This window comes from Hylaeus anthracinus, unplaced genomic scaffold (assembly GCF_026225885.1).
Source record: "Hylaeus anthracinus isolate JK02 unplaced genomic scaffold, UHH_iyHylAnth1.0_haploid 3, whole genome shotgun sequence".
In the NCBI taxonomy this organism is placed as follows: Eukaryota; Metazoa; Arthropoda; class Insecta; order Hymenoptera; family Colletidae; genus Hylaeus; species Hylaeus anthracinus.
The window spans coordinates 791,086-861,613 of NW_026535284.1; the positions used below are offsets into that span (position 1 = coordinate 791,086).

A 70,528-nucleotide genomic window follows, 5' to 3' on the forward strand; every position below is an offset into this window, starting at 1 on the left:
AACGTGGCGTGAAATTTTAAATTAAAAATTTTTTTCTTTTAATCTAGGTTGATGCAAAGCGGATTACTATATTTTAACGAAAAATTGGTGGATTTTTGATTTCAAATAATTAGGGTAATCTGTGCGTTGCACGGCGCATTTTCGAGAAGCCAATTCAAACAGCTGCTGTTCATTCATTTATGAATATTTTTACTTAAAAAAGATTATATAGATTATCTAGATGCTACAAAATAACAAGTAATTAGTTGTAAATAAATATATATTACGCACTCTTCAAAAATAATTCGCGAAAAAGCGTTTGTTTACTTGACCCTCCCCCGTAAGCATATTAACAAAAAACCCCGACCAACCGCGGTAGCGTATGAGAGCGGCCGCCTATCTAGAGACGCGGTAGCGTCTCGACGCCAAGTTCATGAAAAATTATACAGCCACCCTGTATAACGTGTAACGTGGCGCTACCGCGTATCTTTTACTCGAGAAAACGCGATTCCAACCTAACCCGAAACTTCTGTCATTAATATCTCGTCACACCTTCTGTATTTTCTAAATCTAAAGGCATTTTTCTGATGTAAATCGCACATAAGCTTTCGAATAAAACCAAAATCAATCAAATCGGTACACGTACAACAGCGATATCGTAATATCATGTCACGATTCATCCAAAAATGCTCCGTCTTATACTTTTCCAGTCGATTTTTCGTCACACTTAGCCAATAGGAACTAAGGCCGTTCATTGATTCGTCGACTCTCGGAATCAGTCGGCAGGGCTCGTCGGCCGGAATTGTAATATGCCTGCCGCTCGCGGCGCTCGTTCATTTCTAACCTGTATAACCCATTGAGCTCTATCCTAACTGGAGTGTGAACTGCGAGAAAGAAGCCGATCCGAGAGAGATGCAAGATGAGTGGTTCCGGTGGTACTATCCTATAGCAGATTTATGTGTGGAGGGAGAACAGACTCCTGTTTTGTTTAAATTTCGCGGCACTCTAGGAATTATTTACAGATTAATTCCCAGATAGCACAGGAACGTCTTATGTACGTCCATAAGACGTCCGGTACTGGACGTTTGGAACGTCCTATGGTCCAGATAACGTCCAAACATCCCCTGAACGTCCTGTGAACGTCCCAGTTACATCGTAGGACATCCCTGTGAACGTCCCAGTTACATCGTAGGACGTCCCTGGGACGTCCGATGTGGACATTCCCAGAACGTTCTCTGTAAAATTGAGATTTAAAAAAAAATTAAATTTTAATTTTATATACTTTCTTTTATTTGTTGGTAGATTTTAGTTAACTGTATTTATTTCTTGTATCTGGATTCCATGAAAAACGATGAACAACAAATCTTTCAGTTTTTATTTACCTCCGGCGGGATTCGAACTCACGATTTTCGAACTACAACCCGCAACCTGCTTCCTCACTTACCCATAAATGACTTTGCTAAACCAACTCATACTTTAAGCTTATATAGTGAATCGCATTAATATTCGGATACTTTTTAAAATACAATTCCTTCTTTTGAAATTGGTCTAAATGACTTGAACTTTTTTTTGAAAAGTTAGAAGAATTAATTTACTAGGTAATTCTGAATAGTTCCAAATATTACATACATATCACATCTCATATGTACAAAAAATATTGTATTTCTAATATTGAATAAACATTTTGTTTTACATGTTCAAACATATATTCTGTTGCGAATATTAGATAAATATGTGTTTTATCTACGGAAAAAAATATTCTGTTGCGAATATTAAATAATGATTGTATACCCACATAGCACAGGAACAGGAACGTTTTCTGTACGTCCATGGAACGTCCGGTGCTGGACATTTCCAGAACGTTTTCTGTACGTCCATGGGGTGTCCGGTGCTATCTGGAATAATAATATTAATTAATTAATTAGTATTAATTTACAATTGTAACCAGTGTATTTTATATTCGGAAACAAATATTCTGTTCTACATATTGAATAAATGTTATATTATAAATAATATTAATAAATAATATTTATTTTGTTTAAAAAAAAGTATTTTTCCCTAAATCTAGAAAGTTCAGAGCGGAGATCCCTGGGACGTACAAAATTTAGGTCCCATGGACGTCCTAAGGACGTCCGACAACGGACGTCGACGTTGGGACGTAAACTGGACATAAAATGGTGCTATCTGGGTTATGTACAGATTTAAACTTTATTTCCTTTTTATTTATATATAAAACGATAGGAACATTAATAATAATGATATAATAATGAAATAGTATACATAATTTATATACCATAATTTAGATCATACAAATATATACAATTTGGTATAGAGCATAATTTTATTATTTGTCACAATTTAATTTATATTGTATTTATCCAATTTTATGCGGAATAGAATCTGAAAGTAACTCACTCGACAATGCTCAGCGATGCTCGTGTAGGTTATGTTACGGCGTACGTTTGTTACCCCTCTACAAATAAATTTGCTATAGGATAATACCGGAACCATCCATTTTGCATTTCTTTCGGACCTCCGTCGCCTCTACTTCTTCCTACAGTTGTTCACACTCCAGTTAGGATAGAGCTCAATGGTATAATCTGTCAGTTTGTATTTGTGGCTGTTTGTAACTGAGGCTGTTTAAAAATTCGCCTAGATGTCCGCGGCCTGGAATTCAAATGTTTGGCGTGGCCAGGCAAGGTCGTGTCGATGAATAAGAATTATTTTAAAACGCAAAATAATGAAAGTGTACTTATATTGTCAGAGTTTTAAACTGACAAAATGATCTGAAAACTTGTGAGAGAAAAGATATCGGTGTCGATGAATGATCTTAGAAATAATTTAAAATGCAATACAATGGAAATGTACTACTCTCGCAAGAGTTTTAAATTGACAAATTATGTAAAAGCCTGCGACAGAGAAAGTATGGGTATTGATGATCTGAGAATGCCTTAGCTGGCCATGCCAAGCATTTGACTTCCAGGCCGCGGGCATCAAGGCAAATTTTTAAACAGCCTCAGTTTGTGGATGATACACTGTTTAGCTTTTTCATGTCATCGCTAAAGTGTGGACCAGTCACTTTACATGAATTGTCATTAGGATCTGAACGTCCGCACTGTTGAACATAGCATTTTAGCTGCGCATAGTTGGAAACCACCGAATTTTACATTGTGTTACACAGTGTCGCCTTTGCACTTTATTCGAAAGGACTTTCATGTACTGGCAGCTCATTTCGATTTCACATCTTTTTCTACTTTCTTGTAGTTTTTATGGGGATCTTTTATTTTTCTATGATAACTCCTTGAGTCCTCCACTTTTTCATGTACTTGGCGTAATTTTTTACTTTTTTGAAGTTTTTTATAGGGATCGAGTAGCCTACGCTCAATCGGCATATTCGCGCTCTGATTGGTCAGTGTTTTCCGTTAATATCTCCTCAACGAAGTCTCGGACAACATTTTCGCTAAGGAAAATGTTGTTTCAAATCACCCCTCGAACCACCCCTGTCAAGGTGTTACAACATTTTTGAGACACCCTGTGCGCGTTATGCGCATCAATAGCTGAGTCTCATAAATTCATAGAATATTAGCTACATTGGCGAAGGTGTAATAACTTTGTGACGCAAAAAGAGGTTAGAAACACTAAACACTAAAATAATGTATAATGATCTGTTCTTTGTTACAAACGTTATCTAACGGCTATGAACAAGACAAACGTGTGCAACATATGGCTTTAAACTGCGACTTAAAATAGAGGTTTAACTAGCTAAAAACTAATTAAATTATATCTCTTGAAGTTGGCTGTTTGCTTGCAGGTGGATTCAATTCGCCTAATCGTCCATGACATAGGTTTGTCATTTGTCGCACATAGCTGCCCATACCTTCCGCTTTCGTCATTCTTAGTTATCTCACTAGCGATCTTTACGGGCCCGAAACGCCTTGACCATGCGCTATTATTCGTACTCTGTTTCTTCTATCTTATCTTCATGTAACGCGGCAACTTTATCCTTTTATTGTCTATTATTTTATCTATTACAATTATTGTAATCCACGATTTCTCCAAGAAACAATAATTTTACCTTCACTCACTTTCGACAACTTCGCTGTTCAAACATTGACTAAAACATTGAAGTTTCCATTCTTTTAACAAACATCACCTCCGAACACAAGATCAACCTCCACCACTAATTTTAATATATAAAACTCATGATCAATGGTAATAGAAAACAGTTCCGTTTGTAAGTTGTATCAGAATAGCCAGGCTCAGCCGAAGCTCCATACAGTAATATCTCCATAACTGCACAGGCTCGGGACTGACCTTGTGCAATTATCGTAGAGTTCGTATATTCTCTGATGTTTGCCGACGACCTTCGAATGACACGTTAATTTTGCTTACCTGCTAAGTTCAAGCTGTGATTATCAGAATCGATAAACATTGCTCAATTATTTCTGTCACAGAACCTTTGTTAAACGCCAGATATACTATACATCCAGCTATCACAACCGCGTTATCATGTCATAACACTGTGACCTACAAAAAAGTTCTTGACGGCTACTTTTTTATTTAGAAAATCGATATCAACATATCTGATAACCTCAGACAGTTATTGATGGGCGAGATTTGAGGTCGAGTCGAGCAAAATACATATTTATTTCTTTTTATGTCACTCAGTAATTTGTTATTGACACCAGGGGAAAGGTGTCGAATAAATTAATTCTGAATTTGTAGAGATCAGTAGGATACAGAATGTGGATTTTCTATAGCACGGTAAATCACTACCAGTGATTCCTATTTGGAATATGTTTCAAATTGCTGTGGTTGTTCCTATTTGGAACAATTTATGAGCTCCTTCGCCAATTGTGATCGGCTTCGAAATTTTTCAATATTTCTCTTGCCTCGTTTGCACTTCTTCCATAATGATTATACCTCCGTGTAACTGGCTCATTTTGGAATGGATCAGAGTCCATATCAGAAATATCGGGGGGAGTAAAATCTTCCTTATCAATAATTACATTATGCAACAGACGAACGCATTTAACTATGATGTCCACTTTATCTGGGTCGATTTGAAGTTCACTTTTCAAACACCTCCACTTGGCTACCAGAATACAAAAGGCACATTCGACACACCGTCTAGCTCTTGATAATCTATAATTAAAAATCCTTTCTTCGGTAGTTGGCCTTTGCCGTGAGCACAGTTATAATAAATATCTTTTCAAAGGATATGCATCATCACCCAACAGAACAAAGAGTGCTGAAATGGCGGTTGACGGAATATTTTCATTCTCTGGTATGTTTAAAGTGTTTACTTCAAACCGTTGATAAACATTTGAATCTGAAAACGTTCCTCCATCACTTTGTTTACCGTAAGTCCCAACTTCAATAGCAATGAACTTGTAATCCCTACAATTAGAGAACACGGTTTTGAACGTGTTTTCCATTCCTCTGTAGTAGGCAAAGATATATGTATACCGCAGAAACACTCCCATATAGCTTGGTATGTTTCGTAAACTGTTTCGAATAGCACAGTGTGAAATTCTGTAGGAGAAGCTTAGTGTTCGAAATGACATCCCAATTAGTCACCGCGATATTTAAATGAAAATGTCAATTAGCAATATAAATTGACCTTCTGATGATATTGACCTTTGTCTTTAAATAGCACCATTACATGATATTCGTTGAATTCTTTTTCTCACAGTAAAAGTAAGTTAATGTCTCTTATATACATACAGAATCTACTTTGATTACATTTAATTGCGTCGAGGGTAATATGCTGATGGCTGTTGAACTAAGTGTCTAAGATCTAGGATAACACTGTTTTTAAAGGATCCTTTTCCATAATAATAATATTCCTTTGTATATTATTATAGACTTGCGACAAATCTATGTTTATTAAGGAAATTGTATTTAAATGGCTGAATGAACTCGCTTTAACCAAGCTTTACCTTATACATACATAATATTAGGTCGTCCTAAACGTTCGTGCCGCTTATACTTATATTTCTCAAATTAATATCTGAAACATACTCTTAAGTGTCACAAGAAAAGATAATCTGTCTCATTTCGCAATAGTTTCTCACCTCTCTCACATAGTCATTATACCGTTACTAAAAAATTTCGGTGCTTTTTTAAATTTCGACACAGTCTTCAGCGCGAACCTATGTGACGACCTAATATTTATATACCAATAATTATACGTATATAATTAGATATACTATACGCATGCAAGTAAATATATTAATCATCTACATTTAACATTTGCATAACAATTTTGTCATACAGACTGAATAACTTTCTTGCAAAAAATATTATTATTATATTATATTTGCTATTTTCATATTCCTAGTACGAACAGTACTCATAAGCTAATATCAGCCTAGATTAATATAGATTAATGTAGAAAATCCTCCTCCGAGGTGTAAATTGTTTCTAATTAATTAAAGAAATGTTCTAGGTAATTAAAGCGTTAAGAAACTCTACTTTAAAGGAGATTATGTAAAACTATCCATGAGGGAAGGATTAATTCCTATTTACTCTCACGAATGAATGTGCAATATTTATACTCTATCCAGAACAAGATTTCCCAAAGTCTAACTATAGGTCTATGTGTCATATACATTCTCCAAAATTAGTTTGACGAACGTCGAAAAGTTTGCATTCGTACGGTACATGACCAATCTGTTCGATGCGCGATAATTTGCTTTTGCTGTCCTTGTTGCAAAGCGGCGGTCACTCACGTGATATACCTCTCGCTTCTCACGAGCACTTGACTGGCACGTGATGGTAGCATGCGTGCACCCGTTTTCCATAAAATTGCATGTATCGTCGGCTGGACGCGAAGTGACGCGAAGTTATGCGAGCGTTGGACGATAAGTCACGCCATGTCTCTCAGCATTGCTTAGCATGGCTAGCACTAGAGTTGGTTGTGGCTGTGGTATCGCATATAATATATTACAAAATTGAGACCTGAAGCAATTTTTTTTAACGCGAAAATTATCTTTAATCAGAATAAATATAATAGACGAACCGAATTTTATTCGAATAATAAATGACAAATAAAAATAACGTTTAGTGATTTATTCAATTGAATTATAATTAAAAAATTGGATAATTAACAGTTTCTTTGTTTACTGTGCAATATTTTATTCTATCGTTTAAATGATAAATTTAATTCAATATAGGGCAGATAAACAATGTTATTCATTATTCAAAATGTATATCTATATGAAAATTTTACCTATTTCCATAAATAATTGGTCGTATTTTTCCATTTGTATATAAAAAATCCATATACAATCTATATAAATGTTATTTCTATACAATTGAAAAAGGAAAAATTAAGTTCTCTTTTCTGCTTGCAAGCACTAATTTGTCTACATTTATTAAATTTTGTGCAATGACTGAACTGATAGAACATTATTTGACAACTATTTCGTACAATCTCATTAATTTACAAACTAGTAATACATTTCGGACACTTTCACGCAGACAATATAAAAGTTGTATACACATAGTCTTTTCTAATTGATATAAAATACGTTTTATTAAAAAGTAACTATAGACATGTGGTCGATAACAGATGATAGCACGTGAAGATTACATAAATATGATTTAATAATTTATTATAAAGCGATAACTCGAATATACATATAATTGCAAATATGATATAATGAATGCCATACAAATGTTTATAGGATGAAATATGGTTTTATTCATATACAGTGGTAACTTTTTTAAAGGATTCTATCATAATACTAATTTCAATTCGTTAACAGTGAACACTTAAAAGGCACAATTAATAGCAATAGTACAAAAATATGAAAACTCAAATGCACAAAAAGTATCACTTATTCTAAAAAACGCTATTAGTTTAATGGTGCATAAGTTTCTTCAATTTTTGTTAGTATTACTTTTGTATGTTTTCTTAACGGACTATTTATTTATTTATATGGTCTCGATACACATTACTTTAAATCAATGACTTACGTGTTATATTCAAAAAAATTTGGAAAGAAAAGCCGAAAATGAACAAATCTTGAAAACAACTGAGGACAAACATTAAAAGAATAGTAATTATATTTTTAATATAATAGTAATCTTTAATTAAACAATTTCTATTTGTTGTTATATTCATGTTTAAATTTCCTAAAAAAGAAAAAGAAGAAAACTTATGAACCACCTTAGTATTAACAAATATGTTTCCAAACCATAATCATCCCGTAAAATTTGAATATTTAATAATACATATACATATATAGTCGTAAAACTGCAAATATAATTATAAGATTTTCTTATTGTATTTTTCCATAAATAAATGCACCTCATAGAGGTTCAAGTCTTTTCAGATAAGTCGATTGATCATGGTTTCAGTCTGTCGAAGTCCATTAATTCATAAACGGAATATTTTGTATACAACTATATTCTTGGTTCGTTTCAGAAACACATTCATCTTCACATAGCGAGTTAAACTTTCAAATGCATATACATTTAATACTCTTTTGATGTGAGGTCAAATTAACATAAATCAAACTAAACAGGCTCTTCAAATCGCATCTAACAAAAATTACATGTAAGTAATTTAGTCATAGAAATTAAAATAATGGCAATGCTAGACCTGGATGCAAATATGTAAGGTTTGTTAAATATTCAAACTTTCATTACTACCACATGTAATTGTAAATATATACATGTAATTGTAAAATCTATACTTTCAAAAATTACTGCAAATACGACAGAAATGTTAAAACTTTTGTCTTTGTTCCAAAATTATGGTCAAACGAACTTTTTAATGTGGTTTAAGATGACAAACACAAACAGCTAAAAGATGATTACTTGCATGTCCAGGGTACAAAGCCATTTTACAGTAAAAGTATCAAACACTTTTAGGTTTATACATACTTGCGTATAATAAATTGCAATTCCACAAAGTATAAGCAAATTGTAAATTAATTACCACACGTCTTCATTACTTTACAGTGTTGTGACTGTACGCATTAAGAAATAAATACTTTGAACAGAACTTAATTGATAAAACCTTGTTCACAGATGCTAAGCTAATGCAAGAGTGCTGAAATTATTCAAGGTTACAAATAAATAAACGTACAAAATGCATCAGTGAAGACATAGTAATTTTATTTGCAAATAGAGTCAGTTACAATATTTTCATAATAAATATTTTTAATCATCTGAGTAACTGTCTTTAGCGATTATGGAACATTATGCATAATGTATGCGTGTGTATATATATATATAATATAGTTTATATATAATATATATATATACACACACACACATATGTATATATATATATTTCTTCAAAGAATTCAAATCTTCACTTTCATAAATTATTATTTTAAACAACTGTATATATTTCAGCACTCTAAGAATAAATGAAAAATTAAAAAATAATTTCGTTAATAAGTAAGGTATTTTTGTGCTCTATTACAAATTTTCATAGATTTTATATTACAGTAAAAAGTATGATGTGAATCATTAGCAATAGATGTGAATTATGATTGTATGTATCGGTGCAATATAAATGAATCAATTAGCAATTGTATGAAAAATGGTACAAATTTTGAAACCCTCAACTCAATAATTATTGAAGAATTTGTAAACTGTATGTGTTTTAAACGTAAATATTTATAATTTGTATAGTGTCATTTCACTGTAAAGTGTTAGAAAACTTTTATGTATATATAACATATATGTATATACGTATATAAATACATTTTTTTTCTCTTACTCAGGTTTTGCAATTAGGAGCTGAACGTTCTGTTATAGAAGCTATACGCATTGTTTTGTTTGTTAGAGCAAAATGCAACAATTTCTTTTCTTCTTACGTTCGTTCCCGTCCCCTTGATTTTCCTGTGCTTTACGTGCAGCTATTGCACGCATTAAGTCAAAGAATACCTGTAATATAATACACAGAAATCGTGGATTTTCAATATATTATTCTCGTCCATCTATTAAATAAAAATTCCATAGGTTATTGTAATCAATATACTAAATGTAATGTTAAAATTTCGTCCTATATCTTAACTACCAATATTTAGATTTAAAATTAAAGTTTCTGCTCACGTCCATTGTTTTAATTTTATAACCTCAATACACCTAATGCATATAGTAGAAAACAGTGTTTAACAAATAAAAACATAACGAAGCGATAATTGTAGAAATTGCTAGGTTGTTTAAAAGATATAAATTCATAAATATTCATGGTCTTCCCATGTAATATATTTAAAACATTTGTCGACCTTTACATTTTAGTGCTCGTTAATTAATTTTAAATATAGTATTTTAAAAATTAGCCGATAGAAATGCATAAACTATACAGATTTCTTATATTATTATTATTCTTCCATTCATCTATGGAACAGGAAATATTACAATACAAACAACAAAGTGGCTCGACCGTGTATAATTTTTCACGTTATAATCATATTAATTAGTAGACTATTCTTTATCATTTCTAATACACTGTAAGTATTTGTATAATAAAAAGATATCTTAGATTAAGTTTCCTTTTACCACTAATTTATACATTTTCGCGTTTTAATTTTTGGAATAACTCTTGATAAGGTCGAAAATGTCCCAAATATATTGCATGAGGGATCACAAATACCTATGAATTTATTTATTATAAAATGATGTATAATATTTGTGTTGCTATGATAAACATGCGGAACAGCAAGCTATATTTACTATTTTATGATACAATTCACAGAATCATTCTCACTCTTTTAATTACTAAACTGAATGCCTCGAAAACAATGATAGGCAGTCACTCTATTCCTTTGTAACTTGGGACATTAAACTGAAGTGGTACATGCATATGCATTATTTCAGGCATAAGCGTGTCAATATGACAAGCGGTATATATATGAATATATAGAAATTCTTCTTTTGTACGTGCCTGTGACACTCTCGCAAAAGGCTGATACTTCTGGTGATTATTGCTTGCCGATAATTGTATGTATTCATACTTATTTGAAATTTTAGAAGAAAAAAAAATGAAACGAATGCTGCAATTTATAATTCATTTATAATACTAAAACATCATCGGATTTTTTAAATATAAAAACTTAAATCAGTGCAAAATAACAGCAAACCTATAGAATAATGCACTTCTTTTTCTTCCTCTTCGCACGGTCCTTTCCACGACCGTTACTCGCGGACTTGTCCTCAATCTTGCGCGACCTTATTTCACGCATCAAGTCGAAAAAGACCTGTAAATGTGCAATTGATGCTGTCTGAAAGCTTCGAGGTTTGGAAAAAGGTGCTTTATAAATTAAAAGATATATGCATTATTAATATATTCACCGTGTGCTTGTACAAATGTGTTTGCATACAGAGATATATATGTGCACAAGCTATAAGATGTCTATATAGCAAAGGAAACAGAATGATATGTGAAAAATTGCAAAATGAAGCTAAATAAACATATATCTCATGCAATTTCTTTATGTTTTAAAGGTTACAATACAATAGAAATAGTATGTGTTAAAAGAAATAACAAAGATGCATATACATTATACAATGTTTACATACAACTATAAATAAATAAATGTTGCAACTATCAATAAAATACTATTGAAAAGCATGAATTCCTATACTAAATAAGATTGTCTCCTGTAGAACACATTTTTTATTGTTATTCCCATACCACATTATAAAAAACATAAGAATATAATATAATTTTGTTAGTAATTACCTTATCGACATTTTCCTTTGTTTTCGCACTTGTTTCTACGTATGGTACACCCCACTGTTGCGACCTGGCTTGAGCTTCGGCTAAACTGACTTTTCTTTTCTCTTGTAAATCACTTTTATTTCCCACTAATAGGAATGGAATGTTCTCATCGTTTTTTACCCTAAGAATCTGTTCTCTGTGCATAAAGGATTGAACATTAGTGTTTTCTTAGAGAGATAGAGAAATAGAAATATACCCACAATCATTAAGAAAAATTATAATTGATACAAGCATTATTCTTCCTTTACTTTCAAAGCTTTTCACAAGTATGTAGATTTTAAATGTATGCTACATTGCTTTGAAATAACTACAGTTTATTTTTTGAGTTACAGAAGATTTACCAAGGAAAATAGATAAAGCTTTAACTAATAGAGACTATCGAATTAAAAAAAACTTGGGTTATAGAAGTTTAACTGTATTTTTATTGTTCATATATAGAAATAAAAGTGAGGCCTTACATGTAACACGTAAAAAAATTAAGAAGTAAGCTATTGTATACGAACATGTTTAATTATAACTAATATGGTTAGATCCTTACATATTAGGAACATATATATTTCTATTTATATCAAGGTTTATCGAGACATTGCTCTCATGATAAAGTAAGATTTTTTAAAAATTGAGCAGAGAGAGCATGTTAGTATTTAAAGAAGTTTTATATATTCATTCATGTTACGAGATTATCTAGCATTAAACGTATGCTATTGCTTACCTAAATTCTTGAGTAGCCTGAAAACTGTCGTCTTCCGTTATAGAAAACACACAGAGAAATCCCTCTCCGCTTCGAAAATAATTATCTCGAATTGCTGCATAATCTTCCTGTCCTGCAGTATCTAGGATATCTATTTGTACTTCTTCTCCATCTAATACAACTTTTTTTCTGTAGGAATCTGCTTTCGTTGGTTCATAGTCCTCTACAAACTGATATAAATATGAAATATATATGTATATAAACTAAAAAGGGGACATCACATATATGAGCTCGTGAACTTGCAAAATAATTTAGACTTTTATTTTATATGTAAGAAAAATCATAACCTTCAAAACTTGTGTGTCATTGGGCCTTAGTTTTCATAATATTAATTGTCAAAGTTTTTAAAGTTCCCTCATGCGCTGAAAAGTCTTCAGTTCGAAGGCATCCCTACAGATTGCAATTGGCCTAGAGGCTGGAGCGTCTAAGTCACATACTGTAGATCCTGGTTTTCGAATCTCATCCTTGGACCTCTATTTTTCTTTTATTATCTATATAAACAAAAATTTCAATCACCAAAATCCCACCAAATTCGTAAAATCATTACTTTTACGTCTAATTTTGTACTATAATACTATATTTATACAATTTTTTTTTAAATCACAAAATTAAATTACTGTACGAATATAACGTTTATCTATAGCTAAACAACTGAATCATATTAAATTATATTAAATATTAGTAGAAAACATTAGAAGCACTATATTTTTAATGATAACATTTTCAAATATTGTTCTCTCTGGTATTAATTTTGCCCCGAACTACGCAAATTTTGTCATATTTATAAAAATTGTAGGGATGGTTTTAAACTGAAGATCTTTCAGTCCATGACGAAAATTTACAAACTTGGACAATTAATATTATGAAAACTAAGACCCAACGGCACACAAGTTTTGAAAGTTATGATTTTTCTTACCTATAGAATAAAAATCTGAATCGTTATACAAGTTCATGAGTCTATAGGTATGATGTCCCCTTGAGAGCCTGGAAATTTAGACAAACTATAGTTCACAAAGTTGAATCCTGCAACAGAGACTATCTTTTGATAATACATATACAATTAGACTAAAGGCTATAAACATAAAATATAAGATATCTTATAAAGGATTACATTTCCATTGGTCACACCTTAATAGTTTTACATGCAAAATAAGGAGAATATTCAGATTATGTAAAAACGAACAAGTGCAAATCCATACTGTTATACCAAACCATAAAAAATTAATTTCTAAAAAATAATCGTCAATGCCGGATTCAACTTTGTCTTGTGTCTACACTTAGGAATGAGCTACAGTTTCTATAATCATAATCTCAAATTATAGTTTTTATTATGTGTTTTATATACCTCATCATACATAAATTGTAACGTAAGAGCAGATTTCCCAACACCTCCACTTCCAACCATTATAACTTTATGCATTGCTTGTGTGGTACCTGGCTTTTTTGACATGTTTTTACAACTACCTGAAATCAAATGTACTGATTTGGAGGTTCTATATCTATATAAAAATAAAAAGTTTATATATAATTTAACAAATATGAGATTATATATAAACAAAAATAACATATATTTGTGTAAATATTGCGCTACATTTTTTGTTAAAGTACAGTTATACTTAAGAAAGGAAGGATGTAAAAACTGTTGTCAGCATGAGAAATCTAAGAACAGGGTCAGAACAGGAATACATATTTACCTATACTGCATTGCTACTTACCTGACACAATGGTTCAATTGTACGAATTAATAAAATGCATTAATTTCTTTTAATGAATTACAACTTTCAAAATAACTACCAAACATGCCAGTTATATATATAAGCGATAATTGTATCATAATTATAATCGATATACAGGGTGTCCCAGCATCAGTGGTACAGCAGAGGTGGGAGTGATTCTACATAAAAAAAAACAAATGAAAAATAAAGAATAAAATTGTTTCATTTGAGGTTTCTTTCTCAAGAAAATCGATTTTGAATATTCAGCGAGTACGTGTACATGTAACTATGGTCTAGATGGATGGATCTCGATACAAGTCATATGTCACTTATAAGTAGTACTCATATCATTAGTATCAAGATGATGTGCTGTATTACTCATTTCTGTCTTTCTGATTTAGAGTGAATTTAAAGTCTGATCGAGATCCATCTATGTAGGCCATAGTTAAGTGTACCCGTACTCGCTTAATATTCAAAATCGATTTTCTCGAGAACAAAACCTCAAATGAAACAATTTTGTTCTTTATTTTCCATTTGTTTTTTTATGTAGAATCACCTCCCTCTCGGTTGTACCACCGACGCTGGGACACCCTGTATATATGGGACCATACTAATATTTTTCAGTAGAGAGGCGGATTAAACGACATAAACAGCGGAAAAAAACTTTGTTAGTAGTTATTTCCTATTAGAAAGGTACGTGATGTTAACGACCCTTCGTATCGCAAGGAAACTTGTATAGACGAATAGGAAGTGACACATAAGCAAATGTATGAAAAGGTTACACATGTACACACCGCTACAAAACTAGATTATGATTTTTTAAAGTTCACGGATGAAAAGAAACTCAACAATTGTGGTATAAACAGAGTGGCATATTTGTTTCTGTCTTGTGCTTATACGTTGTAAAGATGTTGAAAGATGTTGAAACGAAACGTACAGAACAGTATCCCTATTCCAATGAAATCCGAACCGATGTTTGCATTTATATTACACTAATCTGTACAGAGAAATAAAATGATTAAAACCACTTGAATGTGTACGTATGACAAATAACGATAAAGGCGGTGCTACACGCCCAATTTTCAAGAAATGTCGCTTTCGATAACAAACCACGCTTTTCTCATCATACATCGGATTATGTTCGCCTTAACGTAGTTTCTATCTTCAACGATGACAAACATGGATCGAGTAAATACCTTTGAGGATCGTGTCAATTGAAAAATCTTCGAAGTTTTTCCTACAACCTCAGTCGTCACACTTTCCTTCGTTGTACCTAGCTGTGCCGCGACTGACCGCGACCAACCTGGACCAACCGCGACTGATAGTACCGACAATTAATTACACCGGTACAACCGTGCACCCTACTGGCTCTTTTCTGTATTACAATCTATAATACCGGCTGAAAGCAAGATCAGCATCAAGATAAGGCAGAGGCCAAATGAAGCCAGGGCCGGTTTTAGCAATATTGGCGCCCCGGGCAAGATTATCGTGGCGCCCCTTCAGGGGCTTAACATTTTTAAGAAAAGAAGACAAGATAATAATCTTCGACCATATACATATACATGGACTGCTCAAGCCTACTCTTTGTACACTGACCAGAGCGTAACCATTGAGCTCTATTCTAACTGGAGTGTGAACAACTGTAAGAAGAAGTAGAGGCGACGGAGGTCCGAGAGAAATGCAAAATGGGTATGGGTGGTTCCGGTATTATCCTATAGCAAATTTATTTGTAGAGGGAGAACAGACTCCTCTTTGTTTGCTTTTCGCGGCACTAGCAATTATTTGATGCGTACAAAAAAATATTTGTACAGATTTGAACTTTATTTCCTTTTTATATATATATATATATATAAAACGATAGAAGCATTAATAATAATGACATAATAATGGAATAGTATACATAATTTTTCATACCATAATTTAGATCATACAAATATATACAATTTGGTATAGAGCTAAATTTTATTATTTGTGTTGGATTTTAGCTAAAGTCAAATAGTATTTTGAATACAGTGGAAAAAGTTTACTGTAGGCAAAACCCCACAACCAGATGCGACACCGAGTTCGTCGCCGAACTCGGGCTTTATTTGAGGTTGCTAGATATTTTTGCTTCCTCTGAATACTGTACGCACTCGGTACGTAAGCCTAACACAGCAATTTAGGCTTAGCGTCATAAACCGTGTTCGCACGATCTGGACACTCGTCGACGCTGTCGACTACCTAGGTATCGACGACGACCTTAGGAATAGCTTCGAATTTTGTGCGACAGTCAGTTCGATCCGCGCTTGCAAACCGAGAGGTTGCGTAGCTGACCGTGTTACTAGCAACCTCACATCTTTGTAAATACATAATCTTATATTTACCACATTTTGTTTTTATCTATAATAAATACGCAGTGGAACATTACTCTGTTGCCTATATATTTATTTGAACATAAATATCCAACAATTTGTCACAATTCAATTTATATTGTATTTATCCAATTTTATGCGAACAAGAATCTGAAAGTAACTCATTCGACAATGCTCAGCGATGCTTGGGTAGGTTATGTTACGGCGTACGTTTTTTCCCCTTTTACAAATAAATTTGCTATAGGATAATACCGGAACCACCCATTTTGCATTTCTCTCGGACCTTCGTCGCCTCTACTTCTTCCTACAGGAGTTCACACTCCAGTTAGGATAGAGCTCAATGGTGTAGCTAGATTTGGCGCCCCAAAAGTATCTGGCGCCCTGGGCGGCTGCCTGACCGCCACCCCCCCCCCCCCCCCAACGTCGGTCCTGCAATAACATAGCCTAAAATGGCAACGGTGTTCCTACTGTCGCTAACATGCCGGCGAACATCTACGATGTTCGTACTCCAGTGAAACTGATGTTATTTTGTCGAAACTGGGCGATCCGCATCCCCTCTAGATAATATATCTGGATAGTATCCGTGACCGTAGTTAATATTAGTTTCTTAATATTCGTCCAAGTTTTTATGCTTTTTTTGTTGTATCTTGATAAAAATACAGGGTGTCTCAAAAATGTTGTAATACCTTGAAAGGGGTGGTTCGGGAGATGATTTGAAACAACTTTTTCCTTAGCGAAAATGTTGTATGAGGTTTCGTTGAGGAGATAATAACAAAAACCAATCAGAACGCGCGTAGCCAAGACTACGCTCATACGCTACCGCGGCCGCTCCACCGGTATACTCGCGCTCTGATTGGTCAGTGTTTTCCGTTAATATCTCCTCAACGAAGCTTCGAACAACATTTTCGCTAAGGAAAAAGTTGTTTCAAATAATATTCCGAACCACCCCTTTCAAAATGTTACAACATTTTTGGAACACCCTGTATATGTACATTGATATTTACAGAAACATCCGTCCATCCACCTTTTCATCCATTCATGCATACATATATATATGTATGTATGTATGAATGGATACAGAGTATATCCGTATATATATATCCATAATACTCTGCACATAATAGTAATAAGAAGAAAAATAATAATAAGAAAATACATTTAAAAATTAGTTTATTGTCCAGAATTTTTGAAAAGTTGGGTATCAGGTCCATACAGGGCTGAAGTTAGGGGGGGGGGTGCGGTCGGGCAACCGCCCGGAGCGCTAGATTTTTGGGGGCGTCGCAGTCCGGTGTCCCTAATATACGAATATACCGATATATACAGGGTGTCCCAAAACTCGCATAGGAGCCGGAAATGGGGGGTAACTGAGACGATTCTGAACAACAATTTCCTTTGCAAAAATGTCGGATGGGGCTTTGTTTTTGAATTAGTAACGAAAAATACGGACCAATCACAGGGCCCGATTAGCGCGCGATCAGCAGCGAGAGAATAAGCTCGAGCTAGGATTGGCTGATTGCGCCAGGTCGCTGTGTAGCCAGCTGAGCGTGCGCTAATCGGGCGCTAATCGGGCCCTGTGATTGGTCGGTATTTGTCGTTATTAATTCAAAAACAAAGCCCTATCCGATATTTTTGCAAAGGAAATTGTTGTTCAGAATCGTCTCAGCTATCCTCCATTTCCGGCTCCTGCACGACTTTTGGGACACCATGTATATCCCTGAAAGGGCGCCACGATAATCGTACCCGGGGTGCCAATATTGCTAAAGCCGGCCCTGGGTTCATATAGCTAAAAAGGTTACCTAGTTTTTCCATGGGTCCTAATTATCTCCTGGCTAGGAGTTTACAATCTATTTCCTATTTTCGAACAGATTTTCTAATCGGTTACTGGCTCACATAATCAAGTATTAATATTATAAAAATATTGCATATCGTAAATTTTTTGGGAAGGGGGGCAGCTAAGGACGCCAATTTCGCGAACATATTAGACACTTTACTGGCCGGCACCATGGCCTTCAAACACTGCGCATATGCATCATTCGTTTATCGCACCTGCCGAAGAAAAGTGGAGGGGATTTATGGCATGCTTGTGAATCGACGTGATCGACGAGTTTCGTATCTTCGAGAGCGATGACGCGATTTTTCTTGACGTCACTGTATTCTTTTTCGACCAATTACTTCTCATTTTGTACAAAAGCGAATCAGAGAAGTTTTTTCAAGAAGTGTTGTCAGATAAGTACTTGCAGAACTTTTTAGAGTATTTCTTTTTATTTATTTATTTGTACTTTCACTCACGAGGCAATAAATAAAGAAATCATTTGTAACTGGAATGTTATGAGAAAAAAAAGCAGCATGCAATTTTTGAAAAAGTCCTTCGTGAATAATTGATAATAGAATTCGAGATGCTTTGCATGTAAAATTAAATATAAATTCCTGTTAAATTAGGAATATCGAAAAGCCTCAGAAGATGGAAAAATAAAGGTTTCGAATGAGATTAACGCATTGAATTTAAATTGATTTATGTATTAACATAATATTTTATTTGTTATATTTTTGCAAAAATGAAAAAATAATATTAGCTACAGCTTTTGGATCCATCATATGGACATGGTGCAGTCCTTCAACTTTCTCCCAGTAAACAGTTTTATTGTCCTTCATAAGGTTCACGCATTTAGATACATCGGCTTCATTATATAGATGTGATTTTGTTGCACTGATCAGGAGACACGGAGATGTCATACATTCAGCAGACATTTGTATATCTTCTGTGATAAATTGTGAAAGAAGAGGAAGATACTTAATTCTTGGATCTCTGTTGAAAGTATATGTTCCATTTTCTTCTTTTGTAGCACCACGTTTCATTAACATTCTGCACGAAGCTTCATTTAAACTGTTTTTCATACCAGCCATCAATCTAGTTATGATTTCTGTTTCTGTGTATTTTGGTTTAGATGTAAATTCGTCCATCTCTATGAATTTAGATATGTTTTCAGAGAAGTACTTATTGTATTTAGTCCTAGATATTGGTATACTAAGAAGTGGAACATCTAATAGTATTACGTATTCCATATCCTTTGGCAAAAGAGATGCGTAGTAGAAGCTTAAAAATCCACCAAAGGAATGTCCCATTATTTTTATTTTATCCCATCCAAAATAATTTTGTATTCGTTTAATTAGTAGTATGTACATTATATTATCGTACATCATTCCTGTAGGTAGCCAACTAGATAATCCATGACCAGGTAAATCAATAGTCAATATCGGAGTATTCTCAGACAGAATTGGAGCAAGTGCATCGAATGATCCAGCATTATCTTGCCATCCATGTAAAGCTAATATAGGTTGCTTGTCTTCTGGTCCCCATAATTTTCCTTCAAAGAATTGTATTTTTAGGGTGAAATTGAATTTGTTATATTCGATTTTGCATTGTCATTGCACTTACCTTTAATCTGCCACCCTGGTACTTTAATTTCTACTTCTTTTACTGAATTCAGTAATGGTTGCGTATTAGTATGTAACATTCTTTTTAATAGAAATCCTGAATTCATTTTGAAGTACATTCTGATACCATGACTCGGAATATAGTACATGTTGATTTTTTTACAAATTATTTTACACTTTTGAATTATGAGTCACGCAAACATAAAAGAAAGTACAAAGTATAATACAACTTAATTATACACACAGTATAGGTAATTATTTTTTTTTAATAAATTACTATTACATTTAAAACATTAGTATTATCGTGTATTATTTATCATAAACAGATATAAAAAAAACACTTCATAAAAACCGTATGTAGTATCTTCTCAATTTGTGGATAAAGATAAAATAAGGAATTTGGAAAGACATCGCTATCTAGATCAAGAGTGTATTTAGGGAGGGGGAAGAGGGGAGTGGGGTCGTTCCCTCTTCCATGGTGAACAAAATTTGAAATGGAACAGAAAAAATATAACCAACAAATTTCGGCTAAACTTTACTTCTGGGCACTAAAAATTATTGAATTTTTTTTATTATGAAAAAGGGGTAAGTTCACATAATGAAAAACTGGAGTTAATGATGGATAAACTTTTATTCTGGTATTATCTTTATATTTTCATTCAATTTGGAGATCCTTCTTTTCAAAATCAATACAATTTTCATAAAACAAAATTTCTTCATAAGAATTGCATTCTATTCCAAATGCAAATCTACAAATATATCTCGAAACAAAAAATAATGGACTTGCCCCATTTTCATAATAGACAGCTCATATAAGTATAGATAAAAAATCAACGTGGTAAAAGGAAATAAGGGTAGCAGTCTCTAGTTTAATTCCACAATTTGAGAAAATGCGCAGTGATTCATCCATTGCATTGATGATTGATTTATTGTTACTAGAGTTAAAAAATTAAATAAATAATGAAGATACACATTTATTTATTTTTATCCGGCTAGGAAGAAATTTCAATTATAAAACAGAACCGAAAATTTGAATTGTCGATAAAGAGAAAGAAAAATAAATATTGGTAAAGTTAAGTTTTATGAAATAGTAACACTTATATTTAGTTAGCTTGTGCCACAAAATGTAGTCTGTCTAACATATTTCAGATTAGTCTCCTATTGATTGGTATTAAAGGAGTCGCCGAAAATAATCTGTATACTAAGGGACCCGCTCGACTAAAAAGTTTGGAAACCTCTGGCCTAGATAACAAAAAAAGGAAGTTTTAATGTTAGAAATCCAACGGTTTAAAAGTTATGAATATTTAAAGTTGAGCATTTTTGACATCATATTGGCTTTTACCGATGCTCTGTTGGTCCATTAGGTAGGTAATGTCATTCTTCCGATCACTTGTTGTAAACAGGCGTTCTTAGATGGCGCGCATTGATGTCATTGTCTTCAGTTTAGTTTTGGTTCAGTTTTTTTTTATTTAAGTGCATAGGCAGAGATGCCCAAATAGCACTTCTCTTTTTGTTTTACAGTTTTTTTCTTGACCAGTTGTATAATTGTAAATTTGTATAATACATAGTACCTTAATACTAAATAGACCTTAAAAACTTAACAAGTCTGTAATATATTCCGTTAACAGTCTTATCTTTCTTGAACACTTTTATCCTTACATTATTCAGTCTTTGTGTTCTATGAACTATTATCAGTATAAAGAGTTGTGCTGAGTTATACTGAGTAGAGTCAGTATAGAGATCTAGCTATTTATAAGATAGGAACATTTCACCTTACTATTCTTGACCTACAGCTTACAAGAATATAATTCCTATTTTCCTATATTTTCCATAGATGACGCATTTGGAAAGAAATTATTCATTAAATATATTGTAATTGTATATATTATCATATACATATGACATATATACAGGGTGTCTCAAAAATGTTGTAACATCTTAAAAGGGGTGGTTCAGGAGGTGATTTCAAATAACTTTTTCCTTAGCGAAAATGTTGTCCGAGGCTTCGTTGAGGAGATATTAACAAAAAAACCCGACCAATCAGAGCGCGAGTATGCCGGTGAGCGTAGGTTACACGATAGGCGGCCACGCTCATACGCTACCGCAGCCGCTTCAACGTTACAACATTTTTGAGACACTCTGTATATTGTAGTCTATGCGCACTTGCCCCGCGAGTGGACGAAATATTCATAACTTCAAATTCGGGATTTTGCTAAAAGTTTTCTAGTAACTTTCTTAGGGAGTTAGATCTCCTTATACAGTCTTCATGCTATAGCTTGAGCGGTCCATGTACTGTATGGTCGAAGGTGTAGACTGACGATATAATAATAGCAGAAAAGACGACGACAGCGCCGTAATGGAAAGCGCAATAACGAAGCAGCCATATTGCCATACGAATCATCAAGATTTCATAGGAACAAAGCTGATCAAGTTGTTCGAAGCGAAGAAGCAATATTTTCTCACGATTCTTTTTCCGAAATATTGTTGGTACCACTCCGCATGCAGCTCCGGGAACCAATTTTGCAATTTCGGCCTTAAAACTTTATAAACAATAAAAGTGTACGTTTTTATAGATATATTTTTATACATGCACTTATACATACACACCAAAATCGGTGTCTGGGGCTGCGTGCACCAAAGTGTAAGGAATATTTAAAAAAAAAAAATTATTAAAAAATATTGTTTCCCTTCAAACAACTTGATCAGCTACATGGAAAAATCATGTAGCAGCCTATCGCCCTGTCCTTGTCTCTCCTCATTGTTGTATCTCTGTCCTTGTCGCAGCATCATTGGAGGAACAAGGATTCCTTGGGTAGCTTCCCTTCATCTCTTCCACGCGTTCACTTAACCTCTTTGACTTCATACTAACAATTTTGTCTATTTCACGTTTGTATTAAGTTAAAAATATCTCTTATTAATTTTAAAACACTTCAATTTGGTCCAAAGAAGGTTTTATCTTTCTTCACACTTATATTTTCTTCAAACCACTGTAAATATTTGAAGTTTAATGCATCATAACATCAAACTACTTTCAGAGTCCATCAAATTTATACTACATTTGCAGATAGTAATATACTTTTAAGCTACTTTTACTTACTATAGTCATAATATTTATATACCACTTTTACATAATTAATAACAAATGGTGTACATTAGTACAGTTTTCTATTAAAAAAACTGTTAATTATGATACGAAGCACAAGACTCATATTGGAAAATAGTAGTCTCGATCTAGACTTAAGCGGCGTTGCCACGTTTCTCAGCATGGCTAGTACTAGAGTTGGCTGTGACCGCGGGGCTTCTGAAAACACGGGGCCGGGTTCCGACGAACGCGCTGAATCTGCCTTACGCCGGCCCTGACTAGGAACACTGGACTGCGACGCCCTCAAAGATCTGGCGCCCCGGGTGGTGCCCCCCCCCCAACGCTGGCCCTGTGTGTGCCGAGAAGGAGGAAGGATAAATTGGCTTTGGGAATTTTCCCCTTAAGCGGCAAGAATCAACGGACGCACGTGTAACGTAATAATAATCACCAAGCTCGAAACCTGAAGTGTAGCGCGGCACGTATTAAACTTCGGACTTTTCCTGCGAACGTTGCTCTTCCCTTCTCTGTCCTTCGCTTGTCTGTGAGTTTATCGCTCTCGATCTCTCTACGCTCGCAGCGCAGTACTCTTTTATGATTCTTTCACGACGATGTCGAATTAACTTCGTCGCGTTATGGTAACGTACACGAATCGTACGATGGAACTGCAATGACAGTGAGATTATCACGAGTATCCATGCGCGATTAATGAACGACACGTACGTACGTAGTGCACGGTAGGCCTGGCGGGACTGAAATTCTTCGAGTGTTCTTACCCTTAGCGTGCCAGATTCGACGGGACAACTGTCTGTGACACTCGGTTGAGAGCAAAGAAGGAAACATCCAGTATCTCGTAGGATGACCGATCCGAAAATCGAGATGCATTACACACCACCGACTTCAGACACCATTCAAACGAAACCCTTCCCTATTCGAGGTAAGATTCCGTCTTTCTACGATTGCGTATAAATCGATTTCTCATAAATATTACACACTTTATAGATCCATACATTTTTTCATTTGAAAAAGCAAGAGTAACGATCGAATTTGCAGATGTTTTATTTCTAGCGTTCCTAATATTTCGTTATCGTGGAAATTTCGTTTCTCTATCCTTCTCTCCGCATTTTTACGAATGTTTCGTATCGATTAGTGCAAATTTCGCTAAGAAAACAATCGACAATTGAATCGATTCGAGTACAGAATAAATATATCTATCATCGAATTCTCATGTAAAGTGGATAGCCGTTTGAAAATAAGTAAACATATTGTGTCTTTCACGTGTTCCATTGAATCGTAATTGATTGCTCTCCAGAACATAACCTGAAAAGATGCACCATACTGAACCGCGTGTAGCACGTCCATAATAAACGATACGCATTACTGTAGTGTATAGTAAACTGTATACATGTGACAGGGGGACGTGTTAACTGACTGATTCATGCTTTGTGGTACGCGAAATCCCACTGAAGCCGGTATGAAAAAGTTGTATCTGACATTGTACGAATCGCCTTCGTTCTTGACCTTGCTAACGCATGATTGATCTTTCAAATTAATGCCGTTTTATCTGCGCAAGCGACGAAACAAGTGAACATTCGCGCGTAAAACGAAATTTCAGTCGAATTCTTCTGTTCGGTTGGATTATGAATTATGCATTATTCGGCAGAATGAAGCGATACTCGCAATCAATCATGTAAACAATCGATTTTTCAACTAAGCGAACACTGAAGTGTTTCTTCTGTAATAGAAACCCACAGAATGATTTATTCGGTAATAAAAAAATACAGGGTGTCCTAAAAATGTTGTAACACCTTGAACGGGGTTATTCGGGAGGTAATTTGAAACAACTCTTTCCTTAGCGAAAATGTTGTCAGAGATTTCGTTGAGGAGATATTAACAAAAAACCCCGACCAATTAGAACGCGCATAGAGAAGGCTACGCGCTAGACGGCCGCGCTCATACGCTACCGCGGCCGATCCACTAGCATACTCGCGCTCTGATTGGTCAGTGTTTTCCGTTAATATCTCCGCAACGAAACCCCGCACAACATTTTCGCTAAGGAAAAAGTAGTTTCAAATCATCTCCCGAATCACCCCTTTCAAGGTGTTACAACATTTTTGGGACATCCTGTACACTAAGAGTGACAGGTAATAAAATAATTTGATTTCACTGTTTCGAACGAAATATCAGTGAGTCCTTAGCGATCGATTTCTCATGTAGCCAAAAATCTTATTTTGATGTTTCAATTAAAATTTTTTTTTTCATGATAATTATTATTATTAAAAGCAAATAATGTATAAGGTATGTTATATTATTATTAAAGTAAATTTATAACAACATACGTACAAAAAAGCTTCTTCTTGTAAGTTACTTTTTTTCCAGTAAAAACACGATTTTGTTTTCAGTTTACAATAAAAATAGAATCTTGTCCATTTTAATTTAATAAAGAGTTTAATTGGAAAAAAATGTCCGGTTTAATTTGATTCAACATTATTAACGTAATACACGTTATACGTAACTTCCGATCAATGATAATTATTAATACCAAACTAAATTTAAATTGAAAATATTTCTTTTTTCCAAAAAGGCACAATGTCGATATAAAGAAGTTCTTGCACAAATTTTGCATTCACTTACTAAGAAGCAACCGATATCTTTAATTTTCTTTTACTGGAAATCAGGGCCGACGTTAGAGAGGGGGGGGGCGGACACCCGCCCGGGGCGCTAGATTTTTGGGGGCGCCGCAGTCCGGTGTAGATTAGTAAAGCTGCTATATATTGTAGTTTAACAATCTTTACAATCTAGATACAGATTCATCGTTTGATATTATTACCTTGTCTTCTTTTCTTAAAAATGTTAAGCCTCTGAAGGGGCGCCACGATAATCTTGTCCAAGGCGCCAATATTGCTAAAACAGGCCCTGCTGTAAACCGACAATGAGAGCAAAACGAGTATATTTTCTCGGACGCACCAATAAATTCACCGCGATTGTACCTTGGTCTTTGCTCGATTAATAAAAACAACAACGTGCTGATAAAATTAATCTCGAAGATTGGACCCCAATGAAAAGTGGACATGCGTTTTACACACTCTTGTTGGACTACAACGGATTACTTCGCAATCGGAGACAGATAACACAAAATGTTTACTTTTATTAAGTCCAGCGGCAAACACGATGTCCATGCGTCAAAAGCATCAATGCTTCCTTGTATGTTATAGATTCCTTATCGACGTGTAAACTCTATTAATTAACGTTTTGATTACTATCACTTTTCTGTTAATAATTATCCAATGCGAGAAAGCTAAGAATTTATACAGGGTGTCCCAAGAATGTTGTAAAACCTTGAAAGGGGTGGTTCGGGAGGTGATTTGAAACAACTTTTTCCTTAGCGAAAATATTGTCCGAGGCTTCGTTGAGAAGATATTAACGGAAAACACTGACCAATTAGAGCGCGCGTATACCGTTGGAGCGGCCGCGGTAGCGAAGGCTACGCGCTAGGTGGCCGCTCTCATACGCTACCGCGGACGCTTCCACCGGCATATTCGCGCTCTGATTGGTCAGTGTTCTCCGTTAATATCTCCTCAACGAAACCTCTGACAACATTTTCGCTAAGGAAAAAGTTGTTTCAAATCACCTCCCGAATCACCCCTTTCAAGGTGTTACAACATTTTTGGGACACCCTGTATACAATATGAATCGTAGTACGAGTCGCGAGGTCAAGGTGCACGTATAACGCGAGGCAGGGCCGGCGCAAGGCAGGTTCAGCGTGTTCGCTGGAACGCGGCCTCGCGATTTACGAAAATTACCCAATTAAAAGGCACCGATTTTGATTAACTTTTTATAGAATGATGATACTATTAACAGATGCAAGACATTTTTTTAATAGCGATGATTCAGTTTAAAGGAGTGACAAAAATCATCAAAGTATTATTATTTAGTATTCGCCTTATAAAAAATATACAATATGTAACAGCGTTTGTAAATAAATAATTCTTCGTTGTAAAATTTAAGTGTAGGATTTGAATGTGAATTCAAGTCCCGCAACATTTTTGAACCCGGCCCCACAAAAGGTCATGACGGCTCCGGCGCGAGGCTTCCGATTGGTCGAACGGTACTGGCAACGCCACATTCTACCAATCGGTAGTCACTCGTGTTACACCAATCGAAAGACTCAACTCCTTATAACATTATTATCTCCATCATACAACGGATACTACACATAATTAGCATTTTTATAGTCAATATTTTGTTATGCCACGTTTAAATTTACTATAAATCCATAAAACTTAATTATAAACTGACCGTTACATACATACATTCCGCTTTCATAGTTATATCGCGTATTTATTCTTAAGGGAGTATGAATACTTTCGTCATTCACTATACGTGTGTTGCAACGACTGATACGGCGCCGATGTTATTTATCAAGGTCGTCGATTAGTATATACGTGAAACTCAAGATTCCTTTTTCTCCTAATCCGATTTGTTTTAAATATCGAGTTGTTGAAAATAGGCAAGCGGTCATTAATAGCACAAACCAGGAATTGCGTAAATTTCCTTGGACCGCCGTAGCGTTCTGATCTCGCATAAATCTAATGCATATCGAGCGAGTCTCGTCGAAGATCAATAAATCAATTCGAATACGCTAATGCTTCTGTCTCGACCATAGAATTTATGTCGGAAGAAAAAGAGATTTTTCTGGGTTTACATTTGATTTTTATTCAGCAAACTGTAGTCACCGTAATTATTTACGATTTATAAATATTTTGAGGAAATCGTTAAGAATAAGGCTCATAATATTTAAACCTCCAATAGTAGATTACGAATTTGTTATAAATTCGTACATTTTGCTATCTTATTTATTTTTAACAAATTTTATTAAAAAATAATATTTTATTCTCATTCAATGTTTTTTTAGACATAAGTAATAAGTTACTCAGCAGTGTACGATTTTAAGACCATTAAACAAAATATACTCTACTGTCGAAGAAAAAAACTAATATATTAAAAAATAAATGCGAGGAGTTTACAAATGTAAAATTAAAGCGTGAAATTGCTTGTGACCAGTCAACGCTATTTATGAAGTGTAAATAGCGTTTAACAATAATAAATTGCTTGATACGGCTACGAACTTAGAGCTGATAACTTGTTGACGTCAAAAATGACGGCATACATAGGCTAGCAGTATCAATACTATCAGTATGTGAACCGGAAAGCAATAAATATAAATAAAAGTGTATACACACACGTACTTACAGTATAGATAAAATTACATAGTATGCAAGAATGTTATCCCTGTATTCAAGAAAAAGAAACTGACTCAAAAAACGTGGCACAGAGTTTTTGTGCGAAAGCTTTCTTTCATCGAATAGTATAATTACAATTAATTTTTTCATAAATTTAGAATGGTATGAGAAAATTTTACTCTGAATTTTCAATTTATCTTGTGGAGAAGATCTATCTCGTCCTGACTTACGCCGCCATATTTTTCAACGTACATAGTCACGGCCGGCGTTGGGGGGGGGGGGGCCCGGTTGGGCAACCGCCCGGGGCGCCAGATTTTTGAGGGCGTCACAGTTTGGTGTCCCTAGTATACAAATATACCGATATACAGGGTGTCCTAAAAATGTTGTAACACCTTGAAAGGGGTGGTTCAGGAGATGATTTGAAACTACTTTTTCCTTAGCGAAAATGTTGTGCGGGGTTTCGTTAAGCAGATATTAACAAAAAAACCCGACCAATAAGAGCACGCGTATACTGTTGGAGCGGCCGCGGTAGCGTATGAGTATGGCCGCCTATCGCGTAGCCTACGCTCAACCGGTATACTCACGCTCTGATTGGTCAGTGTTTTCCGTTAATATCTCCGCAACGAAACCCCGCACAACATTTTCGCTAAGGAAAAAGTAGTTTCAAATCATCTCCCGAATCACCCCTTTCAAGGTATTACAACATTTTTAGGACACCCTGTATATACTCCTGAAGGGGCGACAAGATAATCTTGCCCGCAGCTCCAATATTGCTAAAACCGGCCCTGTACATACTGTATAACGTGACGGTAAATAAAAAGCACGCTACGTGCACGCAATAGCATGTGATATAGGACTCATTGATAGGAACCAGTTAATTGTGTTTGCCACGAGAATCCAATAACATACCTTATCCCCCTTAATTCAGAGTAATGTAATCTATTTATAAGATACCTATAAAGACAGTAGAACACATTTTTCACTTAGATAACAAGTAAGAAAGTTTTAATCAATCGTTATTCGCTATATGAATAACGTATAAACATCTATTCAACTTCGAAGCATGAGCTGCGTATAAATTATTTTGTTATGAAATATATTATTAAGAGGTTACAATTTGTAATGGCTCAATAAAGTATACGATTTTTTTAAACAGAAAAATCAAAAAAAGTAAACAGTCGACTATTATAAGATTGTTTATTTCATTGTACCATTATGTGAATTAAAAAAAAAACCTATTATCATTTTAAAAAAAATAGTTTTCTTTTAAATGACTAGCTTGTGAACACAATTTGGGCAAATTGGATATAATTGTTACAAAAGCTTTCAAAATATCACGAAACGCAATATATTATTTCGGCGTAAATTTACGCACATTCCAATTTTTGTTAAAATTAACAATATGGCTTTTTAATGAAGAGTTTGTTATTTTTTTGTTTACATTTAGCAAAACAACTGGAAAATTGAAAAATTTCGTACGTCAACGCCTAATAAATGTTATTAGGACGAAAAACTATTCCTGGTAAATTTTGAGATTTTTTTGATTACCCGTTCAAAAGATATCAAATTTTTTAAAAAATCGCTCTTTTTTGATTTTTTGCTGAAAACTTGTTCAATAATGGTCCAAATTTAAACTTTTTTTTCTTCAAAATTTTCGTTCTTTCATGTACTTTTTAGAAACAAATATAAAAAAAAATGTTTAAGTATTTCTGGATGAGATTTTTGAGTTTTAAATTTTAAATCTCATTTTCCAAAGTGTGTGCACATTTTGATTTTCGTCAAAATTTTTTATAGCAAACTACTACTCATTCTATAAGTTTTCGTCGATCGGTCCGATCGTGAGACCTTCAAATTTATTATTTTTTTTGGATTTTTGAAAATTTGAATTTTTGTTTATTTCTATTAATCATTATGGATATCAATTTCCGTTACTGTTATTTATTATTTATAATAAATTTTATTATTTTAATTATTATTTAAATTGTATTGTTTATAATAAATAACTCAATGAAAACATGAAAAACAAGTTAAAGTAGATATTCAATTGTAAACAGTAAGCACAAAAATGTAGGTTAGAATACGGATAGGAACAGTAGAGGAACAGAAATAACCATCAGCGCCATCATATGAGAAAAATGTGCAGCTTTCTTGAAACATTAATTACGAATTATTCATACTATTATTGAGAAAAAATACTTTATAACTAAAAATAACATCGAAAATTCAACCTCAATCAGATTTTTCAAAAAATTATGAAAATAAATAGATATTTTTGTTTTATTGATTATAAATTGACTATTGATTGATTTTATACACCTCTTTATCATTATAAATTGTAGAAATTATTCAAAAATAATTAGAAAAATAATATACAGTAACGGAAGTTGATATTCATGATGATTAATAAAAAGAAAAGAAATTTTAAAATTTTTTAAATTCGGAAAAAAATAATAGCTTTGCTATACAAAATTTGGACGAAAATCAAAATATTCACTCATTTTGGAAAATGAGATTTAAAATTTAAAACTCAAAAATCTCATTCAAAAATACTTAAAAAAATTATATTATATTTTTTTTCTAAAAAGTACATGAAAGAACAAAAATTTTGAAAAAAAAAGTTGAAATTTGGATCATTATTGAAAAAGTTATCAGTTAAGAATGCATTAATCGCTACTTATCCCTAAAAGGCCAGCGCTTCAGCTAAAAAAAATGGCGGAGTTGCGAATTTTTGAAAAAACGCTGATTTTTCAGGTTTTTCTGATTTTTCTCCGTTTCTCATTATCCGATCGAGACCTTCGAGATCTCATTCTGTAGGTATTTTCATCATCTACATTTTATTTCTGTAGAGCATTGATATTGCTCCATTAGTTTAAAATTTATAATCAAAAAACGATAATAATCACGATTTTTTTGGATTAAATTGTTTATATAACAAGAAAACGGAACAGAGTTGGGAGTGAAAAATATATAGATGTTTTACCAATGATGTTTGACCTATTAATATACCTTACCTTTTTATTGCGGGCGCCACAACCCGCAGTCTGTCCTGTCCCTTTTAATCGCCTCTTACGACAAGCAGGGATTACTGTGGGCGTATTCTATTCCCCGTCCCACAGAGAAATTAATCTACCTAACCTTACCTAACCTAACCTAACCTACCTAACCTATTAATCTAGGCATCCCCTTTTGTGTAATTGCACAATCGGTTTGCTGTTACTATTTTTGTCACAAAAACGCTGTTTTAATTCTCTACCCATTGGCCTACTGATTGAACGTTTAACATCACGATGACAATGGTTGTTGATTGTTGATTTTTAACCGACTTCAAAAAGGAGGAGGTTACTCAATTCGATATGTATATTTATTTTTGTATATATATATATATATATATATTTTTTTTTTATGTATGTTACTCGATTACGCCAAGAGGGTTTGACCAATCGGAATGAAACCTGTTGCATCTTGTAGAGCATGTCTCCGGGGTGGTCTTATTATGAAAAAATTTTGGGATTTCTCATTTTTTACCCGTTTTTTTTTTTTCTTTTTTTTTTTAGGTGAACGAGCGAACTTTGTGAACAAACCGCATGTAATCGCCATGGTGGGCCTGCCGGCCCGCGGCAAAACGTATATATCCAAGAAACTGTGCAGATACCTAAACTGGATTGGCATCAATACTAAGGTGTTCAACCTCGGGGAGTACAGGCGACACGCGACCACCGCTTACCAGTGCCACGAGTTTTTCCGTCCTGACAATATAAAAGCTATGGCGATACGTACCCAATGCGCCATGGATGCCCTGAAGGACGTCTGCCAATGGTTAGAGAGTGGTGATGGCGAAGTGGCTGTGTTTGACGCGACCAATTCGACCGTCGAGAGACGCCACCTCATCAGGGATATCGTCGTCGAGAAGATGGGCTTCAAACTTTTCTTTGTCGAATCTGTCTGCGACGATCCTGAGATTGTTGAACAGAATATCATGGAAGTACGGATCCTTTCTTCTATTCCCAGAACCAAATGTTCATGCGTTCTTTTATGTTGTTTCAGTTTGTGCAATTTTTTGAAGTCATTAAAATTACTTTATATGCAAAAGTTGTATTAGGTCATCCTATAGGTTCGTGCTGAAGACTGTGTTGAAATTTAATAAAAAAAAACCATAGAAATTTTCTAGTAACAGTATAATGACTATGTGAGAGAGGTGAGAAACTATTGTGAAATGAGACAGATTATCTTTTTTTGTGACACTTAAAAGTATGTTTCGCATATTAATTTGAGAAATAGAAGTATAAATGGCACGAACTTTTAGGACAACCTAATATATACACTACAGATCTTTATGCAAAATAAAATCTTCGCGAGCGTGCCTACAAAAATTGAACCTAAATAGGAGTTTATAATAGGAGTTTATCTGCAAATATTATAACACGAACTTTACTTTCAATCTTTTTTATATTTCTGCATATTGTTTGCATCTTATAGTTTCTTGCATGTTCAAATTTCCTATAAATGCATAAAGATCCGCAGGTCTAGTTATTGTAGCTTTTGAAAAACACTTTCATATTTAATTATTAGCTACATTAATTTATTGATCGTTTATTGTTTTTTTTCGTTTTAGTAAAATGAACAATTTTGAGATTCGAGTACTTTTACGTCACTACTGGAAGCAAGAGTTTAAAGCTACAGAATATAATATTTTCTTTGCTGCTTCCAGTAGTGACGTAAAAGTATTCGAATCTCAAAATTTTTCATTTTACTAAAGCGAAGGAAAACAATAAACGATCAATAAAATAATGTAGCTAATAATTAAATATGAAAGTGTTTTTCAAAAGCTACAAAATGATATATAACTTTTGCGTGTAAAGTAATTTTAACGACTTTAAAAAATTGCACAAATTGAAATAACAAAATTTCCCAAACTTTTTTCATCGCGAAACACTTATCATCTTACTATATACTTACCGAACATTTACACTTATTGGTGGTTATTTGATTTTCAAAATAGAAAATATGATTAATGATCAAATTTCTGATGAAATTAATGATCAAATTGGTACGAACAAAATCAACTGGCTGCTTAAGATCAACACAAGTAAAGAAACGTGGTTGTCGCATTTCAAACATATAGCGGTATACAGATATATATTGCTACATAACACTTTTCACGATTTTTCAAGTACTTGCAATAATCTAACGGAAAAATATTTTAAACAAACGTTGAGCAGCTATACATTACAATAAAAAAAGGCCGAACAAACTATTTGTTTAGTATTGTCAAGATCACCTTCATTCTTTTAAATGGCACTTTGTATTTTTGACTTAACAATAGTATAATCTGTGTCAAGACGAATTCAACGATTTAGTGTACCATGGCCATGAAGGCAAAGAAATGAAAATTTCTTAATGGCGTAATTAACCGTCACAATTATCATTTCTGGTCTAAAGGCAATCCTCACTGGTTCAGAGAGCATAATTTTCAACGGAAAATCTACTTGGACCTTATCTTTATGAGCAAATTTTAACATCTCAAAGTGTTTTAAATTTTCTTTCGACGCAACTTCAAATATCGATGCAAGAGCTTCTAGATGATAGTCAGCAGCGTATTTATTTGCAGTAAGACGGTTGTCCACCTCGTAATGCTCGAATCGTTCGTAATTACCTAAACTTAAAGTTTGGAAAACATTGGTTGGATACTCATGACTCTATTGCTTGGGCACCACGATCCTCTGATTTGCCACCACTTGATATTTTTTTATGAGGTTATTTACAGGCGATAGTTTCTACTATTCAAATACAAAGTAAGGAACATTTAAAACAGCGAATCTGTACAGTATGAGAAGAACTTCGCTACAATAATATCGTAAGAACAACCAACGCAAATTTACTACATAGAACGGAATTGTGCCTACTAATTGTGTATATTATTTAGTAGATTATATTATTTATTTGTTTATATTGTCTACTAGATAATATCTTCGGATTGTTATTGTCGTTATTTGGTTCTAATATTGTTCTATATGTCGCAGAGAAATGATAAAAATAGAGATTTGATCAAATCCTTAAGGTAGATGATCAATTCACGGGAGATGTTAAAATAACAACTCTTTAAGGTCATTTCCCTAAAGAAAGTAAATGATTTGATCAAATCCCTTAACTGTTTTAGTGAAAAGATGGAATAATATTGTTTAGATATTAAAAGTATTAATTTAGTAAATCATGCGTTATTAAGTGTAAAGTAGGGTAATACAACAATAGTCGTAGAAACATAAATTATTTATTAATTACATTCCCTAAAAATATTCTTTTTGTTGTTTAAAATATCAGCTTAAGTACCTATTTCTTTTGCTAATTAGTCTCGAATAAATAATTTATGTTTCTATGAGTATTGTTGTATTACTTATTCTACGTTTAATAACGCATGATTTACTAAATAAATACTTTCAATATCTAAACAATATTACTTCATTTTTACACTAAAACAGTTAAGGGATTTGATCAAGTCATACTATTTCATCTTTTCGTTAAAACAGTTAAGGGGTTTGATCAAATCACTTACTTTCTTTAGGGAAACGATCTTACGGAGTTGTTATTTTAACATTTCCCGTGAATTGATCATCTACCTTAGGGATTTGATCAAATCTCTATTTTTATCATTTCCCTGCGTCATATATATTATTACTGTTTATAGAAATACAGTGGATGTTTATTATTCCACATGAGTTAAGCAGTCACTTGATTTTTTTAAAACTATGTAATATGTTCGGGAAATGTTTAATAACTCTTTATTAGTATGTAAGAACATGTAAAAGAAACTGGGAAAAATGCGTGAGAAGTGAATGACTTGTAATTCTTGTGATGGAAGTCCATCTGCAAATTTACATCTATATGTACTAACTGTGTCACTTAGTTTCACCCACGTGGAGTACTATTCTTATTCTATTGTATTCTATACAATATGACTCGTCTCGTCGAGCTACGCGTCAATCGCGCCGTCAAAAAAACATCTACGCCGATCAGTAGCCGGCTGGCGCAGCAAGACTGCATCTATAGTATATTTGGGCAGCGTACGCTGATAAAGTAGCCAAGCGTTATTTTTCATCCGTCCTGATTTACAAATTTTTAAATTTCAATTTGAAAACGTATTTTTATCAAAATAAAACATAGCTCTTGTTACTCAGGGATAATGTAGCTTTCTATTACTGAAAAAATTGGTAAAATTGGTTCAGTAGTTCCAGAGATTAGCCAGAACAAATAGTTAATAGACAGAAATTTTGCAAAAGCGTGTTTGTGTTTAGTAAGATGCGAAAAGTCATATAAGAGTTTAAAAAAAGTTACTTCAATTTTATTTATATAGATATAAATAGATAGAAGATAGAAGATTATTTATTAGCTGCGGTTTCACCTGGGTGGAATACTATTTATTTTATATCGTTTGCGTTCGACTGACAGTTCAACAACGTGAATCTATTTTATGTAACAGACAGACAGACAGAGTTACTTTCGCATTTATAATATCAAGTATGGATTAGTATGGATATCCTTTAATAGATGTCTTAAATCGCATATGAAGAACGATTCATTAACTGAAACGTATTCTCTGTTTAGGTCAAAGTGAGCAGTCCCGATTATGCTAACATGAACAAGGAAGAGGTACTGGCTGATTTCATGATGAGAATCGAGCACTACCAAGAAAAGTATCAGGCGTTGGACGAATACCAAGAGAATGATCTGTCCTTTATGAAGATTTACAACACTGGCGAGAAAGTGCTGGTCCACAAGCATGAAGGTCATATACAAAGTAGGATAGTTTATTATCTCATGAACATCCACATAGTGCCACGTACGATCTACTTAACCAGGCACGGCGAGAGCGTGATGAACCTTGAAGGTAAGATAGGCGGGGACTCGGAACTGAGCGACAGAGGCTGGGAATACGCCAAAGCTTTGGCCAACTACATTACTAGTCAGGATATACAGGTAGGGGGTACATAAAAGCAGTAAGCGAAAAAGACATCTAGAATAGGGTCACGATGCCTAGATCATAAAGAAAAAAATACTCTAACTTTAACTCAAAACAAAAATGGGCCCCTGAGCCAAAGTTTAACCCAGACAGAGTATTTGTGTTTGATAAATGAAAAATAAAAGTATGTTTCGCCCCCTTAACAAGAGTTCGTATACTCTTAAAATGTATAATTGGTTGTCCTAGAGCTTCCAACAAAGGGAATATCATACATCAATGTTTTTAAAACATTACTATTATTGGTATATAATATACGGAGAGTAACATAATACAGTCGAATAAATGTTATTTGTCTTGTAGACATGACTGATGCGATCCAATGAAAATTGGTTTGTTACACTTCCAGAACATAATTTTATTAGTAGTTTAGGTTATAAAATTCATATTGAAATTATTCAGATTGATATTTCATTACACTTTGTTATATAATTCCCCATAACTAAGCAATAGTTTGTAGATGGTATATATTAACCGCGACCTTTAATCAATAAGTAAAACATAAATCATATTGAAATGTGGTATAATGAATGCACCAAAAAAATTAATGCAATCAGCATTGTTAACATTTTTCTTAATAACCAAAAACCATGGATAATACACAAAATTTAACTATGTGTAAATAGTGGTTACATTATTTAATTATGTGTAATTATACAATAGGTTTTTTTATATATATATATATAAAGTTTAAAAATGTTATTTTGCCTTTTGGCCTGACTACGACTGAAACCATATAAATTACAGGGACTGCGTGTGTGGACTAGTTGGCTAAAGAGGACCATCCAAACAGCAAGCGACGTGGATGCGCCTCAAGAAAGGTGGAAAGCTCTCAATGAGATTGACGCGGTAAGCTGACATGAAAAAGGAAGATTAAAAGATAGAATATGGTAAGGAAAGTAATGAATCTTTATGATCATGAGAGCAATACAGAAATAAAGATTTATTTGTCAGTGTTCTGGCCCACGACAAAGATCTTCTTTAGGGCAACTATTCGATGTCTAACACAACGTTTGGAAGTCTAACTTCTTATAATACTAATTCCAATAATATAATTGTGAAGCTGGTATGATGTTAACTATATTTATAATAACATACTTGAAACTTATATGCTCTGATTCTTCATCGATGGTACTAATTGAGGTTTTCGGGTGTAAAACATGTTTTTTGGATAAGACAGTTTGACGTTTTGCTAGTATTATAGCTAGCTTCTTCAGAGGTCGAATGGTACACTCTTATAAATATACAGGGTTGGCTAAATAAGTTCAAAGAGTACTATATTTGAAAATTTTGTTACAAGTCCACTAGTGCATGTGCATTTGACAGTTGCATTATTTTTGTAACTAGAAATGTATATTTTTTGCATAGATTGAATCCTTTCGCCATTCTACGAAAAAAAGTATTAAAGTAAAGTGGTAATAATATGATTAGTTCCCAAGATATCTTAAAAAATTGTCTATAATGAAGAAGGTGTTCAAACGCTCCTCTATTACTTTCGAAATGTTTATAACTTTGCCACGAAGCAAACTTATTTCACACTTACTTGACCAATCCCATATATTATATAATATATTACTGTGTTACTTGACCTCTGAAGAAGCTAGACATGCTAGTAAAACTTCGAGTATCTTATCCACAGAACACAGCTTACACCCTAAAAACTTGAATTAATGTCAATCATGCACTTGTAATATTACTTCTAGTGGTTTAAATAATATAATCATAAAGTTGTAAATGGTAGAAAAGTAGTATTAATTGTATCATTCTCTCGACCATAAGAAGTGATTACTTACCATACTGAATGTTTACATTCTCGAGCAAAGCAATTGCTAGATATTACGAATAAAAAGATCGCTTCGTAACGAGTTATTAAACGACACAATATGCATAGGGTATCTGCGAAGAAATGACATATGAGGAAATTGCGGAGAAGTATCCGACAGATTTCGCTGCAAGAGATCAGAATAAATTTTCTTATCGTTATCCGAGAGGTGAAAGTTATGAAGATCTAGTCGCGAGGTTGGAACCGGTGATAATGGAGCTAGAACGGCAGGGTAACGTTCTGGTTGTCAGTCACCAAGCCGTTTTACGATGCCTTTTAGCTTATTTCCTAGACAAGAGTGCGGGTGAGTATAATAAATTGATAAAAGTCGTATGTTATGCTCGTGTTTTTGCGTATAATAATGTTCACGACCCCGATCGAATATAAAATCGAAGTATAGTCTGATCAAGTAGTTGTTTAATCTTTTCACAAATTATTGTATTAAATGTAACATTTTCAAGGATAACATGCAAACCAGTATTTTGGATCTGCGAAACATTGATCGAATCCTTTCGTAATATATTTTACTAATATTAATTTACCTACGTAGAGAGTAAGATTCATTAAAATTTGACGTGTATCCTAGTTTCGATATCTTTCCTTCAAACTTCTATTTTGAGATTGAAATAATAAAGAGAATTACATAAATAAATGCTTGTACCAAACTATTTTGATTCCGAATTGAATGTACATCTCACAAGCAGTTATCTTTGGAGTCTTTCATAATGATCTTGCATCATTGCGAAAACAACGATAAACCTTTGACAATCATGTGATTACTTTTTACAAAGAAGTTAAACAAAAAAATGTCATGCTGAACGTCCTTTTAGCAAGTATTAATATTAACATGCTTAATTATCATTGTTTATTAGAAAAAGTAATACAATGTATGTTTACAAAAGCTCCAGAGCAAAAACACGCATAAGCAAGAAATATGTAAATTTGTAAATGCTGAAACGATATAAGAAAATAGATATGGACGGAGACAGATGTCAGGCACGACGCAGTTGTTTGCGCAACGGGAAGTTCAAGGCATCTCGATTCTTGTTTACATAATATTACCCTCACAAATTACACACGTTTCTTTGATTAGGCGAGTCTAGGCCACATAATTTACGATCATTGGCAAACTCAAACAATAATTCACCTTTTCAAACGAATAGTATACATATTGTTGCAAAAGGTGAATTTCTAAATATAACAAGTAACGTAAAATATGCATTGCTGGTTATAACTAGGTGACAAATAGCACTAAAAAACTATTAAAACTAACTTTTACAGTTGGTAAGCATCTAACAAGGGAGTATATTCAATGGGCACATTAAATGGGGAATTCCTTTCTCCGCGTCAAAAGTGTGGTTTCTTAATCATTTTTTTTTTTATGAGTATGTAAGATTTTAATTTGAAATTTTAGCCACGTCTATAGTATTATTTTAGTACGATGTACAAATTTGTTAATGTCACCGTGCCCCATTGACCGTGACGCCGCAGTGGAAACATTGGCCGCTGATTGAGTTGATTTCTACCGTTCAAATGAACTGAAGTAACTAAATAAATTCAGTAAAATAGATATTGAACTATTCCGCTTTAAACGAAACATTCTATATATGTATGTATACATGTACTACCAGGCAAAAAGTTTTCGACCGCTTCGATATTTGCGAAAAATGTTAAAGTAAATGTAAAGGAGGTGGCAAGTTTGAATTATGTTAAACATTTATTCATAGATTGTCGCACTAAAATATAAAAATTGTGTTTCTTAATATGTGGACGGTTTTTAGAAGTGACACCTATAAATTTCAACTGCTTACATCTCCCTATTAGGGGACACCCTGTATATATGAGACTGAAATTTCATCAAGAATCAGTATAATGGAACTGTTTCGTAATCGCATTGTTGTGTTTCTGTTACAGACGAATTGCCATATTTACAAGTACCGCTACACACTATAATTAAATTAACACCTGTTGCCTACGGTTGTAAAGTGGAGCACATTCGACTACCCATCGACGCAGTGAACACACACCGGCCGAAACCAAAGGTAGACACGATCAGAATTGAATTATAGCAATCGTCCTGTACCCATTGTAGATCTATCCCAAGCATACGTGTACTATGCTGTCCAAAGATTTAAAAAGAAGAAAAAAAGAGAAAGAAAAATAACAAACCAAGATATTTTCCACTTACCTACTGCTCTCAATAAAATACCACAGTTCCTTATGTTTCTTGTTTTAATGTTCCCAGAATGCCTGACCATTAGAGTGGATTGGGATCTCTTTCTTGTACCTAATATTGAATCTAATGTGTCCTAAAGTCATCTACTCTCTTCAGTTTCAAGCTTGCAAATTAAAATTGCGCATTGCATGCATTTCTCTACATTAGAATAGTATACAACCATACGAATACAATCTAATACGTTGCGACACGCACATATTATTGTACTGTTGTAACATAATAACAGTTCCATGTAAATATATAAGATGCTGGATGTTACATGTTACAAGCTAGACATCCGCCTCGTTTTAAGAAAACATGAATGTACACATCTATAATTAAAGGACAACATCGCAATGAATCACTAAGGAGTCGTATTTACGATAATTTTTAAATATAAATCACGTATCCTTTGCGGTAAACGTTTTGTTTATGTGGAATGTAAATCGTCGTAGCGAATAAGTACTGTGAATGTTTATCCGTTGTTGAACAAAACACTTTTGTCTATCATGTTGTGATATGAACGTGTATGGTGCATCTTCTATTAGCGGTACGACACTGTGACTATAGAATTTGTCACTCAAACATTGCTTGATAACACGCGCACATACTTTTTTCCTCTTCTATAACAGTGCTGTGAAAAAATATAATTATTGCATCTTCCAGGACAGTATTTTCTCTAATTTGTCAAAACGAATAAATAATAAAAAGAAAAAACTCAACATTTCACCTCATACATTTTTCAGGCCTCTTTTGGAATATGTACAATAGACGAGTGAATACATTTATAAAATATAAAGCGAGTAAATTAATAAAAAGATAAGATATATATAGTACTCGTTCTTTTCTTTCACAGACTTTCGAAATGTTCTAAAAAAATGTATGGGGACAGTGGTTTTGATAAACTAAACAAAATATCGTTCTAAAAAGTTCAATGATTATATTTGTTCGAAATACTGTTATCAATGAATATGCAACAAAATAAAAACAAATTCTTTTATTCTCAAACACTTTTCTTTTTTCTTTGTTAATCTAGATGTAATAGAGTAGTAGCTGTTTCTTAGCGTATCCGTGGACTATCACGCAAATGTTATAACCGGTCCTTATGAAACTATTTTCAGATCCCAGGATATCTAGAGGAACAATTCCGAAGGAAAGGAAAGTTGCTTCACACGTGATAACGACGACGTTATAGCAGTGCAGAACTAATTCTTGTGATCGTTACGAGATGCTGAAGACACGCATTCTTTTGGCAGCTGGCTGCCTTTGCACGTTCGGTGCAACGCGCATCCCCTCTTTTACCTTACGCTCCGTATAATTTAGATAAAAAGCATACCCAACGGCATCCGACAATGTATCCTGTACAAATCACGCGACCAAAAGATACCTTTCTTTTTCTGTTTTCGAACCGTACACGTCGTATACTAGTACTACAACAAGCGTGCGTACACATTTTAACTTTTATACCTTTACGAATTCATCTCTGGAAGAGCAGAGAGATTTAGTGAAATAACTGACTAACGGGGAGAGTATTGCGAACATTGAGCGCATATGCAACCACTTACGTATATCAATTTCAATCTGGAATTTTAACGAATATCAAATTTAATGTCCTGACGGCTACATTCGAAGGTTCAAATTACATTAGGTCTTGCGATTTACATAAAGCTTCACATTGTTTAACTCTCTATCCTATGAATTTTATTTTTTTCTTCGTAAAAAGAATTATTCCTTAATTATTTATTAGCTTTTAAATTAATGAATACTCACTCTAATAAATGGCTGAATCTACATATATGGCTATTAGACGTTTACATTAAAAAACGTTATGCTTAGTTTCTGTGAAATTTCACCAACTAAATTTACAAGATTTGTTTTCATTAGGTTTGCGATTTACGCGATAGAGGGTTATATAAATTTAGTCGTCAACAAAACTAATGGTTGATTTATAAAGATATTTCCCCAAACATACATAGTGTTTATATAATAACGTTTCATATATTTTACAGAAGTGTTTTATCGGTACTGTGTTCCGACAATTGTTAACTGATATAGTTGTATACGTCGATCAGGAAATAATTAGATGTTGACGTGTTTAAAAGCTATTGTCTTGACCAAGAATCATACTATATTTCAAAACAAAAGTTAATCGTCTTATGTAATAATCTAGTTGCCGGTATGAGGGAATAGGTTTCATCAGAATGTTTTTATTAAGATGATCGAATGACATGAAAGACGAATAGGAAACATTCTGGACTATAATTTATTTCGAGAGAAGTGTACATATTTTTTTAATACCTTTCATGACAGAAGAAATACAATTACTTGAAAACAATATTCTGCATTTTTTAATTTCAAATCCCTACTATAAGTATAAATGAATAACTCGGAGATTACAATTATGATCGGTTTGAGAGATCAAGGATTGACCAATGAGTGCGGAATAACTCCAACTTTTTCCAAAACTGTTTCAGATAATTTACATTATTATTACAATATTAGCGAAGGTTGTAAATAATATAAATAAAAATTAATGTGTTCATGATGCTAAAATGAGATTTATAGAAGCTGAAAATCTTCTAATACAATATTTAAAGAATTTATATTTTATACCTGAAATGCAATAATGATTACTGTTGTCATTTACTGACAAAAGATCGAACTTGATGATACAAAAATTAAATTTACAGTATCGACAAAACATTTGTCATCTAGATAGCTTTCTATGATTGGTTATCCATCTGACGTTATGTTCATCACTATTGCATCTTATGTAATATGCAAACATATACGTATTCTCACTATTTGTTAACTATATATTTAAAAAAATTCATTTTAATTATGCCTAATTTGATCCGTAAGTCCATGAACATATAATTATATTCGTTAGTTTGCTGATACTGTAATATAATACATCAATATGTGCAATACTTGAGTAATACTAAAGACTTACATAATGAGAACAAAAAATAAGCCACATAGTACAATAATACTGACATTGAAGGATTTTCTAATAAATAGATTACATAAAAATTTGTAAAACTAGTATAATTTTGAATTTTACATTGTAACAAAGAAGAGATTTCCCGAAATTCTCAAATGTTTAGAGCGAAGCAATAAAATAGAACAAAATGCCATGAAATTAATAAACATTCTCTCACATCCACGGACATAGGAACAGGGCTGGTTTTAGCAATATTGGCGCCCCGGGCAAGATTATTGTGGTGCCCCTTTAGGGGTATATACAGGGTGTCCCAGAAATGTTGTAACACCTTGAAAGGGATGGTTCAGGAGGTGATTTCAAACAACTTTTTCCTTAGCGAAAATGTTGTCAGAGGTTTCGTTGAGGAGATATTAAGCGAAAACCCCGACCAATCAGAGCGCGAGTATGTCGGTTGAGCGTAGACTACGCGATAGGTGGCCAGGCTCATACGCTACCGCGGCCACTCCAAAGGTGTCTCCGACAACATTTTCGCTAAGGAAAAAGTTGTTTCAAATCATCTCCCGAACCACCTCTTTCAAGGTGTTACAACATTTTTGGGACACTCTGTATATCGGTATATTTGTATACTAGGGATACCGGATTGCGACGCCTCCAAATATCTGGCGTCCCGGGCTGTTGCCCGACCGCGCCCCCCCCCCCCCCCCAACGCCGGCTCTTCATACTATGAAGTTCATAGGAACATAATGTCCGTGCTCACATCACGTATGTTTACATTCGATATGACGCCCAGGTGACGCCAAAGTAGCTCCAATGAAAATGTCATCTTTGTGTTGACATTTTGCAATATTCATCATTATTTTTAAATGTAATGTGACGAAAGCTGCAACTAATCGGAATGATGGCAACCACCAATGAGTTTGGTCCCGACTCTGGAGGCAGGATAAAGGTACATTGTTTTAATAAAATTTATAAAAGATACACGATGATTTTATATTTCTAACCTACAACTCTTATCACATTTGCGAAAGAAATTTTCGAATTGGAGACGAACATTAATTATTCGAGTGTTTCAAATCTAGTAAAAGTCAAGATAATAGACATTTAAACAGTGTTAGCATAGCATTTACAATACTCTTATCATATAAACGCATATCTGAATTTGCATTTCAATAATTGATCATTCGAGTAATCAAATCTGGGATAACCAATCTTTACTGTAACATCGTTGAACTTTCTTATAGGGAGTTACGATAGTGAAGCCCATAGTGTATGGTAATATAGCTCGGTACTTTGGCAAAAAGAGAGAAGAGGATGGACACACTCATCAATGGACAGTTTATGTTAAACCGTATCATAACGAAGATATGTCTACATATGTAAAAAAGGTTCATTTCAAATTACACGAAAGCTATAATAACCCAAATCGTATTATGACAAAACCACCATACGAACTCACTGAGACTGGTTGGGGAGAATTTGAAATTGTCATTAAAATATATTTTCATGATCCTAACGAACGTCCTGTGAGTACATCTTTGTAATACAGGTAATATAACCAAAAACATGTTCATTTAAAGAATTGTATTTTAAATAGGTAACTATATATCATATATTAAAACTGTTCCAAACAACACCCGACATACAAATGGGCAAAAAGAGCTTAGTCTCTGAATTTTATGAAGAAATAGTTTTTCAAGATCCGACAGCACTGATGCAACATTTATTGACATCTGGTAGACCTGTAACTCTTGGCGTCTGGCGTCATAATACAGACTGTATGTATATAGGAACTATCAATACCAATATATTATTACATATGTATATAAAATTATATTTTTTATTGTGGAGTTGAAGCTAAAAAAGAATCCACGATGAAAGCAGTAATGGAAGCAAGAAACAAAATAAGACTGGAAGTTATAGATCTCAAAGAAAAATTAACGCTAGCAAAAGAGACAATCGCTAAGTTTAAGGAAGAAATTGCCAAGATTTCAAAGGCTGGCGGCAGTTTGTCCATTGCGTAATTAAAAAAATTATCAATAAAATTGTAAGATATATGATCAATTCTAAAACGAATCCAACTGATTTTTTACGATTGATTAACATGTAAATAGATTCATTGTTAGGTGATTTTTAATTTAATAAAACAGCTGATATTAAAAGTGTATCATCATTTTGATATGATGAATACAAAAATTCAGCGAAGGTTAAAGGAATGTAACTATGTAATCTTGCACAGTTATATAAGATTACAAAAAAGTGTCGCTTATTTCGTTAGAAACCGTATGCGCACTCAAAATAGGTACTTGAAAAATGCTAGAGTTTCGTCTCTACAAGAGTAATTGTAGTTTCACATTTCACTAAAACCAGAGCTGTAAATTCTTAATTACAATTACAAAACGATTACTTGACCAAGTAATTGAATAATTGCCATTACAATTACTCTGTCCCACGTAATGGTATTTCCAATTACTTAGTTACTACCAGTAATCCCATGCATTACTTAATAATTACTTATAACGGCCCAGAAAGTAATTAAAAGGCGTCTCAAATCTAAAGTAGTCAAAAATACCTAAAAGTAATTAAAAATTAATTATAACTACTTTTTTAATTACTTTCAAGTCATTGCAGTGACATGGACAGTAATTGTTAAAAGTAATGATTACTGTCTTCCAATTATTTGTAATTACTTTTGCTCAAATCTAAAGTAGTTAAGTATACTTAAAAGTAATTAGAAGTCAGTAATCATTACTTTTAACAATTACTGTCCATGTAACTGCAATTACTTGAAAGTAATTAAAAAAGTAGTTATAATTACTTTTTAATTACTATCTGGGCAGTTATAAGTAAGTATTAAAAAGTAATTGAAAATAAGATATTGCATAATTACTAAAAAAAATGTAATCAACAATTACTTAAATAATTACTTTCTAATTCCAAAGTAATTGTTCCAAATTGTAATAAATTCCAAAATAATCATTACTTTACAGTTCTGACTAAAACCTACGATATCTCTATGATTATACAGGGTGTCCAAAAATGTTGTAACACTTTGAAAGGGGTGGTTTGGGAGGTGATTTGAAACAACTTTCAGAAAACCCTGAGCAGTTAGAGCGCGAGTATGTCGGTTGAGCATCCGTGGTAGCGTACGAGAGCGGCCACTTAGCGCGTAGCCTTCGCTACCGCGGCCGCTCTAACGGTATACGCGCGCTCTGATTGGTCAGTGTTTTCCGTTTATATCTCCTCAACGAAGTCTCGTACAACATTTTCGCTAAGGAAAAGGTTGTTTCAAATCACCTCCCGAACCACCCCTTTCAAGGTGTTACAACATGTTTGGGACACTATGTATATCTTACGATATGTTACAGAGCATGCGCATAATTTAATTTTTATGTTCGAGTTGACTTCAGCAACAGTTGCGGAGAAAGTGGGAAGCTCTGGGACAAGGATAGATAGATCCTTGTCTCTCCAATGATGCTGTGACAGAGAGGAAGATACATCAATCGGAGGAGAGACAAAGACAGAATGATGTTAAACGTTTGCAATTTCCCAAACAGTTATTGTAATATTTGAGGTGATGAAGCGACCTTTCCGGTTGATTTTTTTGTTAAACTGTTCCTTATAAAATTCCGTTGCGGGGGATAGTTACACATTTTACAATTCGCTTTTGAAACGTGCTAAAAATACATTTAAAGACAAGACATTTTTTGTGGGTCTTTTTCCAAAAATCTGTAACTATCCCCCGCAACAGCATTTTACAAGGAACAGTTTAAAAAAAAAATCAGTCAAAAAGGTTGCTTCCTCGCCTCATAAAATTACATTGGTGGTGTCGCTACGATTGAGACGATTCATATGCCAACATAGCTACCTCAATATCGTGCTTTCCACCTCAGCGCTGTCGTCGTCTTCCTTTCTGTTACCGTGTCGACCATCTAAACACGCTTTTCGACTTGTTCGCAGGTATCGTAGTCGGGCCGAGTTTTTTCGCGCACGCGCAGCGAACATAGCATCAATGAAGTATACGCACGACTAAAAAAGTGTATTTTAATTACCCCTGCATAATTTTACTAATATATTCATGATTTATGGACAAATGTAGGACAATATATAAAGACAATATATAAATAATAAGGATAAATATATTCATGATTTCGCGCTCATAGCCACAATAGCTATAGCACCCCATACCTGTTGCCCTGGATACGACACTGTTAATGGTCATTCTGGCAGTACATGGGCGAAAAAACTTGTCCTGGTTGGTATCACTGATCGTAGTATCGTACATAAGATATCGCTAGTTCGATCCCAAGCTGCTGTGTATTTTTTTATTTTTATTTTATACTTTGTTCGGTTGCCGAACATCTTGTATAATTTATAAAAAAAAAAAATTTTGATATAAGAGGTAATATGAAATATAAAATACAAACAAATAGCCGAATACTTTCCTGTTTCGCTGTATGTATATCGTGTTTGGTCTCATTGTAATTATAAAAATCTTACAAATACATTGGAAAAAGTTAGATTTAAAAAAATTAATAAATAAAAAAGTTTTATTGTTTTTATTGCGGCTGGAGCCGCATGTAAACTTAGAATCGACACCTCGGCTGGTTATTATACCTACGTACATTGTATGTGTAACCAAATATTTCGATAAGCTTTGAATCCGTCCAAAGTTTGAAAGCTTCGACGAAGTAGAAAGAGACAGTTTGATGAAGAAGAAAGAGAGACTAACAAGGGAACGGGCCCAGATATGACGCTAATTTTTTGATGAGCCTTTGCACAGTGGAAAACTGAAGCGAATGATATTCAGTTTTGGGGGTAGACGATTTATAGTTTACGTCGTAAACTTTACGAGATATTCAACATAGAAGTTATTATTGGTGCTTACTTGGTGAATTATAAGCGACTGTATCAATAGCGAATTCGGCGTGGTCAGTAAAGCATCAGCATAATAATTCCTCTGTCGCGAGTTCGACTCCCGTTGAAACATTCTTACATTATCTTTTTTTTTTTCACTTCTTTTTAAAAATACATTCGTTAAATATGACTTATTATAACTAATGTTCGGATATATTTCTTAAAACAAACAATTTCCATTTTGAATGTATTATGTACATGAACTTGGGTGATAATTTTCGAAAAAGCAGTGGAAACAAAAATTTTAATCACCATGTACATCGAATGAATGCTTTAGATTCACAACTGCAAAATTGTTTATTTAATTCTACTGGGAATACCGCTTGATTTACGTTAATGATATGTACTCGATTTTTGGATAGCCATGATGCGTACCAAGCATATCTATGTAGAATAGAGATAAATATATTGAAATTCATTATACAAATAGAAACAAGTACAGCAATGTCTCGAAATAAGTAACTCGATCGGGACCGGAAAGTCGCTTATTTCGAAACAGGTATGGTATTCGGCTTGACCGTTCTCGAACGTGACGAGGAGGAACCCGTAGACAAAACAGGGGGTTCGGTGTAGCGGCAAAGTATAAAGTATAAAGTGATCGCTCGAGCACGAGTGTTATACTTTGAAGAATGATAGAAGATAACATGCTTTCTCATTTTAGCACTAGTAAAATCGAACGAATGGAACGTACATGACAACTAACAGTAGTATTCCGGAGAATACACACGCCAGAGAAAGAGAAAACATTACACACATTCTGTCCTCTTTACGCTTGGATTCTGTGCTATCGATGACTATTTCTTCAAAACAATTTGCACGCACAGAATCACTATCCATTTTCAAACTTTCAAACCTTCCTTCATGTGACTGTCACGATAAAACGAAATAAACTTACGACCAAACATAAAAATCGTTGTAAAGACTTACTCACCTACAGCAAGTAGGTATTCCGGCATGATATGTTACGTTAAAAAATTAATTTTAACCTTAAAATATGCGTAAGGTAATATATAATATGCAGTATATAGTACATGATATCCAAAAAGTATATTTCTGATAGATAATTGAAATTAAAAAAAAATACATCAATCGGGATTCGTACCCGTGGTCAAGCAACGTTACAACCTAATACTCTACCAATGTATTCAACGAACCTTGCTAGATGCTTTTATTGTACATCGAAAACAAACACCCATTCTGAAAATAGCCAAAATGGTTTTGCAGTACTACATGCGTACTACGTAATTACATATACTCAAAAATAATGTTCATAAACGTTTTACCTTTTTTATTATACAATATTTTTTACATTGCATACTATCATTACATTCCACAAATAACAATTAGTACTTAATTATTTTCGTACCATATCATAAATATCATATCATTTTTTTATTATTTAGTTCTTTGAAATTATCGTAACAGACTATTCTGTATCAATTAATTGCAATGCAATATAAACAACCTTAACATATACATGACGTTTCTTAACAATATAATATTGAATATATATACATATGCAAAAGTAAAATATATAAGTTCGGGCGCTTCATACTCTTAGTACGGTACTGAACCATGCTGAAAGGCATTTTTAGATTATCGGCACACCAGCAGAGGGAGAGACGACACCAGCGCAGTGGTGTGCTGTGGTGGAGAGCGTGAAACTCATCTATTGTGCAAGCGCATCAGTCTTCTCGATTTCATAACGACAACACCAATGTAATTTTATGAAGCGAGGAAACGTCCTTTCCGGCTGATTTTTTTTTTAAATTGTTCCTTATAAAATTCCCTTGCGGGGGATAGTTACACATTTTGCAATTTCGCTTTTAAAACGTGCTAAAAATACGTTCAAAGGCAAAAAAATTTGTTTTTTCAATTTTTTCTAAACAACGCTTGACGAGACGATAGATTTACTTCCCCTGATTACGAAATGCGTAATTATTATATGTTTTTTTCATTATTGTGGCTGAAAAACGGGAAAAACTATCTAGTAGTTCACCTACTTTCCGTTGGTGGCGTCAGTTTGTCTCTTGCGCATACGTGCGCGATAAAAAGGAACTATTTGGCAGTGCTACCACAGATATTCCGCGCCCTCTGGTATAATATTTTTAAATAAAATGGATATGCAATAGAAAATGCATTTACATGTGGGCTGCAATGTCGTGTATTCCAATAGTCTATGACTATCAATAAATTCGTTGTTCCCGCCAGAGGACCGGTATTTGTATTATGTTGCACGAGATTTCTTTCTTACCATTATATTTAAGTATAACATTTCGACCTGGTAGTTTTGTGTTTTCATAACGTTTTATTTATCATAAAATCATGTCTGAAGGTAATTCGCAATGTCTACGAATACGTACATCTGTAATGTTCCTTGAAAAATATAACCTTTAATGTGCAAAAGATTGTAAGGCATAAAAATTGTACTTACATTAGTAATTACAGTATCAAAAACCTGTCAATGAAAGTATTGTTAAAGTAACAGTGTATCGTGCGAGAAATATTATTGTACGAATTTTTTGTTTGTGTACTTTAGAAAAGACAACAACGGAGGACATGTGGACTCCGTACAAGGAATTACAGAGTCTCGTAGAACGGTATATTACATCTTCTCCAACCACTCATGATTTTCAATATCATGAATTCACAGAAGCATTACGAAGCCATAAACAAAATTTTCTTACGCTTTTAAAAAATCCTGTAAGTGATTATACGATATTAACACATCTATGGCAAAAAGTGAAATATTCTACAAATGCTGGTTTATCTATATCATTGATTACAGAACAATTCATAAATATCGTAGCTATCTAACATAAATAATATTGTCAATGATATAGAACAATTCTGGATTAAGCATTATTATAAATAGTTTGAGTTATTTTTCAATTAACACGAATAAGTTCTAAAGAATCGGTCGCTCATGGATTATTCGGTATTCTGTAATATAGACAAGTAAATACATTCAACTTATTGATGCAAATGCTGGATGGTCAATTAAGCAATTCATATTCAATCATGAATGTCTATGTTATATGTTTTAAGATATATTTTATTATAGCCTGCAAATGCAAACAGTCGAGAAGAGATAAAAAAAGGAGTAACTGATGGTATTACGCCTCCTGGTTTGGGATGTCAACTGTTATTATCGAAAGAACTAGTTGACAAAACTCTCATTATATCAGATATGTATAATCTTAACGAATTCATGGCTTTGGATCTTCTCTGCACGGCTCAGTTGCAAATGCCACATCATCCTGGTTTACCTTTGGGATTAACAGCCATCTTATTATATTATGATGGAAAGAAAGCACTTACGTCAACTTTAAGAATGCTTGTACAAGCTAGAATGGGGCATAGTTGGAAAATTGATGCTCCTATTGCTCTAATAAGACACATCACAGAATATACAAATAAATTGCAAGAAGATGATTTATTAGATAGAATTTTATCTTTATTGGAACAAATGGATCCTGCTAAGGTACAGTCAGACCTCTTTCAGTTGAAAGCCTGCATCGATAGAATTATTATTTATTTCTATTTGTAAATCCTTGATAACTCAAACAACAAACAGAAATTATATTTGTTCGAATTTTTTAAATCAAGGTTGTTGCTTTCCTAATTTCAAACTAATATTTGATTTTTAACAGGAACAGGAATTACTAGAAAAAAATCGGGCACTAGGTGGACCAAAACATCGTTACATGGTTATGAAACTTTTCAATGATTCTAGACAGGATTTGGCGGATATTTTATATTTGTGGTCAGCTCAATCTTCGTTACCAAATACAGTCTTATTTCATTTATTATCTGTATTACAAACGAAACGAATAGAACCTGAAGCGTGCAAGGAAGGGCCAGATAAAGTCACTCTCGCTCTTATAATGAGCGTTTTGAATGCAATTAATTTTAATTCATTACACACTCGCGAGAACGGCGAAGGTGTGACATATATTTCAACTGATTTCCAAATTAATGTTTCACTTGTGATTTACTGCACCATCTAACATCTGTTTTAGAGTTGATAAATTCTATGCCATTGATTGCGCAAGCTGATGCGCACGAAGAACTATATCAGAAATTAATATCGACTAATATCAATTGGGAGAGCGCTGGATTGCATGGACTTATACAGTTTGCCTATGCAGTTGCTTTGCCAGCAATTAAAGCTGCAATTAACGCGCAATCCACGAACAAAACCAACGATGACGGAAGACTGTTGGACGCAGCTTTGTCAAATAAATGCTTCCACTTTATGGCCGAAGTATTATTTAAAAACAAAAGCATATATTGCGAAGAATTTTATATTCGTTACTTTCATTCTCTTATCTCCGACTTCATATTACTGATGCCGCTAAAACTTAAAAATCTACGGAGTCGTGCGGACGAATCCATGCGTTTAATACAAGCGTATCAGCAAGAGGGACTCGAGCCTCCTTTGAATTTAGATAATCACTTCAAATATTTAATGTTAACGATAGCGGAACTGTATAAAGAGGATCCTCTAAAACTTGATTTAGTCATGGATTATTGGTGTTACCATTCCGATTCCGCGCACGTAACCGCTCCTGCCTTTACTAATCGTTTGCCATCCAGGCAAGTTGCTCTATTCAAATTCGTACGTCTCGACGATGAAATATTACCAGCTGGACTGTTCGTACCGTATCTGAAAATGATAGCGTCTCTTGCTTCTTCTCCGCAAGCAGCGAGACAGGCATTCAACTTTTTGAAACCAAATGGTAACTGTATTTCTATCATATCATTTACCTTACCTCGAACATCACTTGCAATACAAAACTTACCGTCGAGGAATTTCGCTTATAGGAACTTCGGGATCGACAACTATTTCTTGGGATCACTTCTTCGGTTCTTTAACTCGATATTACATGAACCTCCGAAAAGAATTACCCCCTAGCCAAGACACTGTTTACCGTCAAAGAGGTCATCCGAAAGGTATTACACCGGACGAAGTGAAAGGATTGAAGGCGGTGTTTTTGGTGGTCCAAGTAATAGCAAAAAACGACGAAATGTCGAGAATAGCAATATGCGATCATCCAGGATGGAAAGTGTTGCCGTCCTTAATCGGTTTAGTAAGCTGTGGGATACCGATTCCCTTAAAAGCTGTTTTAGTACGAACCCTTGCTGCGTTAGCAAGATCCCCTGAAAGTTCGTCGACCGTATGGCAAAGTTTAGAAGCTGCCCAGATAATCTCAACTAAACCAACCACAAGTAGCTATCAACCAAGAGGTGTTCAAACCGAATTAGAGGAGATCGAATCTAAAAAGGATGAATATCCGCTGACGCGAGCAGTGTTGGAACTTTTAGACGTACTTACAGATTTTCCTATTCCACGATTATTGGGAATGGGTCAGCGCATTCCCGGCTTCGATCCATATTTGCATTTTATTATCAATACTGTTTTTCTGAAGTTCCATACGCGGTCTTATAAGAATCCAGCTGAGAAGTGGGAAGTCGCAGAAGCATGTTTAAAAATATTCTCAAAGCTTATGAAACAATACGAGCCTTCCGTGGAAGATTTCACTGGGTGCAAGATGGAGCTCCAAAGTGGAGAAACCACGTTGGTTAATTCTGCTCCTGGTTATCATTTAATGACTCAATTACATTCCAAGTCGGAGCTCCTCCATGTTATATTATACATTCTCGACAAGGGTTGCTTCAACTTCGACACATACGAACCTTTTCCTGGTAAAAAGAATCTAGAAAACGCTACCCTTTATTGTTTAGAAATATTAGAAAGGGAATTGAAGACGCAACACAATTATATGTCGCAACTGGCATCTGCGAAGTCGATACACAAAATTTTAACCGGATTGTCCAGATTACTGTTGGAGGTAGATCCTCAAACGAAGAGGCCTGATTACATGATAAACGTTGCCAAATACGTGTCCTACAGTTCCTGGTTACCGCAACACGCGTTCCATGCCGTTGGTGTAATTCACGAAGTGACGAATGAGCCGGGAGCAGACTCTGAATTGCTTTCTACGTTCACGGCTACTCCTACTTTAGCCACGAATATTAGACACGGTTTCGTGGAGTGCTTAGACATGGATATTACCATCGACGAGGACACCGAGTTGACTGAGAAGCAGTACACCGGCAATTGTAAGGAACGAATTTTGCTCTTGATGATGCAGAGCATCACACGACCTACGCCGAATCTTTCTCACTATCTCCTAGGATTCAAAATCACCAAAGACATTAAAAAGACTATACTACAACAACCTGGTATCTTTGGATTTCCACGGACGTGCTTACACTCTATATTAGGGATTCTGGAACAGTCTCTCGAACGCGGACGTGACAAGATAACGGAAGCTTGCTACTGCTTTCTTCATACGTTGGCTGCGAATAACAAAACATCGGTTCCTGTATTGAGATTCTTACGAACCAGCGCCAATCAAGACTTTGTACAGAGACACCTTCTAAAATTGCCGTTTGAAGGACCGAACACGGCAACAGAGCTCGGCTGTATGTCCTGGTTGTTGAAGATAGCTGCGATCGAATTGCACGTTATCAGTAGAAAGTTTCAGAGTTCCCTCGTTGAACGACTGATGGGAAAATTTGACCAAGAACAAGGTCAGACTGTGCCCTTACAGAAACTTCTGATGGATCTTTTGCATTATGTTGAATTTCAACTCCAAGTGGACCCACCATTGTCTTTGGACTTTTTCGATCCATCACAAGTTGAGATGGTTTTGGGCCGTTGTAGCGTTCCAGTTACTTTGATAGGTGGTCCTCGGCTTATAGATATCAGAAAATTACATTCCCTCATCACCGAGGAACTATCCGTTACACAGAACAGCGCGACTGCGACTCAGCGTAATCTCATGCAGCAAGAAGTACAGAAAATTCTGATGCATGCCTTGAAAAGGAATCAAACGAAATTGTTGTCCTACGCCATGGTTAAATTCGTAGAAGGCTGGTGTCAAACAACAGAGATATTCTTCTCCGTAGCTACCAAACAACTGCTTCCTACGCCACAGAAACAGAATTTACTGTTGAATTTGTCTCACGACCTGCTGCAGAAAATGACATCCTGCGAAGCTTTGAATGAAATCAAAACTTTAGTATCCGGTACGGTGCTGATGTTGCTAGTGAACCTGCGAAACAGTTTCATTACCCAAACCGACACAGAATCGTTTCCATCCTCTCCTTCGAATACAACGATGATGAAAATTATCCTGAGCCACATTTTGCAGTGGATTCTAAACGCAGGCGCTTCCTCTCAAAAAGTAATTACGCATTTATATGCAGCTTTGTTAAATTTCCTCTGCGTAGTTGGTTTGGAGAAGTCAGAAAGCGCAAACTTTGTAGATTTCATGTACGTTAGTCAGTTAAATAGTACAGTGAACAGGATCATGCCCGTTCAAGAACGTTCTCATCGGTACGCGACGATACAAGTTATAAACAGCTTCGGGAATAAGTTGATGAACATTTTGTGCCACAATTGCTCCGGCGGCCACGACGTCTGTAAAATGTTGGCGTTGTCCTGCTTGGATAAAATTTTGGAATTGGACTACGACAATGCGTGGGTAATCTACTTAGCCAGCAGGGGCTATTTGAAACACATGATAGACAGTCTTTCAGAATCTGACAATATGTTACGTAGTATGTTACAACCGGAGCCACGGACGTTGAGACCACTGTACTTGTACGAGGCGAAAATGGCAACGTTTTGTAGAATAGCTTCGACGAGGCTAGGTGCCGAGAGCCTTTTAGAAAATAAGATCTTGTCGTGTTTGTCGAGCATGGTCGTTTTCGATCACCATCCCGACGTTCACATAGGCTTCGAAGGTGGTGACTACTCTTTCGTACCTTCCATTGGTCAACGCTATCAGCAAATTTTCTTGCCAACTTTGTATCTCTGCGATGCACTGCTGACCACTCTGGGAACGGAGAATCAATCATGCGCCATACAAATTTGTGGATTTCTACAAAGTCATAGAGATACCATCGAGATGGTGCTACGAAATGCATTTCCAAAGGCGAACACTCTATTCTTAAAAGAGGTTGCATGTCTCACGGGTGTAATATCCAGATCTGCAAATATCGACATGTACAAGTTAGTGGACGAAGAATTGGCGAAATCAGACTACGATGATCGGAAATTGGATGACCCTAGCGGAATGAGGGAGCTTCGTGCTCATCTCTACCGGTTACAGAAACTAATGCTCTCTTTATTGTGTAAATTTCAATTGCAACCAGCTCCGATTCGCTTGAGTCACGAACAGACGGATGCGAACCAACAGCACATTTCTTCAGTTCAGATTGTTGCAAATGTCATGTTGTACACGCGTAATCAAATGCAGCACAGCAGAATGGATCAAATGATGTGGAACGTGCTGTTTGAGCCTCATTTTACTCCAAAATTAGATGGAAGGGAAGACAGGATGAAAGATTCAACTGGTGGATTACATTTAGGGACAATCGTCGAGCAACTTGTATCCGTAACGAAATTATTGCACACAGAGCTACCACATATTGATACTCTTATAAAGAAGGTAGCTATTATAGGGGAAATGAACACAACAGAGTTAAAGCAATATCTATCCGAGGAAGAAGCCGAACTTACTGTACAGAAGAAACGGGTGATAGTCGAACAGCGATTGAATCGCTGGGTAAAAGAGAAACGCCAAAATATAAAATATAGTTCGTTTATAATAGAACATGCTTTGTACATTCTGTGGAGTCATTGCGACTTCTACATACCGCAGGATACACAGCGGCATAATCAAATGCAAGGTAATATCACTTTGTTTATTTTTCTATGTAGTTAACACATTGTACTATAATTGTTTTCTTAGCTTGTTCTCGGTCAATTTTAATTTAATTTTTCTGGTTTTAATGTCTCATCTCAGGTATAAACAAATTGCTTGTAATTGTTTAAAGTTTAGTAGTTTATTAGCAAAACGATATTTCAAAAAGGATACGTAATATTTGATACATATATGGTGCAGCAGTTAACCCGTTACAAAGCAATAATGCCCAAATTATTGCAGATACAAAAGAAATTTTCAGGTAAAAGTTACAAAATTTTAAGGGGCCCATTAAACAAACTTACTAATTTTTGGTTTTGTACAAATGTTGAGGCTATGTCAAAGTTACACCTATTTCTTTTAATGGAATTATGGGATTTTTTTCCACATTATGAATGCTGACATTGAAATAAGTTCATTGATTTATGATACAAAGTGACTTATTGTAATATGAAACTTTAAATTGGTCTTTGTAGTTAGTAGATTTGGTGCAACCTGTCATTCGGTCATTCGGTCGAAGGATAGAAGAAGGAAAGGAGGAAAGAAGATGAACTAGCAGACTGTGTCCAATCTACTCACTATAAACTCCAATTTAAGGCTTTATATTATAGCAAATGACTTTGTATCGTAGGTTAATGAGCTCATCTTGATGTCAGTATTCATAATGTGCAAAAAAATTCTATAGTTCTTCTTAAAAAAATAGCTGTAATCTTGACATGGCCTCAGCACCTGATCAAACCAAAAAGTACAAATAACTTCGTTTGATGGGCACTTTAAAATCCTGTACCATTTATTTGAAAAGTTTTTTTGTGTTGGCGATATTTTGGGCATTATCACTCCATAGTAGGTTGACTGCTCCACCCTACATATTAAAATTACTCACTTTTACAATATAATCCAATACTAAAAACAATTGAATTGCACGTAAAACTTAATTCTCCAAATATTCCAGATTATGTAGAGAGATAAATTATATGCAATCAGTTAGTATAATTCAATCCAATTACATAATAAGGAATACTATCATTATTATGATGAAAAGTGTATACGAGTCTTTTATTACATGACTTAAGAATTCCAGACAAAAATAATTTTGTGTTTATCCAACAACAAATTGTGCTCATTAATACTATGTATATATTATTACTTTTTTTATTCTTTTTTAACCGTTTGACTGCTAAGCAATTCTTGCAAGAACGCACGAAAACTGCGGGACATATTTTGACTTGATGTCAAAGACATACTGAAACTCGCAGCGCAAAATGAGACAAATGAACGCAGCGCTTTTGCGCCGCGTAGCAGTCAAACGGTTAAAATATAACAAGCAATACATATTATTATCTTGCTTAATTTCAAATAGTATATCAGAGTTACTTGTTATTTCATTTCATTTTTAATATCCTTGACAGGCATAGATGAAGTGACATGGAAAATATCTTCGGAGACGAAAATGGAATTAAAACAAGGTCTCGTAGCAACATTCACAGATAGTTTTATTACACAATTACTAGATATACACAGTGAATACGCAACAGTGGATCATAGCTTTATCGAAGTCCTTGTAAGAAAAATTAAAAGACTACAACAATTTACGGTATAAGACTATTGTTCGAATGGCTATATAAGAACATATTTTTTTACACGTCTGTGTGTATGTACAATCGATTTACGAAAATTACGCAAACAGTATTTATTATAAAAATTAACCAGAACTGATCAAAGCGTACAATTATGTAATACAATTTACAATTATTCAGTCCTGGATATGTACAAGATAATTTGGTTGGAAAAGAATTTAGGTCATACATACTTTTTATCGATTAATGTTTACAAATCAGAATTGAATGCTTATAATAATTTTGTTGATATACGTATATATATATATACCATTTTGTAATATTTTGCTGAACGCAATAATATATTAAAAATAATCTGTCATAGTTATATTCCGTTACTATGTTAATTGTGGTATCTATAATTAATAAATTAAATACTAAAATACTTATACTACTCTTCTCTCTTTAAATTAACGTATACAGCATATTTAAAGTTTATTTATAAATGTGACATAACAAAATAGCTTAATGTGACATCATTATCGTTATTATTTTTAAATATTTTTAAGAAGTGATGACAGCTTCATCCCATGGACCATAAATATTATCCTTGTATGTTTGACATCGTACATACCAATAAGGACAAATAAAATGTAAAAATACTATAGATAAAATAAAAACGTATGAAATCGTTTGCGAAATAAACAAAAGGAAATATAAAGTATCGAGTGTTAAAAAAATTGAAATAAGTATTTTCTTACTTAATTTATACATTAAAAACGGTAATAAAACGAAACATTGTACGGCAACTGTGAGAAGAGAAAAAGCATGCGACGGGGATGCTAATCTGGATGCTAACATCAATGACCCAAAGATTGAAGATGTTATAGATAAGGAATCTGACAAAGAAATCTGTAGAGAACCGTATTTGCTAAATATTAAATGAGTTAAAAACATTAATATCGTCATGGCATAAATTGTGTCGGTACTAATTGTTTCGGTTAAAGTTTTCAAAACAGGGGATAAAATATAACCAAACGTGAGAAAAATTAATGCAGTTCTAAAATCTTTTGACATTTTTTTCACAGTAGTTTGTTCCGTTACACAATATACGAGATAACCAAATATTGTTAAGATTACGCCCGATACAAAGATGACATTAGGACTGGTCCATTCTTTGTTTAACCAGATAAATATAATAACAAAAAGAATCACAATGCTCAATTGAATGCATATGCTGGCTCCAAATGTTATTGCTTCTGATAATGTTACATTATTTGGTTTTATATTCTTACGTAACTGTTCCAAGAATGAGCTATCCGTATAATTGTCTGGTAAGCTATAATTTTCATACAAATTTTTTTGCCATTGTGTTTCTGATGTCATGGCGTGTATTACGCTTAAAGTTCCACAAAATTTGAACAGTGTTTCTCTAATTGTATGCCAAAAATTTGATAAATATAGAATATACAATTTTCTGTTAATTAAATACAATCTCCCTAACTGTAAATAGTGTACAAAGAATTGTAAAATATACACATAAATATTTATAACAGGATATCGTTTTACCTATCTTCCAGAAAATTTAGATATTTGTATGAATTTCATATTGTTGCTGCGTCAAACATTCTTCTTCCATGCAAATATCTAGCATTAAGTTTCAATGTTATGGATGTTTTAACTAAACAGTAGCTAATCCTCCCACAATAGTGATATGTATTGTGTATTTCTCAGCATTTATCATCTCGTTTTAATCGACCAGAGTCTGTCATACAATACACTGAAAAAGGAACTAAAAATTTTAATCGACTTTAAATCACACTTAATTATAATCTTCTAACTATTGAACATTGAGATTGATACTACCTTATATTCATTCTATTCGTAAAAAATCATGATCTTGAGTAAACATCATTGAATCAAATTGGGAGACACTGCTGGAAAGTTCTATATCAAATTCATTAAATTACTATATGTATTCTTATGAGGGAATTTTCTTTGACTCGATCCGATTAACTAATGAAATTCAATTCACAATGCGAATGATTCACTATCATAGCACTATTAACAGTTGGTTTACTATTATCATCCTTTTAAATTTCTCACATAACCAATAAAAGCGCAGCCATATCTGTTGCTTCCATCGTAACTTAACTCGGTAAAAAAGAAGTGCGTGACAAAAATATGGCAGAAATTTTGAATAATTGAAATGTACGTACTATATTCCAAACGCAGTACTTCACTTTTTTTGAAATTATCAATTACACAGGACAGATGCACGATATACATTATGTATTATTTGTTTCTGTATACACAGATATAATCAGGTAAATAAATTATGAAATTATATTCTTTCTAATATTTATTACGTGCAAGCTATTTTTATTTAATAAACTTATTTATATATAATATTCTGAATTTTTGAACAAAAATATACTTTTTTTATATATAAGAGCTATTTTAACATCAACAATGAAAGGTGTATTCTGGAATAGTTCTCATAAAAGTATTCCACAATTCGTAAAACTATTTCATTGTAGTCTTAAATTGTATATCGTACTCTTTATAATTATATGTTATTATTGCAGACCTAAGAATTAGCATTGGAAAGTTGTATAGAAAGATGCAGAAATTTAGACGAGCTCAAGTGCAAAATAAAATATCGATTAAGAAACATTTAGAAGCAAATGCTTATTTAGAATCATCCAGCGAAGATGAAAATGACACGAACGAAAACAATATAGAAAATGTGGTTGGCAAAGTATTATCTGCCTATCAAGGAAAGGAGGAAGATGCGGAAAAAATTTTATCGTATTTAATTAACACTTTTCAATCTAGCAGTGCTGTCTGTTTGATATGTATTTCAACAGTGAAAAAGGCAGATGCGGTATGAAAAATAACATCGATTAAAAGTTTCATTTGAAATTATGTTTACAATGTACTTTAAATAATGAATATAAATATTTCAGATCTGGAATTGTAACAAGTGTTTTGCTTTTCTACATTTATCTTGTATTCTGCACTGGATACAAGACAGTCTAAATGTTAAACGTCAGAAAGGTATTGCACCAATTTGGGCATGGTAAGCAACAAGTTAACTAAAAGATACAATTTATACATTTCATACAATTTAACTGCTACATCGTTTGCTGTATTGAAAAATTAATTCCAGTCCAAAATGTCGTACCGAGTATGATCAAGATGAAATTCCTCGCACCTACAAATGTTTCTGTAAAAAAGTCACAGACCCCTCGTTTCAACCATGGAATATACCACATTCTTGCGGCGATACGTGTGGCAAACCATTGCAACCGAAATGTGGCCATAAATGTGTTTTACTTTGCCATCCTGGACCATGTCCGCCATGTGCAAAAACAGTGTCGGTCACATGTTTCTGTGGCAAACAAGTACCTCAGGTGCGGCGATGCAATGCCAAAAACTGGAGTTGTAGTACTGCATGTAACAAAAGATACGAATCATGCTCTCACAATTGTAAGCAAGTGTGTCATTCGGGAGATTGCCCTCCCTGTTCAGAGACATTATTGCTCGAGTGTCATTGCAAGAGTAACACAGAAATAAGGCAATGTTCTGAAAGCATATGGACTTGCGACAAACCGTGCCGTAGACCTCTGTCTTGTAACGTTCATGTTTGCCAAAGTACATGCCATTTACCTGGTGACTGCAAAGTTTGCCCTTTAGAAAAGAACAGAACGTGTCCGTGTGGAAAAAAGCGTTACGCTGTTTCTTGCAGGCAAGAAAAGGTACCCACGTGCGGTGATACGTGTGGCAAATTGTTAGACTGCGGTTCGCACTTTTGTAACATGAGATGCCACACGGACAAGTGTGGACAGTGTTTGGAAGTGGTTACTAAATCTTGTCGATGCGGTAGCTATCGGAAAGAAGTTGCCTGCGGCAAAGAGTTTCATTGCAATAAGAAGTGCACTCAAGTACGTCTCTGTGGAAGACACTTGTGCAACAGGAAGTGTTGCGACTGCCTAACCAAGAGTACGTCCAACATATGCGAGAAAATATGCGAAAATACTTTAAACTGCCGTAAACATAAATGTTCCTCTCCTTGTCACAACGGTCCTTGTTACCCATGCGAACGTACCGACGTCATCCAGTGCAGGTGCGGATACAACAAAATAACGGTACCATGCGGTTTCACGAAAAGAGTGAAACCACCGCCGTGTAATAAACCGTGCAAAGTACCCCCTATTTGTCATCATCCCAAAAGGGAAACTCATAAATGCCATCAAGGACCGTGTCCACCCTGTAGAAAAGTCTGCAATTTAGTATACAAACGATGCGGTCATTCTTGCGTTGCTATTTGCCACACGAAAGTCTGGGTGCAAGTAAACAAAAACGATAAAAAAACGCAGCCCACAGGGCCATGGGAGATACAAAAAGAAATCATGCAGCTGAAAACACTGCCGTGTCCACCGTGCGAAGTTTCGGTGTCGGTTGAATGTTTGGGCGGTCACGAGACGCGTCCGTGGCCTTGTTACATGGCTAGACCTACCTCTTGTGGAAGACTTTGTGGAAGGACGCTACCCTGCACGAATCATACTTGCGAATTGGTTTGTCATAGATTATCATCTTCGGGGGATGGCAAGATCAGTACTCCGTGCATGGAATGTGAAAAACCATGTATATCCTCGCGGCCGCAAGGTTGCACGCATTTCTGCCCAAAACCATGTCATCCGGCGCCATGTGGTGCTTGCAAACAACTAGTGAAAATTTCATGTCATTGCGGGATAGGTACTCTGTATCGAAGATGCGCCGAATTAACATCCGCCACTATAGAACAACGCAACGAATTGCTCAAGTGTGGAAATCAGTGTCCTAAAAATGTAATTGAAGTTTTTAGATAACTATTATATCCGTACATTTATTCAACGTTAATTGTATTTGACTTCTGGCTGTAGGCCATGTCCTTTGGATAAGATACTCCGACGTTTCGTCAACATTGCAGATAGCTTTTTCAGAGCTCAAATGGCACACTATCAGTCAAAGCTGTAAATTCTTAATTACAATTACAAAACGATTACTTGACCAAGTAATTCAATAATTGTCATTACAATTACTCTATCGCATGTAATGGTATTTCTAATTACTTAATTACTACCAGTAATCCCATGCATTACTTAATAATTACTTATAACGGCCCAGAAAGTAATTAAAAAGTAATTATAATTACTTTTTTAATTACTTTCAAGTAATTGCAGTGACATGGACAGTAATTCTTAAAAGTAATGATTACTGTCTTCCAATTATTTGTAATTACTTTGAATTACTTTTGCTGCCAAAAAGTAATTAGAAGTCAGTAATCATTACTTTTAACAATTACTGTCCATGTAACTGCAGTTACTTAAAAGTAATAAAAAAGTAGTTTTAATTACTTTTAGGTATATTTAACTACTTTAGATTTGCAGACGCCTTTTAATTACTATCTGGGCAGTTGTAAGTAATTATTAAAAAGTAATTGAATTACTCAGTAATTAAAAATAAGGTATTGCATAATTACTAAAAAAAGTAATCAACAATTACTTTCTAATTCCAAAGTAATTGTTCCAAATTGTAATAAATTCCAAAATAATCATTACTTTACAGCTCTGCTATCAGTGCAGATCTAACCTGGGCCAATATGCCGAATTAGGTCCATGTTAGACTGTATTATGGTAAGTTTAGGTCTGAAGTAGGTTTCCACTAATATATTAGTGTGTTCTGAAGAAGCTAGCTGCAACGTTGGAGAGACGTTGGAGTATTTTATAAGTCAAGCATTAAATATGTTAACTGTACTTCCTCTTACTGGGTAATTGATTTTTGTTGCAGTATCCTTGCGGACATCGGTGTGTGCAAGACTGTCACCCGGGTCAGTGTAAAAACGAGAACGAGTGCAACAAGAAAGTGAAATTATTCTGTTCATGTAAACGGATAAAAAAAGACTTCGTCTGTTCGACGGTGCAAAAGCAGCAGATTCGTATACAATGCGACGATGTTTGCAAGAAGTTGAAAAACGAGCGAAGCCAAGCGGAAGCTATTTTATTGGAACGAAAACGCCAAGCTGAAGAGATACGCAATCAAGAGGAAATTGAGAAATTTGAACGGAAATTCAAACCGCGTCGCAAAGGAAAGGAGAAATTTGATAAGAAACAATCGCAAAGAGAAACAAGTAGTAATTATTGGAAATATTGGATTTCTGCAATTTTAATATGTATAATTGGCATAGGAATATTTTATGCAAGTGTTCAGAAATCGTGAGCAGTGTACCGAAATTGAGCCTAATAAGCATAATATTGCTTTAAAAAAAAACTATATTTTTTAGTCAAGTTTGATCGTTTAATTTTAAAGTTCGTTCCGTTTCGATCTAGCATATTCAGTATAGTGAAATACCAAACATACATTTATATATCTTTGTAATCTTTGCTCAAAGTTTTACGAAAATGTATCGTTATTATTTTATGGAATTTATGCCATGAAAATAAGATACAGCCCAAAGAATTTTAACATTAAACGAATGTACAAATACATTTTATGGAATACGACGTAGAAATCTTTGTTACTTATTTAGTGATTAGCGAAAGTTTTCGAAAAGTGATTTTTAAACTTTTTGGACTTACTCTCTTTCCCTTATATATAGAAAAAGAAATATACAGGGTGTTGGAAAAAGTATATGTAAACAAATTTCTTCTATAAGAAAAAAAACCGTACTTTTATTATTCATAAAGTTTTAAGGCCGAAATTGCAAAATCAGGCCATGGAGTTCAAGGTGTTACAACATTTTTGGGACACCTTGTATTATTATATCATCTACATATACAGAGTGTCCCAAAAATGTTGTAACACCTTGAAAGGAGTAGTTCGGGGGGTGATTTGAAACAAATGATTTTCCTTAGCGAAAATGTTCTCCGAGGCTTCGTTGAGGAGATATTAACGGAAAACACTGATCAATCAGAGCGCACGGATACTGATGGAGCGGTCACGGTAGCGAAGGCTATGTGCTAAACGGTCGCGCTCGTACGCGAACAAATGAGTCGTCGCATATCGAAGGACATTGGACGCGGCCGCCTAGTACGTAGCCTTCGCTACCATGGCCGCTCCAACGGTATATGCGCGCTCTGATTGGTCAGTGTTTTCCGTTAATATCTCCTCAACGAAGCCTCGGACAACATTTTCGCTAAGGAAAAGGTTGTTTCAAATCACCTCCCGAACCACCCCTTTCAAGGTGTTACAACATTTTTGGGACACCCTGTATTGTAGTTTAACAATCTTTACAAATTAGCTACAGATTCATCGTTTGATATTATTACCTTGTCTTCTTTTCTTAAAAATTTTAAGCCTCTGCAGGGGCGCCAATATTGAACCGGCCCTGGCTACATGTAATAAAGTCAAGTTCACGCGATAGCGTAACGCACTGCGTTCCTAATCAGAGAAACAACGTACCAATGAACGTCTACTTTAAATCACGTGGTTTTGTTTACAGTGTTTCTCGTTGGACAATGTAATACCTTTGCTTTACCTTATCCACCTTATCTTATCGTGGGCTTATTTCAGCATAAGTAGCGTAACTATCGATAGACTTTAGTCCATGCTGGTTCCGCACCTTTTTTTTCTTTCAAGTCGTGATGTTTCCGAGGTAGTAATAATTTAAATGACACCGTTATTTTATTACTTTTCTTGCATTGTTGTAAAATTCGTAAATTCGTAAGTTCACATTACGGTTCATGTAATATTTACAAAACTACATAAATGTACAATGCGGAACGTAAAAATACGTAACTCAAAATACGCATATGTCGCCGGCCGGTAATTTTGTGTACGTGGTCAGTTTACTGGTAGTCGGCATCATTTAAATCCTCGTATTTCCTGTACCGAGCATGTAGCTATTCCATTTTAATAAAACAGCATGTTCGCCGTTTCATTTAATTTTCCTATTGATTAATAATATACGACAGTTTTTTTTTGTTTACTTTTGCAAAGAATCATAACCTAATACTAGAAGACAAATGTATCATTTATTATTACTTTTCATGTATCAAAATTCTATAAAAATTTTTAAGCGTTTACTTGTTTTCCGCATGCGACACAATTGTGGTTTTTACAATGCCTGAAACTCGCATTAACATTTGGATACTATGGTACTCCATTATTAATTTTTTGAACTTATATCGGGTATACATAGTAGACACTAACATGTAAAGTTGCATAGTATACGAATATTAATTCGAATCAATGTAAATGAGAGGTATGAATGTGTAGTTTGTATTATAACATATGGAACCCATTTAGCGTTAGATTGAAGAAATATGAAAACATGGACACATTCGGATAAATATATGTTTTGTTTGACTGTTTTTCAAGTTATTGCAGCAAAGAAAAGAACAAAAATTGATTTAAAAGTAGACAAAGTTCAATGATAATTGTTTAAAATCTAATGCTTTTTTCACATATTCAACAATTCTATAGTTTGCAAATTCATATGAATTTTTGTCATTATTTATGTGGTTCTGATAGTCATGAAAGTGGGTTTTATATGTTATGATACACATTGCATGGACATACGTAATGTACATTTTATATTCCCTTTGCATAGATAAGTTGAAGAAAACGGAGGTGTTTAATTATTTATAAGTCGTATCTAATAGCCTAATCGATATGGCTGCATTGATGAAAACAAGAGGTTTGCGAATGTCTGCACAGAAGCAGGAAACACTTTTAAAGTTGACTGTCTTATCTCTTGCAGCAATTTTATGTAAGTTCTCTAATTTTATACAAGAAACGATGGTAGAAACTTTTGTAATTTCCTGTATGTTTTCATATGAAACATTTTGTTTCAGCATTTGCAACAAGATTATTTTCAGTCCTAAGGTTCGAGAATGTTATTCATGAATTCGATCCATATTTCAATTATCGCACAACGAAGTATTTAGCTGAAAATGGATTCTACAGTTTCCACAATTGGTTCGATGATCGTGTTTGGTATCCTCTTGGTAGGATAATCGGAGGTATGTTTCTACCGCATCAATTTCTCTTGCATGTAATACTTTTTTGTAATAGAGAATGCTTGTGCAAATTTAATACCAATTTGTTTCACAGGAACAATATATCCAGGTTTGATGATAACATCAGCAGCGTTATACCGTCTTTCATGGCTACTAAATATTACTTTAGATATACGTACTATTTGTGTCTTCCTTGCTCCATTATTTTCTAGTTTGACAGCAATCATTACTTATTTGCTCACTAAAGAGTTAAAGGTAAAAATGTTTGTACCGATTATTTGAATTATCATAGTATTGTAATAAATTGAAGACGCTACATTATTCTGTTCACTTTTAAGGATTCCGCATCAGGACTGTTTGCAGCTGCGATGATAGCAATTGTTCCTGGTTATATATCACGATCGGTGGCAGGGTCATATGATAACGAGGGCATAGCTATTTTTTGTATGCTATTTACATATTATATGTGGATTAAAGCAGTGAAAACAGGAGCAATTTGTTGGGCAACATGTGCTGCTCTTGCATATTTTTACATGGTGTCTTCTTGGGGTGGTTACGTTTTCTTGATTAATTTGATTCCTTTACATGTGCTAACGTTAATGGTCACTGGCAGATTTTCACACAGGATATACACAGCATACAGTATTCTATACTGCTTAGGAACAATTCTCTCTATGCAGATATCATTTGTTGGTTTCCAACCTGTTCAAAGTTCTGAGCACATTCTTGTGAGTATAAATTAATGAACATTCATTTTTTTCTAAAAAAGAAAACATTTTTACAAATACAACATTTAATCCTTACAGGCATTGGGGGTGTTCGGACTCTGTCAGATACACGCCTTAGTTGATTATTTGCGTAATAAACTGTCGCAAGATGACTTTGAAGTACTGTTTCGTGGTCTTGTTGTTTCTGTAATTAGTATTTCATTTATCTTAGGAGTCATTTTAACCATTACAGGTACATGCATCATATTATTAATAACAATTCATGTTTCCGATAACGTAACAAATGTTAACGTTGAAATCATTTTAATTTCTTTAAGGAAAAATATCACCTTGGACTGGACGCTTTTATTCGCTTTTGGATCCATCCTACGCAAAAAATCACATACCAATAATTGCTTCTGTTTCTGAACATCAACCAACATCATGGAGCTCTTTTTATTTTGATCTTCAAATCTTAGTGTTTCTGTTTCCTTCGGGATTATACTTTTGTTTCTCGAAGTTAACGGATTCTAATATTTTCCTTATTTTGTACGGAGTCACGAGTTTATACTTTGCCGTGAGTTCAACTTAATTAGAAATAATTAAAATTTATTTTCTTCTTAGGACGAGATTTACGTATTTATGTATAGTTCTCCGATGACAAAATATCCACAACAAAAAACGATTAAATATGTCGAATCATGGGGACAAGATAGATTAATAAATAACACTTTATTTAAGTAATAAAAGGAAGTAGTATATTAACTAAAATAGTATTAGAACAATTAAGGACTGGAAGGAATCAACTAGGACAATGGTATACGCACTTCGGTTTCCTTCTTGAATAAATTTATTCTATAAAAGTGTGTGAATTTTGTCCAAAGACTAAAATGAATTTTAATAATTTCATACAAGCAAGTTGTTATTGTAGTTATTATTTTGATTGTAATTTTCGAATATGTAGGGCGTAATGGTCCGTCTAATGTTAGTTCTTGCTCCTGTAATGTGTATTTTGGGCGGAATTGGAGCCTCATCTTTGCTTCTTACTTACATGAAGCAACTAGAAAGTGGAAAAATTAGCGATAAGAAGTCTAAAAAGTTTGAAAGTAATTATATACTTCGAAGCGAGGTAATTGTACTAAACGTTACGTTTAATGTATGATATAATAATTAAGTTTGATATAATGTATATCTTACAGTGAGTGAATATTAATTTTTCAGATTGCTACGCTTTTTATAACGGTGATGTGTATTCTCTTCTTTTCGTATACTATTCATTGTACGTGGGTTACAGCAGAAGCCTATAGTTCACCTAGTATCGTATTATCCGCACGTTCTCCGGACGGTGGACGAATGATCTTCGATGATTTCAGAGAAGCATATTATTGGCTACGCATGAATACACCAGAAGTAATTTATGTTCTGATTAGTTCAATAAACTTGATAAAATAGAGTATATATATATATATTTTAAAAATATAATATTTAATAATTTATGAGAATTTATTATAAACTCATTTCTTCTAATACAGAATGCCAAGGTAATGTCTTGGTGGGATTATGGATACCAAATTACAGCGATGGCGAATCGTACAATTTTAGTAGACAATAATACGTGGAACAATACTCACATATCAAGAGTCGGCCAAGCAATGGCGAGTTCCGAGGAAAAAGCTTACGAAATAATGAGAGAGCTAGACGTGAATTATGTTCTTGTAATTTTTGGAGGACTCACAGGCTACTCGTCGGATGGTATATACAACAGAATGAATTTCATATGAGCTAAACGAGTAAATTAACAGATAAAATAACTGGGGAATATGGTTTTCAATTATATGAAATTTCGATCTATCGCTATTTTAGACATAAATAAGTTCCTATGGATGGTACGGATCGGCGGAAGTACTGAGAAAGGCAAATCTATTACGGAATGGGATTACTATAATTCCGCAGGAGAGTTTCGGGTCGACAAAGACGGTTCTCCAATTTTGCTCAATTGTCTTATGTATAAAATGTGCTATTACAGATTTGGGCAAGTTTATACCGAAGGTGGTACGTATAACGCCAAATTTTGAATTTGGAGATAATTTCAAGTTTTTGTAATTTAATGAATAAACAGGCAAACCTTCCGGATACGACAGAGTTAGGAATATGGAGATTGGTAACAAAGATTTCGAGCTAGATATGTTAGAAGAAGCTTACACCACGGAGCACTGGCTAGTACGAATTTATAAAGTGAAGGATTTGAGAAATAGAGGAATTTGAAAGTATA

At 34.2% G+C, this 70,528-nt stretch overlaps 8 protein-coding genes and 2 long non-coding RNA genes across 20 annotated transcripts in view; 6 read left to right on the forward strand and 4 right to left on the reverse strand.

The window, feature by feature from the left end:
* Positions 1 to 7,052: 7,052 nt before the first annotated feature.
* On the reverse strand, positions 7,053 to 15,527 carry LOC128894294 (ras-related protein Ral-a). 4 transcript variants are annotated; one of them, XM_054155957.1, is made up of 6 exons: positions 15,132 to 15,260; positions 13,825 to 13,943; positions 12,441 to 12,649; positions 11,690 to 11,864; positions 11,088 to 11,204; positions 7,053 to 9,888 (listed from the first exon to the last, which is right to left on the reverse strand). In XM_054155957.1, exons 2-5 carry the CDS (start codon positions 13,927 to 13,929, stop codon positions 11,088 to 11,090), a joined length of 606 nt encoding a protein of 201 aa, XP_054011932.1. In that variant the 5' UTR covers positions 13,930 to 13,943; positions 15,132 to 15,260; the 3' UTR covers positions 7,053 to 9,888. The 4 variants fall into 4 exon arrangements, with proteins under 4 accessions (XP_054011932.1, XP_054011929.1, XP_054011933.1 ...); XM_054155954.1 differs by lacking the exon at positions 15,132 to 15,260 and adding an exon at positions 15,391 to 15,526 and having other exon boundaries at positions 7,056 to 9,888; XM_054155956.1 differs by lacking the exons at positions 7,053 to 9,888; positions 15,132 to 15,260 and adding exons at positions 9,895 to 11,000; positions 15,391 to 15,527.
* LOC128894271 (probable serine hydrolase) lies at positions 15,496 to 20,311 on the reverse strand. Its single transcript, XM_054155926.1, has 3 exons — positions 19,982 to 20,311; positions 18,342 to 19,910; positions 15,496 to 15,593 (listed from the first exon to the last, which is right to left on the reverse strand). Exons 1-2 carry the CDS (start codon positions 20,127 to 20,129, stop codon positions 19,078 to 19,080), a joined length of 981 nt encoding a protein of 326 aa, XP_054011901.1. The 5' UTR covers positions 20,130 to 20,311; the 3' UTR covers positions 15,496 to 15,593; positions 18,342 to 19,077.
* Positions 20,108 to 20,715, forward strand: LOC128894327 (uncharacterized). Its single transcript, XR_008461515.1, has 2 exons — positions 20,108 to 20,231; positions 20,307 to 20,715. It is a non-coding gene; the product is annotated as an uncharacterized LOC128894327 (long non-coding RNA).
* A 2,075-nt stretch (positions 20,716 to 22,790) lies between these two features.
* Positions 22,791 to 23,631, reverse strand: LOC128894308 (uncharacterized). Its single transcript, XR_008461494.1, has 3 exons — positions 23,490 to 23,631; positions 23,078 to 23,411; positions 22,791 to 22,967 (listed from the first exon to the last, which is right to left on the reverse strand). It is a non-coding gene; the product is annotated as an uncharacterized LOC128894308 (long non-coding RNA).
* LOC128894255 (6-phosphofructo-2-kinase/fructose-2,6-bisphosphatase 1) lies at positions 23,558 to 42,685 on the forward strand. 3 transcript variants are annotated; one of them, XM_054155903.1, is made up of 7 exons: positions 23,558 to 23,996; positions 31,857 to 32,284; positions 35,902 to 36,273; positions 37,061 to 37,162; positions 38,205 to 38,439; positions 40,050 to 40,177; positions 40,381 to 40,707. In XM_054155903.1, the coding sequence occupies exons 1-7, from the start codon at positions 23,918 to 23,920 to the stop codon at positions 40,387 to 40,389; spliced, it is 1,353 nt and encodes a 450-aa protein (XP_054011878.1). In that variant the 5' UTR covers positions 23,558 to 23,917; the 3' UTR covers positions 40,390 to 40,707. The 3 variants fall into 3 exon arrangements, with proteins under 3 accessions (XP_054011878.1, XP_054011877.1, XP_054011879.1); XM_054155902.1 differs by lacking the exon at positions 40,381 to 40,707 and adding an exon at positions 41,472 to 42,685 and having other exon boundaries at positions 23,560 to 23,996; XM_054155904.1 differs by lacking the exons at positions 23,558 to 23,996; positions 40,381 to 40,707 and adding exons at positions 31,380 to 31,657; positions 41,472 to 42,685.
* Positions 42,686 to 43,987: 1,302 nt separating this feature from the next.
* Positions 43,988 to 45,453, forward strand: LOC128894286 (YEATS domain-containing protein 4). 2 transcript variants are annotated; one of them, XM_054155943.1, is made up of 4 exons: positions 43,988 to 44,240; positions 44,536 to 44,817; positions 44,889 to 45,069; positions 45,149 to 45,453. In XM_054155943.1, exons 1-4 carry the CDS (start codon positions 44,190 to 44,192, stop codon positions 45,313 to 45,315), a joined length of 681 nt encoding a protein of 226 aa, XP_054011918.1. In that variant the 5' UTR covers positions 43,988 to 44,189; the 3' UTR covers positions 45,316 to 45,453. The 2 variants fall into 2 exon arrangements, with proteins under 2 accessions (XP_054011918.1, XP_054011917.1); XM_054155942.1 differs by having other exon boundaries at positions 43,997 to 44,240; positions 45,143 to 45,453.
* Positions 45,454 to 50,363: 4,910 nt separating this feature from the next.
* On the forward strand, positions 50,364 to 58,993 carry LOC128894202 (nuclear pore complex protein Nup205). The gene is made up of 7 exons (XM_054155779.1): positions 50,364 to 50,543; positions 50,748 to 50,911; positions 51,273 to 51,692; positions 51,862 to 52,153; positions 52,231 to 52,950; positions 53,036 to 56,974; positions 58,398 to 58,993. The coding sequence occupies exons 1-7, from the start codon at positions 50,534 to 50,536 to the stop codon at positions 58,586 to 58,588; spliced, it is 5,736 nt and encodes a 1,911-aa protein (XP_054011754.1). The 5' UTR covers positions 50,364 to 50,533; the 3' UTR covers positions 58,589 to 58,993.
* On the reverse strand, positions 58,663 to 60,845 carry LOC128894274 (phosphatidylinositol N-acetylglucosaminyltransferase subunit C). 2 transcript variants are annotated; one of them, XM_054155929.1, is made up of 3 exons: positions 60,764 to 60,845; positions 60,411 to 60,491; positions 58,663 to 60,324 (listed from the first exon to the last, which is right to left on the reverse strand). In XM_054155929.1, exon 3 carries the CDS (start codon positions 59,928 to 59,930, stop codon positions 59,109 to 59,111), a length of 822 nt encoding a protein of 273 aa, XP_054011904.1. In that variant the 5' UTR covers positions 59,931 to 60,324; positions 60,411 to 60,491; positions 60,764 to 60,845; the 3' UTR covers positions 58,663 to 59,108. The 2 variants fall into 2 exon arrangements, with proteins under 2 accessions (XP_054011904.1, XP_054011905.1); XM_054155930.1 differs by having other exon boundaries at positions 58,663 to 60,336.
* Positions 60,411 to 65,092, forward strand: LOC128894221 (NF-X1-type zinc finger protein NFXL1). Its single transcript, XM_054155823.1, has 6 exons — positions 60,411 to 60,755; positions 60,814 to 60,871; positions 61,133 to 61,431; positions 61,514 to 61,626; positions 61,717 to 63,397; positions 64,380 to 65,092. The coding sequence occupies exons 3-6, from the start codon at positions 61,168 to 61,170 to the stop codon at positions 64,806 to 64,808; spliced, it is 2,487 nt and encodes an 828-aa protein (XP_054011798.1). The 5' UTR covers positions 60,411 to 60,755; positions 60,814 to 60,871; positions 61,133 to 61,167; the 3' UTR covers positions 64,809 to 65,092.
* Positions 65,093 to 66,111: 1,019 nt separating this feature from the next.
* LOC128894227 (dolichyl-diphosphooligosaccharide--protein glycosyltransferase subunit STT3A) overlaps positions 66,112 to 70,528 on the forward strand; it is a 4,736-nt gene continuing 319 nt past the window's right edge. Inside the window, exons 1-12 of one of the 4 annotated variants that reach the window (XM_054155833.1) lie at positions 66,112 to 66,183; positions 67,141 to 67,299; positions 67,385 to 67,552; positions 67,644 to 67,804; positions 67,888 to 68,277; positions 68,356 to 68,509; positions 68,595 to 68,833; positions 69,221 to 69,385; positions 69,478 to 69,666; positions 69,789 to 70,008; positions 70,120 to 70,308; positions 70,376 to 70,528. The exon at positions 70,376 to 70,528 is cut by the window's right edge and continues 319 nt beyond it. In XM_054155833.1, the coding sequence (XP_054011808.1) occupies positions 67,203 to 67,299; positions 67,385 to 67,552; positions 67,644 to 67,804; positions 67,888 to 68,277; positions 68,356 to 68,509; positions 68,595 to 68,833; positions 69,221 to 69,385; positions 69,478 to 69,666; positions 69,789 to 70,008; positions 70,120 to 70,308; positions 70,376 to 70,521 (2,118 nt within the window). In that variant the 5' untranslated portion in view covers positions 66,112 to 66,183; positions 67,141 to 67,202 and the 3' untranslated portion in view covers positions 70,522 to 70,528. Of the gene's footprint in view, positions 66,371 to 67,140; positions 67,300 to 67,384; positions 67,553 to 67,643; positions 67,805 to 67,887; positions 68,278 to 68,355; positions 68,510 to 68,594; positions 68,834 to 69,220; positions 69,386 to 69,477; positions 69,667 to 69,788; positions 70,009 to 70,119; positions 70,309 to 70,375 lie in introns of all 4 variants that reach the window. The other 3 variants (XM_054155832.1, XM_054155831.1, XM_054155830.1) reach the window with 3 other exon arrangements.

Coding starts and splice junctions, on each gene's coding strand:
- LOC128894271 (XM_054155926.1), bottom strand. CDS start 20,129: ATGTACTATATTCCGAGTCATGGTATCAGAATGTACTTCAAAATGAAT. Junction 19,911..19,981: donor ACCAGGGTGGCAGATTAAAG/GTAAGTGCAATG, acceptor AATTCTTTGAAG/GAAAATTATGGGGACCAGAA.
- LOC128894255 (XM_054155902.1), top strand. CDS start 23,918: ATGACCGATCCGAAAATCGAGATGCATTACACACCACCGACTTCAGAC. Junction 32,285..35,901: donor TTGAACAGAATATCATGGAA/GTACGGATCCTT, acceptor TTCTCTGTTTAG/GTCAAAGTGAGCAGTCCCGA. Junction 38,440..40,049: donor TTTCCTAGACAAGAGTGCGG/GTGAGTATAATA, acceptor TTTCTGTTACAG/ACGAATTGCCATATTTACAA.
- LOC128894202 (XM_054155779.1), top strand. Junction 50,912..51,272: donor TTACGCTTTTAAAAAATCCT/GTAAGTGATTAT, acceptor ATTTTATTATAG/CCTGCAAATGCAAACAGTCG. Junction 56,975..58,397: donor GCGGCATAATCAAATGCAAG/GTAATATCACTT, acceptor TATCCTTGACAG/GCATAGATGAAGTGACATGG.
- LOC128894286 (XM_054155942.1), top strand. CDS start 44,190: ATGATGGCAACCACCAATGAGTTTGGTCCCGACTCTGGAGGCAGGATA. Junction 44,241..44,535: donor ACTCTGGAGGCAGGATAAAG/GTACATTGTTTT, acceptor ACTTTCTTATAG/GGAGTTACGATAGTGAAGCC. Junction 44,818..44,888: donor ATGATCCTAACGAACGTCCT/GTGAGTACATCT, acceptor TATTTTAAATAG/GTAACTATATATCATATATT.
- LOC128894274 (XM_054155929.1), bottom strand. CDS start 59,930: ATGACATCAGAAACACAATGGCAAAAAAATTTGTATGAAAATTATAGC.
- LOC128894294 (XM_054155957.1), bottom strand. CDS start 13,929: ATGTCAAAAAAGCCAGGTACCACACAAGCAATGCATAAAGTTATAATG. Junction 12,650..13,824: donor TACAATTTATGTATGATGAG/GTATATAAAACA, acceptor TATTTATATCAG/TTTGTAGAGGACTATGAACC. Junction 11,205..11,689: donor CAAAGGAAAATGTCGATAAG/GTAATTACTAAC, acceptor GCACATTTACAG/GTCTTTTTCGACTTGATGCG.
- LOC128894221 (XM_054155823.1), top strand. CDS start 61,168: ATGCAGAAATTTAGACGAGCTCAAGTGCAAAATAAAATATCGATTAAG. Junction 61,432..61,513: donor CAGTGAAAAAGGCAGATGCG/GTATGAAAAATA, acceptor TAAATATTTCAG/ATCTGGAATTGTAACAAGTG. Junction 63,398..64,379: donor GAAATCAGTGTCCTAAAAAT/GTAATTGAAGTT, acceptor TTTTTGTTGCAG/TATCCTTGCGGACATCGGTG.